General features: G+C 39.5%; 1 protein-coding gene and 3 pseudogenes across 1 annotated transcript; all 4 read right to left on the reverse strand.

The window, feature by feature from the left end:
- Positions 1–9,971: 9,971 nt before the first annotated feature.
- On the reverse strand, positions 9,972–10,898 carry LOC102542603 (olfactory receptor 4C3D-like). Its single transcript, XM_015252198.3, has one exon. It carries the CDS (start codon positions 10,896–10,898, stop codon positions 9,972–9,974), a length of 927 nt encoding a protein of 308 aa, XP_015107684.3.
- Positions 10,899–22,046: 11,148 nt separating this feature from the next.
- On the reverse strand, positions 22,047–22,940 carry LOC102543618 (olfactory receptor 4C3D-like; annotated as a pseudogene).
- Positions 22,941–30,970: 8,030 nt separating this feature from the next.
- Positions 30,971–31,887, reverse strand: LOC102543116 (olfactory receptor 4A47-like; annotated as a pseudogene).
- Positions 31,888–38,016: 6,129 nt separating this feature from the next.
- LOC140690294 (U2 spliceosomal RNA) lies at positions 38,017–38,194 on the reverse strand (annotated as a pseudogene).
- Between the last annotated feature and the right edge of the window lie 33,592 nt (positions 38,195–71,786).

A 71,786-nucleotide genomic window follows, 5' to 3' on the forward strand; every position in this document is an offset into this window, starting at 1 on the left:
TGGGTTCAGCCAATGAAAAGCCATGGGTCCTTTATTTACTATAGCTCTCTCAAATCCCTTTAAACCTCTGTAAAAGAATTCTTCTTTCTTTGCCATGAAGAGAATTTCACATGGTTCACTATGGTTGCATGCCCCCTATTGCAATTCTTGCTAATCCCAAATAAGCCCATTTTTCTGAAGAAATATCTAGCAATCTGTTTGTTTCAGGTCAACAAACATCAGTTGGCTTTCTGACCATTGGAGCACAATGGCATACTGCCACCCAGGAGTGAATGTTAGCTTAGAACATACTTCAAGTAATCTCCAGAAAGATTTTAGTATATCTATTTGCCCAGAGCACAGTTACCCTGGTAAATGGTCTCAGAGAAGGATTAGGTTGAAGATCTGTACCACCTATCTGTGGCGATATCACAGAGTTCTCATTCAAAAATACCCAAGATATCTTTTACTGAAAAATCTCTGATTTGGAAATTATCCACATCTGGTTATTGACTGAGGAGCCATGATTTTTCTGAATTGAATCCTGGTGACTCAATTCAGACCTCTGTTCACCAAAAATAGATTATATTTCATCATCATCATCATCATCATCATCATCATCATCATCATCGTATTTATCATATTCATTGGTTTGGGTTTTCATAACAAAACACTACAGATTGGGTAGCTTAAACAACAGACATTTATTTTCTCACAGTTGTAGAAGTTGGACATCCAAGATCCAGGTGCCTGCAGGGTTGGTTTCTGGTGAGAACTCTCTTCCCAGCTTGCAGATGGCCACCTTCTCTGTCCTCTGTCCTCACATGGCCTTTCCTCTAAGAAAACATCAGAGAGCAAGCTCTGGTGTACTTCCTATTTCTTATTAGGACACCAGCTCTATTGGGTCAGAGCCTCACTCTTATGATTTCAAGGAGTACCAGCTATTTCAATCCCCACTGCTCATGGCTTTTCAGCCTGTGTGACTGGTATATGAGCAAAGAAACTTTTTAGATGACTTCAACCTCAGTCAGTGTCTAATCACAACCTCAGCAGAGATGCTGAGCCTGAAGTTGCAACTGAACTGATCAAATTCCTGACCCACTGAAACCATGTGAAATAAAGTGAATATTAGTGTCCTAAATCACTAAATTTTTGAGTGATTTTTTAATACAACAATGGTATCTGAAACACTGCCATAATTTAGACATGATAGTACTGCCTCGTGGGTAGATATATTTTAACAAACTGGAAAGCTAAGAAATATAATATTAGTTGTATAGATTTTTATATATTAAAGTTATAATATTGTAGACTATTTGGAAACAGAATTGTTATTCAATAAATGTACTGGGAAAATATTATGTATCCTCTGATGAGAGAGGATAGTATATATCCATTCCACACAATACATAAAACTGTGTATCCTATGTATTTGGAAAATGTAAATAAGAAAAAAAACTTTAAAATGTTTGAAGAAAATTATCTTTATACTCAGAGAAGGCAAGGAATTTTGGAAGTACATGCAGAGATGTTTTATCCTGATTCCAGCATCCTCATCCCTACGTACAGCACAGGTGGTGAGTGCTTGATCCCAGTCATGCTCCCTTTAATGAGTATCTTCAAATCCAGCTGTCAGCTCCTTCAAATCTGATAATTATTGAAGTTTTGAATTCACTGTATTAGATTATTTTCTAATTAAAAGTTCTAGAGTGCTTTTTATTTAGTTCACTAAAGAATAAATGAAACTTTATTGCTTGCATTAATTCAATAAGTCTCAAATATTTGGAGCCATTAGTATTGCTTGGTACACTAAATGTTTCCAATAATAAATTGAGAAAACCTCTTCACTTGCTATACTGGATATTTGTTACATGCACCTGTATAGTTTGAATATCAGCAGTAATTCTATTAACTCCTAAGCTAATTTTGAAAAAAAAATATGTTGGTTCTGATTTCATATGTGGATTCTTAGGGATAGATAATTTATTCTTTTTCTGCAAAATCCTAATGTTGTGGTGTGCATGCCATAGTCATTTAGGTAAATTTAATTAAATTCATAAAATTGAATTCATCCAAAGAAAACTTCATAGAACCATGGGGCCCAGGCAAACCAGTGTCAGCCTTTGTCTTTAGAATTGAGAGAATGCTGTTTTCAGAGCCTGACTGCTCTTCCTCTGACAGTTAGGCTCAAGAATCCCATTTCCCATCTTGATCTTTACCATTTTTATTCCTAGATGTGCTTTAGCCAAAACCAAGAGCTGAATGGTATCTTGAATCCCAGTTCAGTGTTGAATCACTGCCTTCAGATCCTCTTTGTAATGTTGTCTATTTCTTTCCAGTGTTCCTGTGAGATGCCATTGCTCAAAAGACTGTTCATATAATGAAGTCGGGTATTACATTTCAGTGACTAATTATTACCTAGGTTGTATAAATTTCTCATTTAATAGCATGTCTCTTAGTACAAGAGGTTCAAGGCAGTGCCCTCTCCATAACGAGGGAGACAGATTAGCACTCCTGAAACAATGCATGTGCAAAATAATTTCCAGAAGGGCAAATATCAGTATGTTTTATAGACTTCAAAAAAGATGAAATGAGCTAGTCCTTGACACAGGAATACAAATAATTCTAAACTTACAAATGTATAATTTAGAAACTGAAAAATAAAGATGACAGAATTAACAAGTCACAAATTAAAAATGGGAAAACATGGTGTACATTGTCAAAATTTAGGGACTTTGACATCAGAAAACCTGGGTTTCATTATGGACCTTCCAGGGATGTAATTAACTAGAAGTTATTTATTCCTCTAAATCTCAGTTTCTTTTCCACAGTTGTTGTGTTGAACATATTAAGTTCCTACACTTATACTTTAAATTTTAATGTTCAACCTTATAAATATTAAAATGTGATTAAAGATGATATTAAATTATAGTTTAGATGTTTGTTAAATGGTATAATTTTCTGGCACATTTTGTGTGTCTCATTACACTTAGTTACATTCCCCCCATGAATCCCAGACATGAAGTGTCTTGAGGAGATGCACCTTGTCAGACTGGAGTTTGGTTGGGAATAAGTAGTAAGAGCTATAATCTTAAAGAAACTTATGCAAATTCTGGATTTTCACATTAAAGTTAGTTTTTTGTTCTGAGTACCTATAATATGTCAGACAATCTTTCTATGCCTCAGTTTCATTCTCTGTAAAATGAGAATGTAATGTCACCTATCACCTGTTGTAAAGATGAAAAGATTTTATAAATATAAAAGGTTTATTTTTTTCCCAACATGGGGAGAAAGCTGCTGACCATAAACTACTTTAAAACAGGTCTCCTGCCTTTGGATCATGTGTTTTTATATGCATCAATCAGATGCTCTGTTGGCTATCAGGACATCAGCTTAATGACTGACTTTTCAACACTTGGCAGGATGTATGTTTTTGAATTAACTTTAAAAGAAATTTTCCAAACCTATTTTCTAAAACACATTTCTAACCAAAAGTAGAATAGTTCAAATAAAATGATTTATTTTTATAAATTGTTAAAGTAAAACATGGCCCATGGAAAATAGTTCATATAAATAGATTGATAGAAAATTTAAAATCAAAGGACCTCTCCCAACCATAAGCCATCATTCAGCCTTCGATTAATAGTTTAGTGCATGCTCTTCAGAGCACAGGTTTATGTCTAGTCATTAGGTACTCTATATAAAAGTACATAAATGAAATATTAAATTTGAAATTCTAGTTACAGTCTGTATGGGCACCATTTGTCATTATTTATGAATATTACTTTATTTTAATTGAACATACTCTTTCATTTTATGTTTACAACCTAATTCCCTTAATGAGTCCACATTTACTTGGAATTTATTTTATTTCTAATTCACTGCCTTACACACATGGCCACATGAACATCACTTATAGACATCTTCAATTATTTCTGTTGAATAAATCCATGTCATCAACAAGACAAAAACTGTGCATATCTTTAAATTTGACAGATTTTATCACATTGTTCTCAAAATCTTGAAGCATATTTTATTCTCATAAATTGTGTATTAAAGAGTAATTTTCTCCATAACCTTAATAATACTAAATATTGTCATTATTGAATATATTACCCAAACAATAAGTTGAAAATTATTTTAATTTACATTGATTCATAGAATTTTATTGCTGACATAAATGATAAAAGTATTACAGGGTTCAGATACAGTTAAGTGCAATGTAATATCTATATACAGATATATAACATATAAACATATCCAAATCAAAATAATAATAATTAATAATAATAATAATAAATAATTCAGTACATGCTATGTACCAGACATTTTGCTAGTACTTTACACATGCTTTCTCATTCAGTCCTCACAATTAGCTATGATGAGACACATTTCATGGCTGAGATAAAGCAAAATAATTAATTCATTTCTCACTATACAGTTAGTATTTGATAAACCTGGATTTGAATTCAAGAAGCCAATATTACAGCTATGTGTTTCTTTTATTTGAAATTCTTACAGAGCTAAATGACTTATTCAAGAAAAGCCTGGATAAGGTGAGAGCAATGCATTTAGAGAATGTCTCCAGGTCATCATATTTAAACAGCAATAGTGCTCTGTGTTCCTCAGAGGACTTGTGTCTGGAGCACATGCATCATCAATAGACTATGTCTCTAGTGAAGGGGTTTGAAAGGATTATTTCTGTTGATAAGTCTTCCTGAATTGCTTTGCTTTCTTAGAAAGATGAATGGAAGTGGAATTACTAACAGTAGCACAGTTTTAGTATGGAAATAACTACACCATTGTAGAAACAATGCTTGTTTTAAATGATTCCAGAGGGAGAGGGCTTAATCCCTGAACAACTTTTCTTGATTTCACCACCCCAGCCCTGAACAAATCATCAGCATCTCCCTGAGCACCAGCACCAACACCAACCCTCTGGGCAGAGTTGCTCACAAATAGATATGGTTTTTACATATGTGTTTGTGTGTGTATGTGTGTGTTTGTGTGTGTAATCCAATGTATTGATTTCATTACATAATTAGAATCATTAACTGATCAAAACAGAAAGAAAAATATCACATAAAGTCCTTCTTAAAGGTTGTTAGTGGAAAAATTAAGTTAAAGGAAATTGGTACCGAAAGAAAATGAATATATATATATACACACATATGTATATATATACATACACATATGTGTGTGTGTGTGTATATATATATTATATATATATATAAAATATACACACAAACAGAAAATTGCATGAAACAAGGGAAACAAAAAAAATTCTAACACTATTCTATCCATTAGTTCCTCTTGTTCTGAATTTTAAGACATGTCTCTGAAAGATAAATACACACTTTTATTTGCTAATCTTGTGATCTGGATAGAGCCCAAAAGGCAGACACATAAGTTTGAAAATTTGCTAAAAAAGATTATAGTAAATCAAGCTAAAAATTGTTGATAGCTCAAAGTCATTCATCTTGAGGCTACAATTAGTTTATACAAACAAAGCATGTGAACTACTGGCACATTTTTAAATATAATATAATTGTGCCTGAGTGTAACTGTTTTAATTATTCAATAATTTCATAATGGTAGTTCAAATTAATAAGAACATGCTTAATATTTGGATCAGTTGTTAAAATCACCTCCAAAATTCATCTTATGTCACCTATGTGACATCTAAAACCAAGTACTTGGTAGGCCCCATCAGTAGGACACAGAGATTGTGCAAGTAAATATTCTAAAACCATGTCAGTGTAACCTAAAACCTTGCCCATTAAGGATGTACTCACACAAACTTTTCTCTAAAAAGAGCTAGGAATCATGACATATTCTGGGAAGATTCCTGAGAAGGAAGGCCTCTCAATTTTACTAAATATGATCCTCACAAGTGATAGGTCAACCTTTGTGTTTGGATTACCCTTACTAACATTTTAAAGTTACTTCATGCTTGTACCTAAACATTTAGACATGCTTTGGGACAGCATTACTTAAACATTTTTGTTTTACTATTGTCCCCTAAAGGTGCTTTGTTAGGCATTATGTTCCCTTAATCACCTCTTCCTCTAAAATAGTAATACCAAAAATATGCTATTTATGTGCTTTATGTTTATCTGTGCATTATATATAAAAACAATAAGAAATATTCAGCCTCAAAGAAATTATATTTACCTTATTGGGAGAGACATTACCCCCATTTCAAGTTCATACTTTTAAATAACCTACTTATTATAGAAAAGAAAGAATTTAATGTGGTTATTTAAATTCAGATCAAACTGAAATTCTAAACGTGCTTCAAACAACTGCAAATCTATACCCAATTTTCTCTTGCATCTCTCTTGTAAAATATTTTATCTTACTCATTACTAACAAAATTTTGTTTATTTATTTACTTGCTTATTACCCATCTATTTCCCACTGAAATTTAAGTTCCACACAGAGTTTTGGAATTTATTGTTCAAAGTTGTATACCCAGTTCTCATCACTGTCTGGCCCATTGTAGGCCCTGAACAGTATTTTTTTAAGCAGTTAAGTCAAAATTCCCTAAACTGAATTGACCAAGAAGCCCTTTTTCCAGTAATAAGTGTTAACACTATGGGATGACAATGGGAAAAGCCCTTTGGAAATATCCCCTGTCTCCAGGCCCACACAGAGGATCAGTCTCCTAAATGACTGAGTTGCTTATTTTTCCTTCAAATGCCTCTTCCGCCCAACTGTCTCATCCATTGAAGTTCAACTCTAAATTTTGTTTCTCGAGCCTGTTACATCCCACTTTTCCTGAAGCCCATGAAGGATAATATATCTGCAGAAAAGAGATCTTTAAATGATTTTCCCTTCACCCTAGAGGAATCAAGAAAATGCAAGTAATTTAGGAAGTGGTGGCCAAAAGAGAGCCAAAGGGATGAAAGTCCTTCACTCACCCAAAATAAGAATTTCTCAATGGCAGTTTCCACAGTGTGGACAATGGTCAGATCTGTGTTTTGGCATTTACACACCATGATAACAAAGAGTGTTGTGAAGTGGGAAGAGAAGAGGAAGCAGATTTTAAAAGACTCTAAATTATTGTTTAACTTCAGTGAGTCTCATTTTCTTCTTGTATGAAATGGAGTAAAAACCTCTCTAATAATACTTGTTGCTACATGAAGAGAATTAAAATATGTAGAGAAACTATCAAAATGTATGCTTCATAGTTGGCCTTCAACAATAGTTCACTCATCCCCCTCACCTAATGCATAACAGTTTTACTGAAGTAATGTCCAGGTTAAACCAAAGCATCCTTACACAGCAGTTACAAGCATTATTTATCTCCTTAATTTTAGGATAAATGTATTTATTATTTTATATGACTTTTTAGTATCAGAAATAACCAGGTTGCAGTCAGTCCTCAGGAAAGAGTCTTGATGATCAGTGCAAAGGAGCATCTTAAGCTTTAACCTTGCTCACTAACCAGCAGGACTCTGTGCACTGAGAACAACAGGCTGCCTTACACCTTCCAAGTTCACTGCTGACTATTTGTAACTTGTGCCTCACTAATCTTCTCACCCCTGCACTGAGCCCTTGGTGTAGCCCCTAAGGCACAATCACTGGCCTAGTTTCCCCCTTCAAATCCTCCATCTGTTCTTAGAATAGAAACAACATTTAATCAACACTTTTTCTATCTATACCCCTGGATTACTCTCATCTTCTGTGTAACAGTCAGAAGAAAAAATGAAACAATACCATTTAATCTAGATTCTGTTGAAATGTTTAGTTCTCAGCAGCAATTGTAAACTTGACCTTTTGAATAGATTAGGTGCTTTCAGGCCTAGGCTTTGTGGGAAAATGTCCTGTATCTTATGAATTTGAGACAGCCATGCACACCTTAGTAAGTGCAGCCACCACAGGACAATTCTCTTACATTACTGTGTGGTCAAATTGCGGAAGAAGTATCTCCATTTGATAACTGAGTTTGAGAAAGGGATGTTTGTGAGAAGCACATGTGCAGGAGTGCTGTAGTCAGAGATGCTCTGCTTTACAGATTTAGGTAATGATGTGGAATTGCCAGTGTTCTCCACATACACAGAGGGACATTACAGGTATCCCCACTTTCCAAAAGTTCACTTTAGCCATTTAGCTTTTCTGAAGACCAACATTAGTACTTGTTTTCACTAACAGGAAGAAATCGGAAGGGAATTTTTTTCTTTTACTTAAAAATATTTATTACCAGACTAATGTTGGTCTGTTTTAAAAGTGAAGTGGCATAACTAGACTTTCAAACAAAGGGGAAAATGTGCAGGCTGAACTGCACAGCTACATGTGAGACAAGGCTACACCTTCTTGAAGGATACATGAATCATTAAGACTGCAGATGATATTTTTTTCTCTATAGACATAAACACATCAACATACAACCGACAACATGTGTCATTTCAAAGAAAGTAAGACTGAGTTTTTAAGATCTGGATTGGGAGTTTGTAGCTGAAACTTTTGAGAAGCAGCAGCATTCTGGTGTTCCTGAAGCACTTTCAGGGGTAAGCTTGTGAGATGTGGGGCAAGTGAATTAGTAACCCTCTCTTGGCTTCAATTTGCTTCTCTGTAAACTGGGGACGTTAATAATGGAACTACTAGTTTAGCACATGAATGAATCAACTAAAGCAAATATGCCTAGTAGATAACAAGTTGTTTATTTAATGCAAAAATATGTGCCAGACCTATTACTGAGTCCAAACTCATTCTGCTCTCCACATGACAGGCCAATAAATTGGGAGACAGGGTGTTGGGCAGTGAATAGCAACTTTGTTAAGAAAGCCAGCTGACTGAGAGGATGGCAACCTAATGTCTTAGAGGACTATCCTCCTCCAGTCAGAATACAGGCTCCTTTTATACAAAAAAAAAAAAAAAAAAAAAGAAAGAAAGAAAGAAAGAAAAAACAAAACAAAACAAAAAACAGGTGAGGGGCTGTGGTTGGTTATTGCATGCTTCTTGCTGCAGGAATTCATTCTTGCAGCCATCCATGTGTGTCAGGCCATGGTATCCCTGTAAACCTCCAAAAAACAAAAGTTATTCTCCATTTTGCAACTTGCCATCTCTACAAAAGCACAGAAGTGCTAACATCCTGACGGGCCAGAGCCCCGAGAATAGGCTCTCCTGTCTATTTCAGGCTAAAGGCAACATTGTTTCCCAAAAGGTGCAGAGCTGGCAGGGCTAAGCTTAGAAAACAGGAACAGATCCAATTTGGAGGCAGATGTGTTTTCCTCTAACCTTGGGCTTTTTTGTTGAGATTGGATACACAAATCTTTACTTTGGTTTCAAATGCCTCCCCAAGTCTTGGTATGCAGAAAGAAAATATTTCTCTTATATTCAAGAAAAACTATCAGCCATTAAGGGTACTGAAGAGGAATGAAGACTAATTTCAGAATTTCTGATTTATTTTTGTGCATCAAGAAAATAAAAAGAGATAGAATTTGAATTATTCATTCTCCTTTCGTGGGTGTCTATCTCTTTGCTTTTGGTCAATTCATAGTGCAGAAAAAATTTCTGAGCAGTGAGTACTTCACACAACTGTTGCTCCCCCATGTATCTTAAAGTTTCTATCCATTATTTGCTCTACCACAGGCTAAGCAGACATAGAAGAAATTCTGAGACCAAGGCCCTGTGGAAGAACTTACTTCATCCAAGTAACATATATAAAGAATTTGGTAAAGTAGCAATAAGACTCTGGAGAAAAATATACTTTACAATCATCAAACTAGGGGTTTATAGCTGTTCTCTCCATTGGCTATTCTGCAGCTATGATCATAAACATTGAAGCCTTGTAAAGTACATCACAATTTATCAAAATGTATAATAAATGCCTAGCCAATATTAAATGATCAATAGATGCTAGTTTGTGGGCCCCTGTTTTTTTCTGTCAATGATCTGCAAAATTTCTTAGTTTTTCTGTACAGTTTACAATAGGTATAATCCTCCCTATGTATATAAATCATCAGTTTCTTGTTATCATGAACAGCCTAAGTTACTCTCCTCTTTATCAAACTCCTCATGGCATTTTTCACCCTTGTGTTTCTCACTGTGTAAATGATAGGATTCAACATGGGAGTGAGGACTGAGTAGAACACACTCACCAACTTGTCCACAGGGTAGGTGGCCACGGGACGCATGTAGGTGAATATACATGGGAAAAAAGAGAGCACCACTACTGTAAAGTGGGAGCCACATGTAGAGAGGGCTTTGTGCCGTCCTTCAGAGCCATGGGATTTCAGGGAGCACAGGATGACTATGTAGGAGATGAGTAGCATGAAAAAAATGAGTAAGCACATGCCCCCACTGTTAGCTGCCACCACCACTCCAAGCCTGTACGTGTCCCTGCAGGCAAGTTTTAACAGTGGAAAGAGGTCACACATGAAGTGGTCAATCACACTGGGACCACAGAAGGGCAAGTTGACCATGAAAAGAACCTGTACAATGGCATGCAGTATTCCCCCAGTCCAGGCCACCACCACCAGGAGCTGGCAGAGATGCTGTCTCATGATGGTCGTGTAGTGCAGGGGCTTGCAGATGGCCACATAGCGGTCATAGGCCATGACAGTGAGGATGATGCCCTCTGATCCTCCCAGGAAGTGTTCCAAAACCAACTGGGTCAGGCAGCCACCCCAGGAGATGGTTCTCCTCTGGTACAGCAGGTCAACGAGCATTTTAGGAGTCATGACAGAGGGGAAGGAGGCATCTATGAAGGACAAGTAAGTGAGGAAGAAGTACATGGGGGCTGAAAGTGTGGGGCTGAGAGAGATGGTAATAACCATGAGCAGATTGGCCAGCAGGGTAAATAGGAAAATGAGCAAAAAGGCAGTGAAGAGTACTTTCGGCAGGTGTGGATTCTGCGTGAGTCCCAAGAGAACAAACTCAGTCACATTGTTGGGAGGGATGAGGAGATCCATTCAGCCAGTAACACCTTCCTGGGGCCTGAATTACCCACAAAGGATAAAGAAGAATACCCATTAATTATGAAAGGATTGTGGTCTGAATTTCTTGGTACAAAAACAGAGCAGTCACTGTACCTGCGTAGCATGTCCCTGACACTCCTTCCTCAGTGCTTGTTTCAGCTCTTTCTTACTTCCTTAATGATGCTTCCATCTCTTCAGACACCTAGGACCTATAAAACATCTATAGGACAGCATTTGATGGGAAATTTACTGAGAAAACACTGGGCCCTCTACATGAGATCTGGATTCTCCTTCTGGTTCCAACTCTTTGTAACTCTGCATAGTCAACACTGTGTCCCAATTTCTGAGCCCTCCTCTGTGTCTGTGAGTTTATACATGAAATTGTAATTCTCAGATATATCTTATAAGCTGAGAGCTGCTGCACCCAGGTAAGATATTTCTTCTTCCATCAGAATTCACTTTTGAACCCTCAGGTCTAACTGTGGAATGGAAGACACCATAAATACATATCTACCAAAAGCAGGCAGTTTAGGAAAATGTATATAAGTCTGGAACCACGTTCTCCCTAGTACCTACCAGGACACATAAGCTGTTCAGGTGTGTTCACTCACTGCACCTACCATAGCGCCTGGCATAATATCTAGGGTACCTGAAACCTGCTAGGTGATGAGTAAATGCTTGAGATATTGCCATTCCCCATGGGTAGGAAAAGAGCTGCTTCTCCAGATTATAAACCTACAAGGAATTCAAGTGTTCTTGTCCTCCTGCTCTACCATTACTCTCTATTTTATTAGAAATATAAGTAAAGGTTTGAAAAGAAGCTGTCTTCCAGGTTAATAATTTTGGCACACTTTTGAGGTAATATTAAAATATTAATTGCCTCTGGGGATGAGTATGTTGCTGGGTCATTTTGCTTTCAAGATAATTATAGTGCATGTCAATTGATATTTTTCATTCTTCAAAATTCTGTTCCACATACAATTTAATAGATTCATATCAATAAGTTTACAGCTCCAGTAGATTGAGTTAAAAGACTGTTGCATAAATGTTCAGTAAACAAGGATCTATGAAGCAAAGGAAATCCTTATTTTTGAAGTTCTAAATGTAAAAATTTAATATGGAGAACAAAAGTAGTTTACTAGATAAGATAGAGAGATAAGAATGTACTATACACATAAACATATATACACACACAATGCAAATGCCTTTAAAATATATTCCTTATTATAAGTACCTATTACAAGTTCATTTATTCAACAAATATTTATTGGACACTCTGTATATATTAATGTATGTATATTCAATAAAGTTATAAAAAGTGTCCCTGTTAAAAGATTTTAGTAATCTCTTCCCTGACATTTTATTACCAAACAGAAGTGAGTCATCCCTCCATGATTTGAATGACCATCCCATTCCTTTCTATTTCTTCTTCTCATGCCTTCTTCTCCCATCTTCCGATAGCATTCATCATCTGTGATTCTTGTTTACAAGATACTGCATTACTAACAGAATAGAAATTTGAGGGACACAAATTTCCTATAGAAAAGAGAGGAGAAAAGATAAATATAATAAAATTTATTTTACACAAATATGTTTTTTCTTTAAAGATAAATAAAGAACTTTATTTTTAATTATCCAAAATGAATTTAATTATCCATATATACATTGAAACAAAGTAAAACAGCTTCATTGCATTCCCTTATTCTGAGACTGTCTCCCCCAACAGATCAGAAAATAGTATAGTGTACATAAGGTAAGAATTATACATAATTAATAAAAATGATTTTGAAATAAATATGAAGAAATAGAATTAATTTTTCCCTGTTGGCTCCATAGTTCTCTTTATAGGATTAAACTTTAAATGAAAATATTTTTAAACCTGAAAGTTCTTATTTACAAATATGTCAACATAATTATTAAGAGCTGTGGAAAATTTAGAAACTGCATGGAATGTTCACTGGAGAAATGGATAATTAAAATATAGTGAGTCTTTTCAATTAATGTGCAGTTTTTAATGGAAGTGTTTTTAAAAATGGTATAATATGATAGAATAATTCTGATGTTATATTATTAAATGGTGAAAATTTTATATGAAAATTTGAGTTATATAAGTTATTCCAATTCAATTCTAACTAATTATACTGTTCTTCTAATTTAAATATATATCAATAAGAGAAAAGATCCAAAATATTTTTACTTCTTAGTTGGTAGTATTGTAGTTGAATATAACTTTCTTGAAATTTTGCATGCTGAAGAGGCATTGAAATCTCAGATTGGTGAGGATGATGGATGATTATATAGTTTGTAATATCCATTTAAACTTGAGCTTCTAAGATTATATGATTTTTCTGGGAAAATAATGTTACCTATGAACTTGCCAGATATAGCTCCATGGTCAAGTCTCAGATAGCCCTTAGTTCATCAAGAAAGAAGTAAAGTTGTGAGATGAAAAATGCCAACTAGCTCAGCTATAATAAGTATCTTTGCTGATTTATAAAAAGAACTTTTGGATAAGGCCTTTCTCTTGAGCCTTAAAAGTGCTACCACACTTCCTATTTGTAGACAAATTTGGTAAAGTTTCTTAGCTGTAGCTAATTGGACCTCAGGGGTATTTCACCACCATGAGGAGATCTTGCCAACAACAGTTATTTCACGCAACTTAACTGAACTTCAGAGGTAAACTCTTATAGCATTCATCTCTAATTTTGGACTCCTCCTTAAGTATATGTGAACACAAAACACTATGACAAGAAAAAAATAAGTTGGCCATTTATGAATATAGATATTCTAAACAAATGAGCTTAATATCAAGTCTGAATATTGACTATTGTATAAGTTAATAATTTAGGTGGGTAACTATCTGATTTTAAAAGTTTCACTACAATAATTTATTTTTAAAATCAATCTACCATTCATGAAAACCATATTTTTATATATTATTTTCAGATACACATTAAGTGGTAATCATGAACACTATTATAATATTGGCACTTCATCCCATGTAAAATTTTAGCACTTTTAAAATGTGAATGTATCTTGTGTCAATTCTGGAATTAGATTGACATGATAGTGATGAAAATAATTTATTTCTTCAATTATATTCAGATGTGGTAGAATGCATTTATTTCAGCCATTTAAATTTAATATCATAATATGCCTATGGAATAGAAAAAAATAAGTTACCAAATTTACAATTTATAAAAAGAAAATGCTAACCAAGGAATCAGAATGCCATTGCCAAGGTAAAATAAGTACTCAGGATACTTAATTCTGGGCCAAGATACTTAACTTTAAATTACTGTTTTAAAACCTTTAATTATTATCATTACAAGTTTACCTTGCCACCAAATATGAGGCCTATTGCAACTATCTACTAAAAGAAATAAATATCCACATTTGAAATTAATTTCAATAAATTGTATCCAGTTCAACTAGTGAATATACCCATATGGAACACCATGGTCACTCACCATGGTCAAATACACTTGCATTAAAAAAGAAGAAAAATAAGTTGTGCATTAGCTCCAGTTTGACTCCAGAGAATGGGGTTATTGTGAGCAGTGTGTATCTTGCAGGAAAAGAGTTTAAGAAAGCTGAAACCATATGATGTAAACCTATTTAGAATAGACACTTTAATATTATAATGCCATAATAATATTTGTGATGGTAGATGCCCAAGACATTCTGATGAGGATTTGAAACTATCTAAAGAACAATAAGGAATATGGATTTTCCTGAAGTGTCACCATGAAAATGTCTTGAACTTGCCTTTCCACTCTGGAGTGAAAGCCAGAATCAGATCAGAGAATTAGCATGAAGAAACAAATTAATCATTCTCAAACCACATACAAGGTTGAGATCCATTCATATGAGACCTTTACAAGGCCATCCAGCCTCTACTCAAATAGCTACAAAACTGGGTATAGAGATGGCTTTAGAACCCCAACCCCTGTCTAGTCTAGCTCCCCAAACCCTAGAGTAGCAGGAAATGGAAAGAAGGTAGAGTTTGATCTAAGTCAGTGAAGGTGGTTCATGAAAATAATTTTTCAAAAGGGGAATCCAAGAAAGTCTGTTTCCATAACAGAAATCGAAGGACAGAGTTGTTTAAAACCCTGGAGAGACAGCAACAAAGCTTCTCAAACTTGAAAGGTAAATCAGAAAGAAAGCAGAAGCAATTATATATGGATCTTATCACCATTGATCAGAAACTAGTTGAGGTCTGGTTTGATGTTTGATAGGTTCAGGAACTAATTTCAGGTACCTGCCAAGTTTTCTGAATGGCGCTTCATGCATCTCACTAGGTAGAGGAACATGTTCCCAAAATAACAAAGCACTCAAGAGCAGGGCTCATATTGTCTTAGCTCAATCCAGAGACAGTTTCATCCCAAAAGGACATCTCCAAAGTTATTTATCAGGAATGGAAAAGTTTTAGGAGATGGGCTGTGGTCTCATAAATGTTCCAATTTTACTTACAATTAGAGTAGAAGCAAATATAACAATATTCATGGCAATAAACATATTGGCTTAGGCAGAACACAGAATTTGGAAATGCCTTCTAATTTACCTAAATAAACTACTTGTAGAAATAGGGAAAGCTGTTTAAGGTTATGGAATAAGATGGCATAGTATGAAATAAAACTCATGTATCCTGATTCTGAAACTAGTTTTCTTACTCTCCGTCATGTTTTCATAACCATAATATGCTTGCTAAATATTGTTACATCATAGAGTCCACTGATTTCTTCAATGAAACATATGACACCCATGAAACAGGAAGCTGGATCTTTTTGTCAAAAGGGGAAAGTATAAACACATCTATGACATATATACACTATTGTATTTTGGTAATAGATTCCATTTTTGAAAAGAGTCAAAATTATCTCACCAAAACCACATCTATGACATAAATACACAATTATATTTTGGTAGTGGACTTCATTTTTGAAAAGTCAAAATTAACTCACAATAAATTCTTATAAGTTAGGGAAGTTATTCAGCTGAGAAATTTTTTCTTGGACAACTGTGGAGCAATGATTCCTGTTTTTGTTTTCTGTTTTTATATCCCTTGTAAATAATCTCCTAAAGCAGTTTTTAGAGGATTCCAGACTCAGGGAACTAAGTATAAAGCCATCTTCCTGACAGTGAAATTGTTTTATGGATATATTTTACTGTGTGCTTTTGAAAACAACTCCATTTAATTGCTACTAATAATTGTTCATCTAATAAAGTGGCACTTCTTATGGCATTTAATCAAAATATTTTATATATCAAATTATAATCAAATACCAGTTCCATGGAATTCTTTACATTGAAAAGATCGCATAATGTGGGTAAGACTATTCGGATTCAAATCTTACATTCATGTTCTATGATCTAGTTATTTAATCTTTCTGATTCTCCATTATTTTCTGTAAAATAAGAACACTAAATTTGAGTTTTATAATGCTGTTGTGATCATTTGAGAACACTGCAAAATTTTCACATCAGTCTGAAGGCAGTATAGTCAATTTTTATAACCAAAGACAACTTTTACTCAAAAGAACAAGAAATCCAACTTAATGTTAAATAGTAGGTATATCAGATGTGTGCCATGAAAGTACTGACAAGTATTTTTTTCTACATTATATTTCATGTCATTCTAGATATGCAAATCATACAGTTCTGTAATTAGAAAGGGAAAATATTCAAATACTACAAAACCATAAAGGGTCTGATGAAATATTGTGTTATTCCTGATATCATTTGAAATGGTTGAAAGATTGTACCAAATTTGAATTTAGAAGAATTCAGATCTGAATACTATCTCTGCCTCAGACATCAGGTGGATTATTTAACATTTTTGAACTTCAATTTTCTTCATCTGTAAAATAGTAATAATCATAATACCTACCTTGCAGGGGTGCTGTCAGTGTCAGGTGAGACGTATGGGAAGGACTTAAAGTAATAAAATGTTAAAATCATGACAGAAATACAATCTTCATATTAGATCACTTACTATATGAAATTGCATTCTTGTTTAATAATATTCTAATGCACTATTTTTTAATCTCTGTATTTCATACTGTGTGGATAACAGAGTTTTAACATGGGAGTAACAAAAGTATAGAATGCCTCTATGGCTTTATCCATGGCAAGAGTAGCTACTGATCATGGGTACATAAAACTACAGGGGACAAAGAACAAGACAACTGCAGTCTGGGAGTGTTGCCAAAACAAACTTGGGTCTGCTTGCCCACCAACAGTAAAGCCAGTCTACCGACACCAGGTTGTGGTGAAGGAAAGTGCAGCATTTGTTGCAGGGTGCCAAGATTCCAGAACAGCTAGTGCCGAGTACATCTGAGCTTCCCTGATGGGTTTCAGGAAAGCCTCTTTAAAGTCCTCAGGAGGGTGGCTTGTTACAAGGTATGTGATCAGCTAGTACACATTTTTGACATATATATTATGTGGAATGTTTTCTTTATCCATTCATTCATCAATGGGCATTTTGGTTCTTTCTGTGTCTTAGCTAATGTGAATAATGTTGCAAGAAACATGAGAGTACATATATCTCTGCAGATTCTTTCTCTCATATTCTGGGATATTATACACATACATGGGATGGCTGAATATTATTGTAGTTCTATTTTTAATATTTTGAGAAACCTCCATAATGTTCTCCATAATAGCTGAACAAATTTATATTCCCATCAAAGTACAGTAGAATTCCATTTTCTCTACACCCTCACCAACATTTATTGTCTCCAGTGTATCTCCTATAGCCATTCTAGCAAGTGTAAAGTGCTATCACAGGTTAGTTTTGATTTGCATTTCCCTATTGGTTAGTGATGCTGAGCACCTTCTCATGTTCATATTGGCCATTTTTATATCTTAGTAAAATATCCAGTTTTTTTGTCCATTTTTAAATTGGATTATTTGCTTTGTTGTTCTTGCTGTTATTTATTTGTGAAGAAGTTCCCTGTGTATTTTAGATATTAACTCATTGTGAGACATATGATTGGCAAATATTTTCTCCCATTTCATAGGCTATTTTTCATTTTGTTGATTGTTTCCTTCAATGTGTAGAAGCAGTACAGATTTAGAATTTGAGATCCTGAACTTCAAGCTGATGTAATAATGGGATGAGACTTAACTGGTCTGTTAGCTTTTGCCTCTTCCCTCTCAGGGCCCTGGGCTGACAACTTCACTGGGAAGACATTGTCTGCATTGACTTACATCTACATGGAGAAGGAAAGACACCCAGAAGAGCCCAGTCTTATAGCCATCCCTACAAGGCACCATTCATATAAGTGTTCTTACTTAATTAAATTCACTAGGATTTTCCACTACATTTAAAAAGTTCACCTGTATGTAAAGAAACTACTAAACCACATTGCAGAATTAGGGTAAAAAAAGATGTAAAATGAGAAAAAAAATCAACTTGAGAATTATGTTGAGACTAATGCCAGTAAAGACAAAATATCAGCCCAATTTTGTTTCTATAAATAGTTAGAATGATAGAAAGTTTAAAGTCAAAAGACCACCCCTTAAAGGAACATCATTACTAAGATGTTCTCCTTTGAGTAACAGACCTGGGCTAAAAGAGGGCAGAGTGTGATTTTCAAATGGCACAATGTTTTAACATGTACAGACTTGCATCATTTCAACTGCATCCCTTTGAGGCTGTGTCTCTATGGACTGAGGCACTAATCACCATACCAGTGAATTTCCATCCACCTCTGCAATGATCCACTTTTCCCAGGAGCAGAGCTTCACTGCAGCCAGGTCAAGATGATGCTCCACCAGCACAAACCAGACCATGGTATTAACCATTCAATTATTTGTTCAATTATTTTTAAATAACCTAGTTATATTTAAAACAGAAAGGAGCAAAATGTGGCTATTTAAACTCAAATCAAACTGAAACTCTACTGTGCTTCAAACAACTGTACAGCTCTGTATACAATTGTTCTCTCCTGTATCTCCTTCCTATAAAATATTTTTATCTTACCCAGTATTAATAAAATTATATTTTTGTTTATTTGTTTAATGGCTTATTACCCATTTATTTCCCATTGAAAATTAAGTTCCACACAAACACAACCAGCTCCAATCCCTCTCTGGCTCACTGCAGGCACTAAATTTTTTTTTTCTTTTTTGGTTAAGTTCAATAAGACAAAATTCCATGAACTGAATTGCCCATTGAGCCATTTTTGCAGAAATAAATGTTAACACTACAGGATAACAACGGGAAAAGCCCTATGGAAATAGCACCTGTTTAGCTCTTCAAAGGGCTACTGTCAGGCCCACAAAGAGGTTCAGTCTCCCCAGTGGTTGAGTTGTTTATTTTTCCTCCAAGTATCTATTTCACTCAGCAGCCATTTTCTTTGAAGTTCAAGTATATGAATTTTATTTCTTCAGCCTATTTCACCCCATTTTTCATGATGGCCATAAAGAATAGTATATCTGCAGAAAAGAGGTCATTAGGATGACATTTACTTGGCCCAAAAGGAATCAAGAAAAAGCAAGAATCTTAGGAAATGACCAACAGCAAAGACCTAAAGGGAAGAAGTCGCTACACACCCCAAAAGATAAGAATGCCTCAGTGACAGTCTCCACAATGTGGCTAATGTTCAGACCTGTGTTTTGGTGTTTTCACAACATTCTAACAAGGAATGAAGTGGGAAGAATAGATCGGCAGAGTCTAAAAACAACATATTATTGTTTAAGTCCATTGAGCCTCATTTTCTTCTTGTATGAAATGGAGTAAAAATCTCTAATAATACTTGTTGCTATGTTAAGAGAGTTAAAGTATGTAAAGAACTTCTCAAAATGTAAGCTTTATGGTTAGTCTCCCAACAAAAGTTAGCTCATTTCCCTTGCTAAATTCTTAATAATTTCACTGAATTAAAAATCCAGATTAAACCAAAAGATCTTTACACAACAGATCAAAACATTATTTATCATTAATTTTAGGAGAATCAAAATTTATCCTTTATATGCTATTTTAAGATTCAGAAATAATCTGGCGGCACTCTGTCCTCAGGAAAGACTGTTGATGATCAGTGCAAAGGAACATCTTAACAAGCTTTAACCTTGCTCACTAACCAGCAGGACTCTGTGCACTGAGAACAATAGGCTGCCTTACACCTTCCAAGTTCGTGGCTGACAATTTATAACTTGTGTCTCACTAATCTTCTCATCCCTCCACTGAGCCTTTGATATAGCCCCGAAGGCGCAATCACTGGCCTTAGTTTCCCACTTCAAATCCTCCATTTGGTCTTAGAATAGAAACAACATTTAATCAACACTTTTTCTATCCTTACCCCTTGATTACTCTCATCTTCTATCTAACAATCATAAGACAAAATGAACCATACATCATTTAGTTTAGATTATGCTGACACTTTCTCACCAGCAGTTGCAAATATGACCATTTAAATAGATTAAGTGCTGATTATATCATCTTTCAGGCTTAGACTTTATGGGAAAAAGTTCTGTGTCTTATGAATTGGAGACAGCCATGCACACTTTAGTAAACATAGTCATCCCAACACCCTGCTCTGGCATTACTGTGTGGTCAAATTATGGAAGGAATAGCTCCATTTGATCATTGAGTTTGAGAAAGATATTTGTGAGACATAAGCACACAAGAGTGTTGTAGTCAGGGGAAGCTTTGTTTTATAAAGAGTTATGCAATAAAGTAGAATGACCTACTATTCTCCACACACATAAAGGAGCAGTGCAGTTATCCCCACTTTCTGAAAGTTCACTTTAGCTACTTTTTTTTTAATGAAGACCAACATTTGTACTTGTTTTCACTAACTGAAAGAAATATGAAGGGGATTTTTCTTTAAAAAGAAAAAAAGAAATCTGTCACCATACTAAGGTTGGTCTTTTGTAAAAGTGAAATGGCATAACTCAAATGTTCAAAAACAGAGAAAAATGTGTAGTGCTGAAATGGGCAGCTACATGTGAGACAAGGCTACAGCAAATCCAACATCATCTTCTTGAAGGACAAAGTTTTTTTTATTAAGAGTCGATATAATTTTTCTATCTGTAGAATTAAATGCACCACAGACCGTTGTGTTTCATTTGAAAGAAACTAAGACCTATGTTGGAATTTCATAGTTGAAATTTGTGAAAGGAAGGTACATTTCAGTGTAACAATCCCTGACACACTGTATGGGGTAACCATTCATGAAGTGAGGCAAGGAAATTAGAAAACCTCTCTTGGGTTCAACTTACTTCCCTGTAAAATGGAGATACTGATCATGGAATGACTAGCTTAGTACATGGATGAATCAACTGAAGTGAGTATGCTTGATAGATAATAAAGTGTTAATTTAATGAAAACATGTGTAGCAGACTCATAGTTCATTACCTTTGGATACTAACCATAGGCTCTTTTGCTGAATTTGATAAAAGAATGATTACCCATGTTTCAATTGGCTCCTCAATTCTTGTTATGTAAAAATAAAACATTTCTGTTATATTCATGAAAACTGAGAGTCATAGGATATTTAAGAAAAAAGAGCAAACTAAAAATAATCTCAAAATTTCTGGCTTGTTTTTTATGCCAAAAAAGAATTGGAGATAGGCTGTGAATTATCTTTTCCTCCTTTTGCAGGTGTCTCTCTTTTTGCTTTTGATAAATTCATAGCACACACACACACACACAGATACACCAAATCAGCAGTGATTCCTTCATGCAAATGTCCTTTCACCATGTAACTAAGAATAAGAATAAGATAAGAATTTCTATCCCTTAATTGCTTACCACAGGCTAAGCAAAACTGGAAGAATTTCTGTGATTAAATTCTTATGGTAAGGTGAACTTCATCCAAGTAACATATATGAAGAACTTGGTAAAGTAGAATGAAGACTCTAGAGAAAAATATATCCCATCATGCTAGGGGTTTATGGTTGTTCTCTCCATTGACTATTCTGAAGCTTTAATCATGAACATTGCAGCCTTGGTAAAGTATATTACAAGTTATCAAAATGTCTAAAAAATGACTAGCCAATATCCAATGACTGACAAATGCTAATTTATGGATTTTTTTTGTCAATGATCTGCAAAATTTCTTAGTTTTCCTGTGCAATTTACAATAGCTATAATTCTCCCATGTATATAAATCATCAGTTCTTGTCATCATGAACAGCCTAAGTTACTCTCCTCTTCAACAAACTCCTCATGGCATTTTTCACCTCTGTGTTTCTCACTGTGTAAATCATAGGATTTAACATGGGAGTGAGGATTGCAAACAACATACTCAAACTTGTCCACAGGATAAGTGGCCACAGGATGTATGCAAGTGAATATACAAGGGACAAAATAGAGCACCACTACTGTAAAGTGGGACCCACAAGTAGACAAGGCTTTGCATCATCCTTCAGAGCCATGGGATTTCAGGGAGCTCAGGATGACTATGTAGTAGATGAGCAGCATGAAAAAAATAAGTACATGCCCCCACTGTTCACTGCCACCACCACTCCAAGCCTGAAGCAGTCACTGCAGGCAAGCTTTAAAAGATAGAAGAAACCACACATTAAGTGGTCAATGACATTGGGACCACAGAAGGTCAAGTCAACTGCAAAAAATATCTGCACAGTGGCCACCACCACCAGGAGCTGGCAGGGCTGATGTCACATGATGGTCATGTAGTGCAGAGGCTTGCAGATGGCCATGTAGCAATCATAGGTTATGACAATGAGTACTATGACCTCTGATCCTCCCAGAAAATGTTCCACAAAAGCTGAGCCAGGCAGCCACCCCAGAAGATAGTTTTCCTCTGGTGCAGCAGGTCAATGAGCATTTTAGGAGTTGTGACAGAGCTGAAGAGGACATCTGCGAAAGACAATGAGTGAGAAAGAAGTATATGGGACCTGAAAGTGCAGGGCTGAGGGAGATGGTAATGACAATGAGCAGACTGGCCAGCAGGGTAAATAGGAAAATGAGCAAAAAGACAATGAAGAGTATTTTCTGCAGGTGTGGATTCTGCATGAGTCCCAAGAGAAAAACTCAGTCACATTCCTGGGAGGGGTGAGGAGGTCAATTCAGCAAGTACAACTTCCTGGGGCCTGAATTACCTACAAAGAATAAGAAATGATCCCCATTAATCATGAAACGATTGTGGTCAGAATTTCTCGGTGCAAAAACAGAGCAGTCACTGTGCCTGCTGAGCACGTCCTTGACACTCCTGCCTCAGTGCTTGTTTCAGTTCTCTCTTACTTCCTCCAGGATGTTTCCATTTCTTCAGACACCTAGTATCTGTCGCCTGTAAAACATCTTAAGGCAACATTTGATGGCAAATTTACTGAGAAAACCCTGGGCTATCTACATGAGATCTGGATTCTCCATCTGGCTCCAGCTCCATGTAACTCTGCTGAGTCCTCTCTGTGTCCCATGGTTCTGAACTGTAATTCACAGATGGATATTTTAAGCTAAGAGGTGCTGCACACAAGTAAGAGGTGTTCCCTCTTCAATGAAAATTCACATTTGAACCCTCAGCTCTAACTGTGGAAAGACACCATGAATACATATCTCCCATAAGCAGACCATTTAGAGAAATGTATCTAAGTCATTGGCAACATGCTCTCCCTGGTACCTGCCAGAACACGTAAGCTATTCAAGTGTGTTTCCTCACCACACCTACCATAGTGCCTGGCATAATGTCTGCACTGCCTGAAACCTGTTAGGTGATGAGTAAATACTTGGTGAATTCTCATCCTCCATGGGTAAAGGACCTTAAACCTACCAAGAATCCAAGTGTTCTTATCCTCCTGCTCTGTTTATCATTACTCTCTACTTTATAAAAATCATAAGCAAATGTTTGAAAAGAAGCTGCATACCACATTAATATTTTCTGGCATGCTCTATGGGGCAATATGAAAATATTAATTGCCTCTAAGAATGAGTATGTTTTTAGGTAATTTTATTTTCAAGATATTCATAAGGTTTGTTAATCCATATTTTTTTATTTTTCAAATTATTTTCCACATATATTTTGACAGTCATATTCAATAAACTTACAGCTTCAGAAGACTTGGATAAAAAACTATTGCATAAAAGTTCAGTATCTGAGTATCTGTCAAGCAAAGAAATCCTTATTTTCATTCTAAAAGTAAAAATTTAACATAGGCAAAAAAGTAATAGTTTGCTAGATAAGATAGATATGTATGGACTATACACATAAACATATATACATACACAACACAAACACACATAAAATCTATTACTATAAGTACCTATTACAAGTTCACTCATTCAACATTCACTAGACATTGCGTATGTTAGTATATGTTAATGTATGTGTGTTCACATAAAATTATAGAAAGTTCCCTAGTGAAACAACTTTAGTAATCCCATCCCTGAAATTTTATTACCAAACAGCAGCAACCTATCCCTACATGATGTATGACCTGCCCATCTCTTTATGCTTCTGATACAGGCATTCTCATGTCTCCTTCTCCCATCTTCCCACAGCATCCATCATCCACCATTCCTGGTTACAGAATACTGGATTAGTAATGGAATGAGGAAATTTGCAAACATAAATTTCCCAAATAAAAATCATAAATATAATACAATGTATTCTGCAGAAAATATGTCTTTTCCTTTCAAAGATAAGTAAATAAAGACCTTTATTTTTTAATTAAACAATATGAAAAATTTTATGTATATGTGGAAACAAAGTACAGCAGCTTCATTGCATTCTTTTATTCTGTGGCTGACTCCCCAGCAGATCAGAAAAGAGATGATTTTATATAAAGTAAGAATTATACATAACTAATAACTGTGATTTAGAAATGACTATGAAGAAATAAGTATTATTTTTCTTTTTTCTTTGGCACTGCAGTATTCTTTATAGGGTTAAATTCTAAATGAAAATATTTTAAAGGCTAAAAGCTTTTATTTATAAATATGTTCAACAAAATTATTAAGAGGTATGGAAAACTTAGAAATTACATGAGATGTTCAACATTGGAGAAATGGTTATTAAAATACAATGCATCACTTTAACTTGTGTAGTTTTTAAAAGAGATATTTTTGAAAATGGTACAATATCATAGGAAAATTCTGATGTGTTTTATAAAGTGGAAAAATTCTGAATGGAAATTTGAGTTATATAGTTATTCTATTTTAATTCTAACTAATTATATTATTCTTCTAATTTAAATATATATCAATAAGAAAAAATACCCCAAATATTTTTACTTCTAAATCAGTAGTATTATAGTTGAGTTGATCTTTCTTAATATTTTGCATGCTGAAAAGGGACTGAAATCTCAGATTGGTAAGGGTGAGGGGTGATTGTATAATTTGAAAGAGCCATTTAATCCTGAGAGTCTATTAAAGTATGATTTCCTGGAGAAAAAAAAATCTTACCTGCAAACTTGTCTGACTTAACCCCCTGGTGAGAGCCCGAGGCAGATGTTAGCTCACCAAGAAAGCAGTAAAGTTATAAGATTAAAAATGCCAAATAGCTCAGCTACAGTAAGTGCCTTTGCTCATTTATAACTAGTTCCTTTGGATAAGGCCTTTCTCTTGGAGCTTAAAAGTGCTAATACATCTCCTATTTGTAGGCCAGTTAGGTGAAGTTTCTTAGTTGTGGATGATTGGACCTCAGGGGTATTTCACCACCATTAGGAGATTTTGCCAACAACCCAATTATTTCACATAACTGAACTTCAGAGGAGAACTCTTAGAGCATTCATTTTTAATTTTGAACTCTCCCTTAAGTCTACATGAAGAAAAAATACTATGACAAGAGAAAAAAAATAAGTTGGCCATTTATGAAGTTAGGCATTTGAAACAAATGAGCTTTATATTGTCTGAATATTTGCTATTGCATAAATTAATCATTTGAGTAACTATCTGATTTAAATATTTTAGTATAATATTTTGTTTTTTAACCAATCTACTATTCATGCAAATCATAAGTTTAAATATTATTTTCAGATGTACAATTAAATGATCATTTTGAATCCTATTATATTATTGGCACTTCACATTGCGTAAAGTTTAAGTACTCGTTCAAAGTGGCTGTATCTTGTGTCAGTTTTGGAATTAGGTTAGCATAATATTGATGAAAATAATTAAATAATTCCATTCTGCAATTATATCCAGGGATGGTAGACTGCATTTATTTCTGCAATGGTTTCATTTTGTAATTAATGTTGCAAGGAAAATGAGCGTACAGATATCTCTTCAGATTCTTGGTTTCATATTTTGGATATATATGCACACACATAGTATTGGTGAATAATACAGTACTTTTATTTCTAATATCTTGCAAAATCTCCATAATGTTCTCCATAGTGGCAGAACAAATGTATATTCCCATCAAAGTGCATTAGGGTTCTATTCTCTCTACATCTTCACCAAAATGTGTTGTCTGCTATATATTTCATATAGCCATCCTAATGAGTGTAAGATAACATATCATTGTGGTTTTGACTTACATTTCCCTGTTGATTAGTGATGTTGTTCAATTTCCCATGTTTCTATTGGACATTTGTATGTCTTTTTTGGAAAAAATACCCATTTAGGTGCTTTGCTCAATTTTAAATCAAGTGTTCTTTTTAATTTAGTTGTAAACGTTCTTTATATATTTTATATATTAATACATTATGAGATATATAATTTGCAAATATTTTCTCCCAATCCATAAGTTACCTTTTCATTCTTTGATTGTATGATTTGCTATAAAGTTTAGTCTGAATTTTAAACTTGATATCCTGGACTTGAATCTTGTGTCGTGATGGAATGAAACTTAATGATCTGATAGCTTTTGCCTCCTCTCTCTGGGAGCCCTGAGCTGCCATTTTATAAGTCTGACAACCTCACTGGACAAACATTGTCTACATTACCCTACATCTACATGGAGAGGAAACAGACCCAGAAGAACCTTATAGTTATCCCTGCCACGGCACTATTCATATAAGTCAAATCATCTTGGACCCTCCTTAAAGCACAGCAATCAGAAGAATGCTAGAATGTGACCTCAGTGCATGTCACACACACACAAAAAAACAGAATTGTTCAGTCAAGTCCTGACTAAATTCACGTATAATCAGATACAGACAAGCAAATGGCAAGATACCCTGTGTGTAGACAGATATAAGCCTGTGTGAGATCACATCAAATACATATGCATATACATAAACAAATGCATTCATGTTGCCAATCAAATATTGATCCATGTGTTGTCATATATCAACCCAGAGTGTTCACATATACACACATAAATGTAGTTGGATGAAGACCTACATTTCATTGAATGTGCACATACATGTGGTCATAGAAATTCACATGAAGTTGGATCCAGATCTGAGTATGTGGTGGGATATATACTTGTGTGTTTTGGATACAGGCATATTAATGTTTGGATACTGACATATTCAGAGAGGTAATCAGACAGGCTTACTGAGTCTAGCTGATTATCAACAAGGGGAAGAAATGCCAGGCTGTTGAAAAATAGGACTTTTTCTCTTATCCCACAGCTGACTCCTTGGTCTCAAGAACATAGCCATGCAACAAGACATCTATGTTCCACAACTGCTGCATTCATCCCAAAAACACACTCCAGTATCTCTTTCTTTCTTCTTTTTCCACTGAAGTTTCTGTTTTAGGGCTGACTTCCATGGGAGGAAAGAGCCTATAATAGAAAGTGATTGGTACTTCCAAAATAAAGATAATGATGACAGAGCCTTTAAATAAAAGACCCTCTGACCCATTCAGGGGCTAGAGCTTTCTTAACAGGCTACTTGGCTGACAGCTCCCCACTTGATTTTTTTTTTTGACCCTCCTCTTTCCTAGAAATAAAGCAACTTTTCACTTTGTCCCTCTGACTCTACTGAGAATTCTTTCTCAATTAGCAGGCAATGACTCACACATTTGGTGAGTTTTTCAATTTGGAGGTCTTTCTACCCACTAACTATATGTCCTTGGCTTTGAGGATTGTGCTGTAGTTCATGCCAGGAAAAAGCCCTTCCTGACCAGCTCATTGAAAATGTGAATCAAATATAGATAAGAGAGTCATGTTTTTAAATAAGAAATCATAAGGTAAGATTTATTTACACTCTATAGAGATGGTTATAAATTTGTATTAAGACATTAACAAATCTTTCACAATATATCTTATTCAGAATGGGAAATAAGATATTAACACATGTAATTTTCCTTAAAACAAATGTACAGTCTTAACATTCTACATATATTTTAATGAGAAGTTTTCAAACTTTGTAAAATGACCCTAAAGTTTAGGGGAGGTGGGGAAAAATGGAGAAAAAGGAGAAAGTACCCCAAATTTAAATCTTCTTGTTGGTGTAAATCCCAAACTACTAAGTAGAAAATTTTCAAATGATTACCAAAATTAATAATTATGTTGGCAGATTATTTTCCTGTTTGGGCTTAGATGTTTCCCCATCATAAACAAAAATAAATTTAAGTGGTTAAAAAAATGTTTGAAAAGTTAATATTTAAGTAAAGATTAAAATTTATAGAATAATTGGAAGAATATGGATTTTCCAAGTATAGACATAGCAAAAAGTAAAAGAATATTAAAATAATGTATTTATATAGTAACACACATAATTATAACACAAAAGTAAAAGTTTATAGCAAATTTCAAAGAATGAGTATTCATAGCAAATATATATACACATATATTTATAATTTAACCTAGAAAGAGTTCATCAAAATTTTCAGAAAAAATTCACACTCCAATAGATCAAGAATTAAAGTAATGGATAATGTCTATATAGTGGATTCCCATATATTGTGCAAGAAACAGAACACAAAGACAAGTAACTTCCCCTGACTTCAGATAGATTACAGCCCAATAAAAAGAGATAATTTGTAAAGGCTTTTATCACATAACTTGAAATGACTACACAGATTTGAAAGTTCACTAAATTTCTGTCTGAGTCCACTTGGGCTACGAATACAGAATACCAAACACTTAAACAATAAACATTTATTTTTCACAGGTTTGGAGGCTCAGAAGTTCAAGATTAATGTGCCAGTGGATTCTGTGTCTGGCTGAGTCCTCACATGGCAGAAGGGTCAAGTGAGCTGGTGGGGTCTCTTTATAAAGGCATTTATCTCATTCATGAGAACCTGACCGTCATGATCTAATCATTTCTCACAGGGCCCTCCTCCAAATATGACCACATCATAAAGAATTTAACTTATGATTTTGAAGAGGGACACAAATACTCAGTCTACTGCAGCATCCAAAAGTGGAGGAATAAATTACATAAGTGCTCATAAACTAAAATGCTTCATATTATCTGGTGAATAGTGTTGTATTTGTGAAGACTAAGATAACATAAGAATTTTGTCTGTAATAGGGATAGAAATCACAATACACTGTTTTTCATACACCGTGATTTACTAGTGAAAATCATGCATTGCCCCAAAGAATGGGCTCCTCATGAATCCAGACTAAATAATGGAGGCAGAATAACAGACTTTGTTTGTAATAGGGAAGAACAGATAAATGACTCTATGTTAGATCTGCTCCTTTAGTGCTAACCCTGTGCTCTGTGTCCTGTGCTTAGTCTTGTTGGTCTGCATGTTGATAAATGAATGTTGCCTACAGCCTGAAATATACAAGATGGCCCATAAGGGTATAACACTTTTCCATTCATATAGAGATTAATAGTTGCAGAATAAAGAATAGCATTTGTCTTGTTGGAGGTCCACACCCTATCCCCTTCTTAGTATAAAAGGAGCCTGAATTGTGACTTGGGTATGATGATTCTCTAAGACTTTAGTCTTCATCTTCTTGGCTGGCTGGCTTTCCAAAGACAGTCATTATCCTAGACCCAGCACCAGGCCTCCCAATATGTTGGCCTATTGCGTGGTGAGCAGAACGAGTTTGGACTGGGTTACACATTGAGCACATACTTCTGACCATCTAAGGCAGATAATATTATGTTTCTAGCCTCATTCACAGATAGAGAGGATTTTATGAATGATGTCTATCAAACAAAACAATATATTCTGGCTCCTGTATTACCTAGAAAACTGTATTTCATTAACAACAGAGATAAGAAGAGCATATATTGTCAGCATCTTTCTTAACAATGATATCACCCAAAACATCTGGTGCAAAGTTCTAAAATGCATGTTTTAATCTCATGGATTATCATTAATGCTAAATTTGCACAAGAAGGAAGAGCCTGGGTCTCTATAGGGTTTATGAAACATAAGCAAAAAAGGATATGGAGATATTAAAAAATAGCGGAGGCATGATCAAGTATTTTAAACTATTTGGGAAGATTAATGGGTCATCTCTATGAAAATATAACTCCAAACAAAGCTTCTTCCCATGAGGAGATAATATGATTACTCAACTGGGAAAATAAGTAAGGATTGGTCCTTTTCTGCATATATATCTTGTTCATTCACATTTTTATAAACTTAGCCTCCTTATGACTACTATTACAACACTGAAACTTCATTATTTGATGTTAATATGGTAGGCAATACAAGCAAATTAATATATGTAAAGTACTTGTAGATATAAAGGGAAGATACATGTTTTAAATACTAATATGGGCTGTCTTTGTGTGGGGAGGAGTGAATGAAATGTTTGTGTCATATCTCTTCTACTATTTTTTGAGTACTGTAATGAGTTATTAATTCTGAGAAAGAGTACATCATTTAAGAGAGAAACAAAAGAAAATCCTTCACTAACTGAAATAAATTTGCTATATAAACTGTAGGTTAACTCATCATATAGAATATAAACCTATATTCATGAGAGAGACACTTTACATCCAAAAATTATATGATTCCTTAAGAAATGGTGAAAATCTTAAAAATGTATTTCAATTTTTATATATATTTAATATATATATACACACACATTTGAACTAGGAAATTATGAAAATCTTAAAAGTATATTTAGGTCATTGGAAGTATTCATATAATAATGTTTTTCATCATGCCCAAGTTATTAAACCTGAGGAGACATTTACTACAGGTAAATAGCCACACATGGCTTTCCTGAAATAGCAATTTGTCATTGAAAATAAGTGATAATATTTTCTCATAAAATAAGAAAATAAGTGCCTCATTTTCTTACTCTTGTCCAGAGCTTTTTCATGGCATTTTTCATCTCTCCATTTCTCAGACTGTAGATTAGAGGATTCAACATAAGGGTGATAATGGTATAAAACATGGCCAAGGATTTATCAGTGGGTAAGGTAGAAGGAGGTCTCACATACATAAAGGTACAGGAGACAAAGAAGAGGACCACCACAGTAATGTGGGAGCCACAGGTGGATAAGGCTTTGTGCCTCCATTCCTGACTAAAATTCTTCAGGAAGTGCAGGATGATCCCATAGATGATGAGTAAGAGCATAAAGATAACCACACAGATCTCCCCATCATTGGCAACCACAGTGAGGCCAAAAGCGTAGGTGTCAGAACAGGAAAGTTTTAACAAGGGGTACGTGTCACAGACGAAGTGGTCAATGATATTGGGGCCACAGAAGGGAAGGTTATAAACAAAGAGAGGATGAGCTAAAGCATGTAAAAACCCACCAACCCAGGCCAACAGCAGCAGCACAACACACACTTGCTTATTCATGATCACTGAATAATGCAGGTGTTTACAGATGGCCACGTTATGGTCATAAGCCATGACCACCAGAAGACAAATTTCAGCACCACTCAAAAAGTGCCCTAGAAAAAGCTGGGTCATGCAAGCTTGGAAGGAAATGGTTTTGTTCTTACAGAGTAAATCTAGAATCATATTTGGGGTGACTGTAGTAGAATAAACAGCATCCATAAATAATAAGTAGCCAAGAAAGAAGTACATAGGGGAATCCAGGGTCAGGCTCACCACTAAAGGCACAACAATGAAGATGTCGCCCCCATTGTCACCATGTATATGAGCAAGAACACAACAAATAATATTTTCTGACCCTGGGGGCTCTGAGTGAACCCCAAGAAGACAAATGCAGTCACATTCCTCCTTTGTTCCATAGAATCTTCTGTATGTTTTATTTCAGTGTTCAGGGCAAAATTTTCTGGTAATATAATTGTTCCTAGGGATTTTCTGAAGTCTTAGATAATGTGTTTATTCAATCAAGAAATAGGCAATATATTGTACCCAGAAGGAAATCTACTTCAGGATGACACCTGCACCCCAATGTTCATAGCAGCACTATTTATAATAGCCAAAACATGGAAACAACCTAAATGTCCATCAACAGGTGACTGGATAAAGAAGATGTGGTATATTTATACAATGGAATACTACTCAGCCATAAAAACCGACAACATAATGCCATTTGCAGCAACATGGATGATCCTAGAGAATGTCATTCTAAGTGAAGTAAGCCAGAAAGAGAAAGAAAAATACCATATGAGATTGCTCATATGTGGAATCTAAAAAACAAAAACAAAGCATAAATACAGGACAGAAATAGACTCATGGACAGAGAATACAGACTTGTGGTTACCGGGGGGGGGGGTAGAGGGTGGGAAGGGATAGACTGGGATTTCAAAATTGTAGAATAGATAAACAAGATTACACTGTATAGCACAGGGAAATATACACAAAATGTTATGATATATCACAGAGAAAAAAATGTGACAATAAGTGTGTATATGTCCATGAATGAGTGAAAAATTGTGCTGAACACTGGAATTTGACACAACACTGTAAAATGATTATGAATCAATAAAAAATGTAAAAACAAAAAAGAAATAGGCAGTATGGTTTATAATGTTCCAGTACTTTCAGTGATTGTAGTACAAGGCTGATTAAAATATCCTCCCTAATCTCAAAAAACTTTCAGTCTAATGAAGTGGCAAGTAATTTAGAGACATATGTGGGGAAAGAACACATTATTAAGTAAATGAGTTGCCACAATTATCTTTCCATCTGGAAGCTAATTAAATTGTACATATAGCTAATACCTTATACAAAAATGTAAATTGATTGAAGTTCTAATAAAAAAGGAAAGAAAAATTTACTTCATTTTAATTTCCAGTCATTAAGGAAACGATCTTCTCCAATCTAGGGTTGGAAGAAACTTCTTAACCAATCATTTAAATCCCAAAGATATATATTAAACAATTTCAAAAAAGTTTTTAAGGTTTTAGGAAAAGATACCAAAATGTAAATAGACAAAGGCAGTTTAGAGAAAGATTGACATTTTACAGGTTCTACACAGAGTATGTCTAAAATAAACAAAAATCTCAAAACAATTTATGCACAAAATAAAAATAAAATATAAAATAAATAAAAAATACAAACAATTAAAGGAAAAAGACATCTAAATGGCTAACAAGCATATGTTAGTACACTGAGGCTGGGAACAGAAAAGTGGGAATTGAAGTAATGGCTTGCTTACTACAGTATTATTTCGGATTCTTGAAAGCCACTCAATCAAAGTCTTCAGATGCTATATCATCTTTTAATTTTTTACAGATTATAAAACAATGTTTAGAAAACATATTGATTGAGACTATCATCACATTTGCAAATATCTCCCCATAAAAATATCCCAAATTAGTTACACTTGAAATTAGTTTCTAAGACTACTTTATGTTAAAGAACGTCTCTTTATGTTAGAGAGTGTAATACAAAACTATTTAGGAAGAGTATTATAGAATAGACTCCATCTCCATATACTTTAGTGATCATAAAGGATTGCTAACATGGCTGATTTTGAAAATCACAAAGGAGAACCTTTAAAAGATTGAACTCTCATGCCACCATTATACTCTGGCAAATGTAAAGCTTAGTGCAGAATCTTGCATACAAATACCCTTCCTGGGTTACCTGCACAAGGAGAAAGCCATTCAATCCATATTCTGGATTCTCTGCCTTCTCCTTTGTCCTTTACCCACTGATGCCATCATGGACAGCAAGATACATGTACCATCACTGGACCTTGAACTGTTTCCATGTGACCAACTCATTCCATGCAGGCAGAAATCTAACTTATCTCATTCAGAAAAATATTCATTTTCAGAAAATTTGGGTTTTCAAAATGAGTATCAGTGGCCTATTACTAAAGATCTCTAAATCTTGATTCTAAACAGAGAAGTAAAATAATAATTGTTGGCAGGATTTGTCTGAATCACCAACTAATGTTAATTCAACATATTGGTTGGAGAGAAAACAAATTATGTATGAATTGTTTACATAAGAATGTTTCTGTTTGTGACTTATACCAATAAAAGTGTAATACAGAAATAGCTTTTGCAATCTTTTGATTCTCAATTAGTTATACTGCCCTGCCTTGATACAGCATTGTTGAATTTTGGGTTTCCTGAATAATGGAGAATGATTACATATACTTACTTTATTATGTTCAGAGTCCAGCATTTCAGTTCATGAATGTCTGTCCTGTAAGGAAAGAGCAAAGATCTGTAAACCCTTTGGCTACATTTGAACTACTGGACATGTTATGGAGCCATTCAACTGGTGCATCTCCAAGGGTGATTCTTACCTAATTAAATTCAATGGGACCTTAATCATAATTTTGATGTTAGACTCTGTCTCCAGAGATGTCACCAGGATAATCATGATGTATAACAAGACTTACAGGACTATGTTTCCCAAGGAGAGGCATTAAAAAAAAACTTAAAAACTTAAAAACTTGAGGTCAAATCACCAAAAGGGAAAAGTTCAGTCTAGGCAGAAATAAAATACATAAAAATTTGTTTAAATCATGACCTTCAACATAAGACAAGATACAGTAAACCTCCTAGAAGAAAACATAGGCAAAACATTATTTCACATACATCTCAAAAATGTTCTCCTCGGGCAGTCTACCCAAGCAATACACATAAAAGCAAAAATAAACAAATGGGACCTAATGAAACTTACAAGCTTCTGCACAGCAAAAGAAACCATAAACAAAACAAAACAACAACCTACGAAATGGAAGAAAATTTTTGCACAAGATGAAACTGACAAAAGCTTGATCTCCAGAATATATAAGCAGCTCATATGATTTAATAAGAAAAAAACTAACAACTCAATCCAAAAATGGGCAGAAGACCTAAACAAGCAATTCTCCAAGGAAGACATACAAATGATCAACAGGCACATGAAAAAATGCTCAGTATCACTAATTATCAGAGAAATGCAAATCAAAACTACCATGAGGTATCACCTCACACCAGTCAGAATGGCCATCATTCAAAAGTCCACAAATGACAAATGCTGGAGAGGCTGTGGAAAAAAGGGTACGCTCCTACACTGCTGGTGGAATGCAGTTTGGTGCAGCCACTGTGGAAAACAGTATGGAGATTCCACAAAAGGCTAGGAATAGACTTACCATATGACCCAGGAATCCTGCTCCTGGGCTTATATCCAGAAGGAATCCTACTTCAAAATGACACCTACAACCCAATGTTCATAGCAACACTATTTACAATAGCCAAGACATGGAAACAGCCTAAATATGTATCAACAGAGACTGGAACAAGAAGATGTGGTATATTTATACAATGGAATACTATTCAGCCATAAAAATGGCAACATAACACCATTTGCAGCAACATGGGTGCTCCTGGAGAATGTCATTGTAAGTGAAGTAAGCCAGAAAGAGAAAGAAAAATATCACATGAGATCACTTATACGTGGAATCTAAAATAAAGAAGAAAAGAACATTAATGCAAAATAGAAATAGACTCATAGACATTGAATACAAACTTGTGGTTGCCAGGGGGAGGGGAGTGGGAAGGGACAAACTGGGAGTATGAAATTTGTAGATACTGACAGGCATATGTAGAATAGATAAACAAGAGTATACTGTATAGCACAGGGAAATATATACAAGGTCAATGGTAGCTCACAGTGAAAAAGAATGCAACAATGAATATATGTATGTTCATGTATAATTGAAAAATTGTGCTCTACACTGGAAGTTGACACAAAATTGTAAACTGACTGTAACTCAATGAAAAAAATGTTTTAAAAATCATGACCTTCAAAAATAGGAAAATATGTTTAAGCTTTGTCTTTGAAGATGATATCTGAACTGATTTCCAAAATATTATGAATGCTAATTTCAGAACAAGTCATTTAAAACTTGTTTCAAATGCAGAAAAATTTTATCACATACTTGGTCATATATTTTCAGAGAAGCAAGTTGATAGAATCTGTGTTAGTGTAGAAGTAGGGAAAGAAAATATTTGTGGGCCTATTCTATTAATCTCCAAGTGCTCATGGGGCATTCACCAAAGCAGACTCTTCACTAGGCCATGACACAATTGCAATACATTTCAAAGGACTTAAATCATAGAGTACATATTTATGTATATGTATATGTATTTTTTACATATGTATTTTATAACAATGTAATTCAACTAGAAACTGATAACTAAAATATATCATCTTCTAATTGTGAATTTAGCAATATAAATCTAAAGTAACTGAACATTTTGAAAGATACATTTTCAACACAGGGATAATAATGCAAGTGTCTATAAAAGATACATGAAATGTATTTATGAATTGTATGTATATGTATAAAAGGCTATATTTTATATATATTATTATATATAAATCAACTGGATGCAGCTAAAAGAGTGCTTAGAGAGAAATTTATACCTTAAATGCAGTATTGGCAATCAAGAAATGTTACAAGGAATGAACTGAGCTTCTGTCTCAAGAAGATAGAAAAAGATAATAAATATAAACACAAAGAACACTGTAGAAAGGAAATAGCAAATAGAAGACAGAAATCATAAATAGAAATTAATTGAAAATAGAGAAAATATTTAAAACCAAAACTTGGTTCTTTGAAAGTTTAATATAATTGATAAGATCCTAGAAAACAGATTAAGAAAAAATTAGAAAAAAGACCCAATTATCAGAATCAGCAATGAAGAGTGGTTCATCACTGCAGATATGGCAGAGCTTAAAAAGACAATAAAATGATATGATGAGCAAATTTATGACAGTGTCCTCACCAACCAAAAGAAAATGGACCACTGCTATAAAAACACAAGTTTCTAAACACACAAGGAAAAATAATTAAAAGCTGGAATAGCTTAATACCTAAATCCCACCATTCCCAAACAAAATTTCATGCCCACATACTTTGAATCAATGAATTCTATAGACCAAGTTATAAAGAATTAGTACAAACCTACATAAATGGTTTCACAGTAGGGAGAAATTAAGACAATTTCTAATGCATTTTATGCATCCAGCAACTTCCTGGTTTTAGCTAAAGCCTGATGCGTGGCAGGACAAACTTTCTGCAGTGGCTCTCGAGAAAAATGGGGTCATTTTCATACATGATGGAGATGCCGTGCTTCTGCTAGAAAGCGGCACTGCCTTCCCATCAGACCCAGCTTTGACAGCCTTTTGTCTGCTGCTTACGGTTCTGCCAAGCTTTTGCCATGTCCTGCTGGGCCTGATTAACAAATCTGGGCCCGCTTTTCTGTTTCTGACCAATAGAAAAGGAGCTGACTGCCAGCGAGGAGGGTGATGGTTCCTTGCTAATGGTGGGGGTGGCAGGGGCAGAGAATTCTCCAGCTGGGCAGTTTGGACGGGCACACAGCATCCCACTGGGCCAGCAGCAGGTATTCCAGATGGCCAGCCCTGAGTCTGTTTGTCTCCGTTGCCAGCTTTGTTTTTGTCCCAGCGTCATCACTCGCCCCATCAAACACACGGTGAGTGTCCTGGCACACCTGTGACTGCAGCAGGGGGCTTCTTGATGGAGGTGACATTTTTAAGCTATGTTTCTCTTAAAAAGGAGGACAGACGAGAGAACTTTATTGTGGAAAACAGTGCAGGCCAAAGGGAATTGGACTACATGTCTGTTTGCAGCATCTGGGGATGTCAATTAGGAATCCAATTTTCAAGGAAGTAATGTTTTTATAACAGCCTATTTGGAATGAAGAGTAAGTAACCTAGAAAATCTAGATGGGATGGTTGTAATTCCTAGAAATCATTCGTTGGTTAAAATGTTGAGTGCCATGATTTCATTTACAGGAAATTCAATAACACACACAACTAATTGAGGTGAGAACAGTCAGAATGGCGGTTATCTAGGGAAGGAGTTAACTGGGAAGGGGCGGAGAGGAAATTCTGGGAGGCGGGCAGTGGTCTACATCTTGACCTGGGTGGTGGCTACGGAGGTGTATTCATGTGTGAAACTCACTGAAATAGGTATCCACTTAAGGTTAGTGCACTCACATATGTGTGATAAACCTCCGGACAAAAGTTCAAATTTTTTTCCATTTCTACTGTGTGCCAGGTATTGCACTGGCCACTCAGATACCACACCTGATCTTAGCCAAAAGGCCGAGAAGCGATGCACTGGCCACTCAGGATACACATTCTTGTAGCAGAGACAGACAACCAGGAATTACCACGTGGCATGTTAAGTTGAGTGGGCAGGGACTACCAGTTGCCTGTCCATATCAATTTTCTCCCTTGGTAGTAATAGAATCCTGACTCTTAGCTGGGAACATTGCTACCCAAGGTAAAGATTACATCTCTCGCTTCTTTCCCTGTGATTAGTAGCCTCTGGACTAGCTCCTTGCCAGTGTGATGTGGGACATCCGGAAAGACTGCTTAAAGGGAGGGCAACCTGTGGCCCCTTCAGCCCCTCCTGGTGTCTGCATTGTGGACCAGAAGGCTGCATTTCCAACCGCCATTTTGGATCATCTGGTGACCTGAAGGATGGAAACCATGCAGTGGGGATGCTGGCGCAGAAGAAGTGGATGACTTCACGGAGCTGCCACGCTGGCCTCAGACTGCCCACCTTCACATTTTTAAATGAGGGAGTAAACTGGTATATGTTTGTCGCTCGGTTTCAGATCTGTTATCACTGGCTAACTGCAGGTTAAGATAAAGGCCAACGCAGGGTGACAGGGGAGACACAGGAACAGCATGGATGGCTGGCTGGCATTGGAGATGATTTCTTAGACAAGGTGCCACTGGAGCTGAGTCTTGAAGGATGAGTAATATTTGGCTAAGAGATATAATGCCTTTTAAAATGCTTTTGTCAGAGAGTCCCATCTGGGCAGGAAAATCTGTTAAGGGTTGTTCATTTCCAGTCAAAGAGACACTCTCCTACCTTCAAGGAGCTGATAACTGGACCTGCCTTTTGGACAGGTAGCTAGAAGTGCCTCATTTCATTATTTGAACTTCGTTGATAGAAATGAATACGTGAAGTTTCTTTATTTGATTTGGAATATACCCCTAACAGAAATAAAAGCTGTTTTATGCTTAGAGGCCATTTTTTTCTTTTTGTAAATTCAAAACTTTATGGTGAAATATGCCCAACACCTCTAGCCTAAAATTTACAAAGCATTGCTGAGATGTATCAGAGGAGATCTAAATAAATGTTTTGAGCTGCTCATTATTGTTGAGCCCCTCAAATTGAGACCTTTCTTCATCTTCTAAAGTGATAACTTGATGCTGTAATTTCCCTTTAAGTGCTGCTTTAGCTGCATTCCACAAATTGATATGCTTTATTTTAATTTTCATTCCAGCCAAAATATCTTCTAATTCCCATGTGACTTCTTTGACTTATGGGTTACTTGGAAGTACGGAACATAATTTATAGATATCTGTGATTGTCCAGATATCTTTCTGTTATTTATTTCCAGTATAATTCCATTATGATCTGAGATCATCCTTTCCATGCTTCCAAGTCTCTTAAATGAGTTGAAGTTTGTTTTATGGAATATCTTGGTGAGTGTTCCATGTGCACTTGTAAAGAGTGTGTATTCTGATGTCATTGTTTGAAATGGTCTACAAATCCAATTAGGTCAGGGTGGCTGGAAGTGTCGTGCAGGCTGCTAGGTCTTCACTGGTTTTCTTTCCACTTGTTCTATTGATTTCCATCACCATGTGCTCAGGGAGGGGCTGGGATGCTAGAAGGATTTTTCTCACTGCTCCTTCCCTCCCTTCAGCTTCCCTGAGTGGCTGCACCACAGAGGGAGTCTCTTCCCATCCCCGACCCTCCCCCAGGGCTGCTGTTGCCTGTCACCTGGTGCTTGCTGGCCTGGCAGTGGGTGCGGAGGAGGGGGGGTGAGATTCTCTGTTGTTCTGATTCAGCCCAACCTTGGGCAGGCACTGGTCTCTGTGTCTTGGAAGTTGGTTTTTCTCAGTGATCCTGACCTTCCTCCAGTAACCAGAGACCCAAAGGTGTGGCCCAGCCCCTCCTCTGGGAGTAGAGGCTTCTTCCTCTTTGCTTCCTCCAGCTGCAGGGTGTCTTCCCCTGTGCTCTAGGGGCCATAGGGTGGCTTCCCTTTCCCCAGTGGCTTAATGCTGAATTTCACAGCAAGGGAAAGATAGGGGTGTGGTCTCATGGGTCTTGTGGGAAAGCCCACGTCTATGACCACTCCCCTCTTCCAGTCCTGAACCAAGGAGGAAGGCTTTCTCTGGTCTCCCTCCCTGTCCCCATCTTTTTCATGAGTGCCTGGTGGGGGCCACGGAGAAGAACTGCTGAGGGATGGGGGCTCTCCCACGTCTGCAACCCCCGAGGGTTTTATGGTCTCATGCTAGCCCACACCCGGCCTTTGTGTGTCCTCCGACATTTTGGCTGGGTGCTTCCTCTGACTTGTCTGGGGGCCCTGTCTTCCTTCTTTGCTCTGTTGCAGGTGGGCCAGGGCTCATGTCCTGTCGATCTTTGGAGGAGCCCATTCTTCCTTAGATTTGATGCTAATTGTGTTGCCCTGTGACATCAGTTTTTTGATGCGCTCAAGAAAAGTAATGATTTTTTTAAAAATTTTTTTTTGCATTTTCTTGTGGTTAATGCAGGAGTGACACTCTTTTCAGCTTTCTACATCCTAGATGGAATCCAGAAGTCAAAATACACTTTTAGATGATTCACTTTTACCTGAATCACTTTGGGTTCTCTTCAAAAATTGTATTTAATCTCTATGAATGAAAACTTATTGTCATAAAAATGATTCTCAAGAAGAGGTACTTCAGTGTATGTGTGTGGCAGGGGGTGGGGGATGAAAAGGGTGAAGGGGGTCAAAAAGTACAAACGTCCAGTTATAAAATAAATAAGTCATGAGGATGTAATAATGTGTACAGCAAGGTGACTCTAGTTAATAATATTGTGTTGTATATTGAAAAGTTGCTAAGAGAATAGATCTTAAGTTTTCATCACAAGAAAAAAAATGTAACTATGTATGGTGATGGGAGTTACCTAGACCTGCTGTGATTATTTTGCAATTTATACAAACACCGAATGGTTACATTGTACACCTGAAAGTAATCTAATGTTATATGGCAATTATATCGCAATACAAATAGATAAAAATTTTTAAAAATATATGCACCTCAAGTTCAGTGGGACATTCCAGAAGCACAATTCCAAATGTGTACAGTGACAAACACCATTGAAAGCTGTATAGTTTCTCGAGATGTGTGCTCCCAGCAAGGAGACTCACGTAGATGGTCAAGTTCTAATGGTTCTTTACCGTCCGATTACTGTGTAGTTGTAGGAAAACTGAAACCTATTGTCCCCTAGACTTGGGTAAAGCTAATTTTCCAAGCCTCAGTTTTCTCATCTGTAAAGTGGGGGATAATAATAGTTCCCACACCATAAGAGTATAGAGAGAATAGAAAGAACTGAACACAACTTAACAAGTGCTGAACAGATATTGTATCTATTATTATATACACTAGAAACATAAATACTTATCATTTTGCTTATGAGAGGAATGCCTAATTAACCATTATATATAAAACAAATCTACAAGACCCTACTGTGTAGCACAGGGAACTCTATTCAATATCTTGTAGTGACCTATAATGGAAAATAATACGAAAAGGAATATATATAATGTGTGTGTGTATAACTGAATCGCTCTGCTGCACACCAGAGACTAATACAACACTGTAAATCATTGTACTTCATTAAAACGAATGTTTAAAAAAGAGAGGGATGCCCATACATTATACTGCCCTTGTGAAATCATTAACAACATCCCCTTTCATTTTGCTTATTACTATTATTATTTTATCGAAGTATAGTTGCTGTGCAATATCATGTATGTTACAGGTGTACGATATAGTGATTCGCGATTTTTAAAGGTTATACTCCATTTGTAGTTAAAAGTATTCAGCTCTATCCCCTTGGTGTACAATACATCCTTGTAGCTTATCTTATACGCATTAGTCTGTGCTATTTACGCCCCTGCCCCATCCTGCCCCTCACCCCTTCCCTCGCCCCACCGGGGACTAGTTTGTTCTCTGCGTCTGTGAGTGTGCCTCTTTTTTGTTATATCCCCTAGTTGGCTTTCCCCTTTCGCTTTCTAAAGTGTCCCAGTTTGGACAATAAATAACATGTCCCCCTGTCAAGATCATGCAGCTAGTAAGTTGGGGGAGTCGGGACTTGGGCACAGGTCACTCTGAGTTAGAACCAAGGGAATCACAAGGTTAAAAAAGTAAGGAGAATTTCTGGTGCGGAAGCCAGGAGCTCACCTTTGTCTCTAGCCTTCGCACAGGCTTTGTTCCAGGCTGCTCCACAGACCAGGAATAAAGCCACCAGTATACTCTGCATACAGAAGGCCTCCCTATCTTCTTATCAACCTCCTTTCCCATCCTGTTTGGTTTGGTTTCTCATTCCTTACACTTTCTAACCTGAATAGTTCTCATTTTTATCCTTCTATAATAGTCTCATTTAGGATTTCGTAATTAGGATTTCAAGGCAATTCTACTTCAGCTCAGAGAAGTTCCCTTGAACTTTATGACTTGTAACTAGTATTTCAGATCTGGTTAGTGTATTTTAACCTAGAAGCATCAGATAAGTGTAGGGACACCAGGGAAACAGGGAGGGCATCCTCTGGGGGCACGAAAAAGGCAGGCTATTGACATTTACTAAGGGCTGTCCCGGTGCCCTCTCCCCCTTCTCCTGGGAAGGGCACTGTCATCTTCCTCTTGGGAGGCACATCTCTTCTCTGTTAGGAATGGAGCTGAGACTCAGACCTGGCCAATCGTTGACCGCAAGGACCTATGGGATGCACCTGGGACACCACCTGAGCTGCTGGGGGTCATTCCCGGGCTTTGCGTGAGGTGCTGGGATAGAGACAGTCTCTTTCAGTCAAGGGGTAAGTGGCGGAGAGTAGGAACAGCCTGGGGCTGCTGGTGGTCCCCTCTGCCACCTCATGGGGATGTGGGAGAAGGATGTCACCCCAGAGGAAGGAAGAGCTAAAGGTGGAGAAAGATTCCTGATGAGTTGCGTTTCAGCCTCTCTTGTAGCTGCTAGAGCCCAGATCACTGCAAGGAGTTCTCTAGGGAACTTAGTGGCCGTAGGGTAGTTACCTGGGTTTGTCTAGTGGATATTGTCCAAAAATATCTAGTAGTAACACTGCCCACTGTTTACTGAATGCCTAGCATGATTGATCTATTGCTCTGTTAATGACTTCTCCTATCTCACCCTCTGAATGTGTCTTTGCAGAGTGTCCTAGCAAGAGCTGGAACCCACTTCCCCAATTCTTGAACCTGGGCTGGCTTGTGACTTATTTTGAACAGAAGAGTGAGGCAGAAGGGACAGAGTGCCAGTTTCAAGTCTAGGTCACTGCCATGGGAGAAGGCCCAGGCTGGCCTGCTGGGGGCTGACAGACAGCGTGGAGGAGAGCCGCAGAGCCGCAAGCCACAGCCAGTCAATGCGGGTGAGCAGAGCCACCTCCCCACCCTGCCCCTGACCACAGAGGCCTGAGGGTGCCCAGCAAAGACCGGAAGAACCACTCAGGGGAGCACAGCCTAAGTTACTGGCCTGCAGAATTGTGGGCTGAATAAAAGCTGGTTGTCTCAGCCCACTAAGTTTTGGGGTGATCTGGTTCCTAGCAGAGTGAACTGATACTCTTACTATGACTGAGGCACTTTATAAACATTCATTAAGCACATGAGCTTTGGAAACAGACAAATCTGATTTTCAGTCCTGGCTTTAGCTGTGTGACCCTGGGCAGGCTTTTAAAAAGCTGTCTCTGTTCAGATTTCTCATCTGTAAAACAAGATAGTAATAGTAGCTATATAGTTGTGTTAATATAAATGAGATGATGCATGTGAAGTACTTAGCACAGTGCCTGGGGTATGCACTAAATCCTTATCCCTACGGTCCATCTTGCGAGGTAGCAGCTGTTAAGCCCATTTTACAGATGAGGAGACTGAAGCCCAGAAGGCTGACTCGATGATAACAGCTACCAAATATGGAGGATCCACTATGTTCTAAACTTTTCTTAAGCTCCATCTTCTAGAGTTGGAGCCATAGCGTTGGTGGGTGCAGCATGAGCCAGGGGAGCCCAGGTGAGGCTGGATTAGGGCCAAGGGAGGGAGAAGAGTCTGCCCCCTCACCTCCTGGAGAGAGCGTGACTTCTGGACCTGGAGCATTTCCAGGCCAAAGTTTTGTCAGGGAGGAGTGAGCCTGGGACCAGGAGAACGAGGGAGGCCTGTCAGATTCCAGGGAGGTGTCACCTCATCCTCATTTCAGCTTTTACCAAGTGCTGAGAGGGCGGGGGTCCTGACAGCTGCAATTCCTTGATCGCTGTCTCATTCTGCTTCCCACAGCTGGGTCATCTGCCACTGAGCCCCACAGGGCACCTTGTCTAGATTCTCGCCCTGCCCCGGTCCAGACACAGCCAGAACCATGAATCATAGAATAAGTAGGTCTTGGACTCTCTGTTCCTCCCCAAATCAGAACAATTCTACCTCAATTAGTGGAAAGCTAAGATTAGTTCCATCTTCTCCTGAAGTGGGGCTAGAGAGCCGAGCATCTAGATGGAAAGTGAAGGCGAAAACAAGAGCAGCTGACAAATGCATCACTATTTTGATTTTATTTTTCTCCTGACTCCTCTCTTCTTGCAGGCAAACCCCAGTCCCCCAGCTAACTTGTTCATGCACCAAAGATAGGCTTAAAAAGCTTTTTTTTGGCACAAGACCCAGGAAGAGATCTTCTGCTGTCTCTTCCATCTTCTGATAAACTCAGGATGATAGCAGCACGAGATTTCTGTTTCATTTTCATATTTGAAAAACTTTGAACGAAGTGTCTTGACTGGAGCTATTTTTAGAAACACTAAGGAGAATGTTCCTTCCTCCTTTCTCGCACTTTGCAGTTAAGCCAGCCTCCCTCTCTCTTCTGGGAAAGTGTTTGTTTCAATCTGCACCTCAGTATTTTCGGGGAGCTTCAGCAGGAGACAGCGAGTGGAGTTCAGAGCCTTCATTTGACTCCAGCTTCTGTCAACTAGACATGAGCCTGAGAAGTGGCAAAAGAGAACACATGGACCAGGTTACTGTGTTCCCCATGGTGGACAGCATGCTAGCGCTTGTGGGTAATTCAGGAATTGGGAGAGGGGAGATTTTCCTGTTGCCTTTCATAACCTATTTTCTCTATCTCTATGATCCAGGTCTTAATTGTCTATGTGGAGAGCTGTGGGGTTTATCACAATTCTTGTATTATTTCAATTCAATTCAATTCAATTCAATTCAATTCAATTCAATTCAATTCCTGTTTATTGAGCAAAATGTATAGAAGCAAGGCCAAGGAGCAAGTTGATCAGAGCAGTTAAATAACAAAACAATATTGTAAATACCCCTCTTGTTCTCAGGAATAATTCCTAATGCTTAAGATATTGCCTGAGACATGTTAGGGACTTGGTAAATACTTCTTGAATGAATGAATGAATGAATGGATGAGTATGCTAAATGCCAGAAGGGATAATGCCTCTCCAGGCCTTCTTAGTGTCTCCCTGGATGACCACAATTTTTTCCGAAGGTCTCTCCCCGCCAACCTATTCTCCACCTGACTGCCACTGAGGTCTTACTTTAACAATCTTTCGTGGCTCTCTGGTGCCCCCAGGCAGGACCCAGTTTATTACATCATTCATTTACTTACTGAACCGAAGACCTCATGAGGCTGCGTTCTGAGCTGTGCTTGAACAACTCTAGTGACAAGGATCCCACTATGCACTCATCACACATTTAGGCAACTCCGGTTATTAAGAGGTGAATGAAAGAGCCAGGACTGGACACTTGAACTTCTGTGTATTAGTCAGGGTTCTCCAGAGGGCAGAACCAATAGGGTCTGTCTATCTATCTTATCTATCTATCTATCCATCCATCCATCCGTCTATCCATCTACCTACTTATGTATTTATCTGTCTATCTGTGAGGCAATTTACCATAAGAACTGGCTCATGTGGTTACAGAGGCCAAGGAGGCCCGTGATCTGCTGTCTGCAAGCTGGAGAACCCGGCAAGCTGGTGGTGTAAGTCAGCCTGGGTCCGAAGGCCTGAGAGCTGGGGGACTGATGGTGTAAGCCCTGATCTGAGTCAACAAGCCCCAGAAGCAGGAGCACCGGTGTCTGAGGGTAGGAGAAGATGGATGTCTCAGCTCAAGCAGAGAGAAGCAGTCCACCCTTCCTCCACCTTTTTGTTCAGTGTGAGCCATTGGATGACGCCCACTTGCACTGAGGAGGGCCCTCTGCTCAGCTGGGTCACTCGTACGTCGACCACTGACGTTCAGAGCGATTATTGATAGTGGTGGACATTTGCCACATTTGTCACTGCTTCTATTTGCTGTTCTTGTTCTTTATTTCTATTTTTCTTTTCCAGTCTTTTTCCATCTTTCGTGGTTTTCATCAAACATTTCATATGATTCCATTTTCTCTCTGGTCTTAGCCTGTCGATTATAGTTTTTCTTTTTCTTTTTCAATTTTTTTTAATGGTTGCCCTGGAGTTTGAAATATACATTTACAACTACTCCAATTCTACTTTCAAATAATAACACTATGACATTTCGTGGGTAGCGTGAGTACCTTATACTAACAGAATAATCCTAATTCTTCTAATAATCCTAATAATGATGCAGATACTAAGCAGACATAATTAAACACGTTACTAAGGAAGCCCGCCCCTATGCAAGGAAAAGTCCAAGTCCCAGATGGAGGCCACATGTAGGCTCTCCCGTCAACAGCGCCATCTGAGCTCCCAGCCAACAGTATCAGCTGCCAGCCACACAATGGAGATGTCTTGGACGGCAGCTCATTCACCTTCAGACAACTCTAGGCCCACCTGCCATTGGACCTCAAATTCATAAGAGACTCTAAGTAAGAGGATTTTTAGGGCAGTGAAAAGACTCTGCATGATACTATAATGGTGGGTACATGTAATACTTTTGTCAAAACCTGTAGAATGTGCAAGCTGATGCACACTATGGACCTTGGATAATAATGCTGTGTCAGTGTAGGTTCAGCATGGTAACCAAGGTACCACTCTGGTGGGAGATGCTGATAAGGGGGTGGATTCTGCATGTGTAGGGGGAGGGGACGTATGGAAACTCTCTGTACCTCCCTCTTAGTTTTGCTGTGCACCTCAAACTGCTGTAAAAAATTTTATCAAGGGTGGGGGAGTTAAATAAATTTAAAAAATGAAACCGCATCTTTTTAGTTCATTTCTTCTCTTTTCTTTCTCTGTGGGTACCTTGTCAAAAGCAGCTAAAAGAAACATGTTGGTCCTTAGAACCCTCAGCTGGGAAATCTCTTTAGTCAAATATACCAGTTCACTAGGTACATTTTCTATGTGATGTCACTGAAGTTACCGGTGTTGTGACTTCCCCACTGCGTGAGGGTGGAATCACCTTCTCCTCTATGCTCTGCCTTCCTGTCCATCAAGCTCTCACCAACTGTCTCCTCGGAGTCTTTCTAGCTTCTGTCTGTTCGCTGCTCTCAAAGCCAAAGCCACCAATCTTAGATTAAAAAACAAAAAACAAAAACCAAAAAACAACTACCCCAGCAGGAGGAAGGTAGAGCTCAGTGGCGAAGTGTGTGCTTGGCATGCATGAGGTCCTGTGTTCAATCCCCTGTACCTCCATGAAAAACAAACCAACCAACCAATAGCACCCTGCTTCCAGGAATAGGTATCTATTTATTTTATTTATTGCAGCTTAACAAACCACCCCAAATCGCAGTGGCTGAAACAACAATTGTGTTACCGCATCGCCTTCCTGGTTGACTGGCTCAGCAGGGCAGGTCTCACCTGGGATTTCTCATATGCTTATATTCAGTGGTACCTGGGATTGAAGGCTCCACAGGGTTCGACGTTCAAGATGATTTACTCACACGGCTGCCAGTTGGCTTGGAACGCAGCGGGGGGTGGGTGACAGGGCACATACGCATGGCCTCTTCTGGTTTGAGCGTCTCCAGCAGGACAGCTGCTTTCTGAGAGGGATGGTCCCAAGAGTGAGGGTTCCAAGAGACCCAGGCTTCTTAGGACCTAGCCTGGGCCATCCCAGAATATCATTTCCAACTCGCTCGGTTGGCCAAGCAAGTTACTATAATCAGCCCAGATTCAAGGTCAGGAAAATGAGACTCTATGTTTTGATGTGAGGAACCACATGCACACACCAGAGGAGTGGAAATGTTTGGGACTATCTTTGGAGATTAACTATTACAGATTTTTTTCCTTCTCATTTTTCCCCAGGAAAGCTCCAGTTTTTTCAAAGTCCTGGCTCTGTGTAAACTCACACTAAGTTGTTAAGGGCTGACTCTGGATGAATGCGCCCTGCTGGTGTATCAGTCAGGATGGAGCAGTTATACCATCATTACACATAACACCAAAATCTTGGGGCTGTTACCACAGAGCTGTTTCTCACTCATACTGTGTGTCCATGGAGGTTGACATCTTTCCCTGGGACCCAGGCTGCTAGACCCGACACTGCCTGGAGCACTGCTGGTCACTGTGGTGGAGGGACGGAGAGGGCACAGAATCGAGCATGGGGGTTGAAAAGCTTCCGGCGGAGGTGTCTGGCACCACGCCTACTCACATTTCATTATCCACGGTGAGTAACGTGACCACTCTCAACTCCACGGGGACAGGGTGTGCCATCCTACCATGGGCTTGGATGGACAGCAGCTAGAAGTGTTTGGTGAGTGACACTAAGACCACCATGGGTAGTATTTGTATTTTAGCAGAGGCCGATGGATGCTTTAAGTCAGATAAATGCATCTGTAAAGGTAAGGGCAGGGGAGGTTCCAAGCAGCAGTTAAAAGTTGGGTTAAGGAGCAGTTTTGAGGTTTTCTGTAGATCCTCTCACACCCCACCTTACAGCACCTCTGCTGGCCCTGACCATGAACTCGCCACCCACACCCCCAAGGCAGTGCTCCCGCATCCTCCCGAGTTGGGCCGACACCTGCTCCTCTCTGTCCACACCCAGGTAGGGGTGGGAGGCTGGGGGTGGGGGGTGGTTTGCATGCAAGGTGACAGACCTTGTCCTCTTCTGATTCTTTTAAAGCAATTCTTGAAATAGTTCAGAACAGCTCAGCCCTGTCTACAGTGAAGGGCAGGCCGCCCAGTCCTTTATGGTGTCCCTAAGCCTGCATAAGTGACCCACGTGGGCCTAAGGACACCAGACCCTCCCTGTGAACCGATCTTTTTCTCCCTCGCAGGGAAGATAGTTTGTCTTCTGTTTTGTCCTGAGTCAAATAGACCTAGATTTGAATTCTGCTTCTTTGAATTCTAGGTGTGTAACTTTGGCCTCTTAATCTTTCTGGGCCTGGATTCCTTATCTGCAAGATAGGAAGGATGACACCTACCTTACAGGTTGTCCTGAGGATGAAATGGCCCAAATGACCATGCTACTTACTAGCTGTGTGACCTTAGGCAAGTTACTTAACCTCTCTGTATTTCTCTACTTATCTCCTGGATTGTTGTCAGGCTTAAGTGTGTCAGTATTTGTAAAGAGCATACAACAGTGTCCCGTACACACCAAGTATTACCTAGTGTTGACTGTTATTAATCCGAAGGTATTTCGTGAACTGGCTGACATGCAGAAGGTCTCCAATAAATGTGAGCTCTCTCTCCTCCCTCTCGTGCCCACAGCTTTGGCTGCGGAAGTTCGGTTTCTCTGAAGACCACAGGATTCCAGGCAGCCCACTTAATCTGGCTTTGAATAGTTTTTTTCATAGTGGCATTTGTTTGTCTTCAATCATCAGAAAAATAAAGTAACAGAGCCCCCTAGTGGGACCCGGCAGCAAATGCTCTGGGTGACCTGGGTGCCTGTGAGGGATTCTGGGTGGGGACCTGGTGGGCACTACAGCTGTGGTCCTCACTCCCCAGCAGAGTCTTGTCACTGCACCGGCCCACAAGAAATGGTATCTCTCTTCAGTTAGTTAAGTCCTCTTTAAAAATACTAGAGCATTTTTATAGTTTACTCCCTAAAATTCTTTCATATATTTTGCTAGATTTGTTCAGGTACCTTTTTAAAATCTTTATCTTATGCTTCATTTTAAAAACTCTTCGTTACTAATGTGTAAGAAAGCAATTGTTTTTGTATATTGGTCTCATATCTACAACATTTGTGAACTTTCATCAATCCAATAATCTGTATATTCCGTTGTGTTTTTTACCTCATCTGCAAATAATTATAATTTTTATTTATTTGCTTTATATTATTATTATTACTATTATTACTATTACTACTACTACTACTACTACTACTACTATTATTATTATTATTATTATTATTATTATTATTATTATTATTATTATTTGATGGGGAGTATCCTTTCTGGTCTGCTTATGTGTCAAGAGTAAAAAAACTAAACTGCCACTGTGACTACAACACCCTTGAGTTATATTCTTAGTTAATTTTTTTCTAATTTTCTAATATATAGATTTAAAGTTACGAGTTTTCTAAATTCTGTTTTTGTTCAAACTCACAGATTTGGTATGTAAAGCTCTTGCATCATTTATTTTTTAAGGATTGGGTAATTTCAGTTTTGGTTTCTTTTTTTAACCCACGATACCTGTTTTTTCCTCTGCTAGCTGTGTAGATTGCAGCTCTCTGGTATGCCGCTGAGGACCGGGTATGGAGTTTCTGCAAAGCTTCCAATGCATTCTTGTAGGTTCACGGGCAACCGGGTAGCAAGAAAGGGGCCATTTGATAATACCGGAGGCTGAGTGAGGAGACAGGAAAAAAAGAGAGAAGAGGCTGGTGCAGTGACCCTGAGCAGCAATTTCAACCACAGGGCCCTCTGCCCTGGGTCTGGTTCCCCTGGTCAATCTAGACTCACCCCTGCATCTCCCAAAGTGCGTCCCTTAACAGTTTCCAGTATAGTCACATCCATTCCCTCTCTCATTATTCCCAATAGCCGAATGATCTGGTCCAAAAGCTTCCCCTGCAGTCTTGTGACTTGGCCATCCCCACAGCTAGCATCCACCCACACTGGTCAAGCTTGTAATTCCAGGCAGCTCTACTTGAATCCTAGTTCACACACTAGTATACATGCGTGGAATTGTCCTTAGAGATCAAATATGCTGGAGGTTTCCAACCAATTTTAGCAAATAAACTCTTTTCAACAAATGAAATCGTTGGTGAATCTTCAATATAAAACAGGTAAAAAGAGAGTAAAGGATCCCCCTGGGAGTTCACATTTTTTTAATTTATGGAAATTTTATGACTGTTGTGGAACGAATGACGTACCTCCGTGAAGCCCCAGGTTTCACTGGAACAGTTTGAAAACCACAGATTTCTGCAAACTCTTTACAGATGAGGAAATGGAACCCAAAGAAATGAAGGGAACTAACCAAAAGCACACACAGAATGGCAGATTTAGGGGTGGGGGAACTCCGGTTATCTCGGCACCTAGAATAGTACTTTTTCTATCACAAGCAGCTGCCCTCTGGTGACGAGGACCTTAATAGGAACAAGCTGACTAGTTGTTTAAGGAATTACTTCTCAAGTGGGTTCTGGAGAAATTCTTTCAACGTTTGAATAGCAGGTTACCATGTTCTAATAAATTGTGGAAATGCTATCCTATAATTCCCAGTAGCTGACTCTCAGAGCACATTAATATGCTTAAGGCTCAGAGAAGTCCTGCAGTATAGAAAGCTATTTATCTTTGCTTAATTCAGTTTTTCCAAAAAAATCTTTTTTTTTTTTTTCCGGGGGAAAAAGGTGCTCTCTTTTTTCTAGATCAACTTGCATTCTGCTCTGAAGCCCAGAGAAGGCTTTCTCTCAAGGAATGAATTTCTAGGGGCCAGTGCGGGTTGGTTGGAGAGAGGGCTCAGGCATCACTCCAGTAGGTACAAGATTTCGGGTATTGTCACCTGTACCATTTCCTTTGCCTATGAGTTAGTTGGCCAGCCTCTCTGGCCGGTGCAGGGATGAGACATAAAGGAGACAGACGAGGGGAAAGCCTGAGAGAAGCGGATGGTGCTGACTTCAGATTGCCCGATGGAGCTTTGTACTCTCTGTACCTTCTGGGGGAGGAGCAGTCGGTAGTAACCTGGCTCTGGCCAGTGTCCTGGAACCAGGAGCAATCTCCTAGCCTATCCTTTCATAGTTTTCCCTTCTTCCTCTCATTTGCGTCCTCTTCCAAACCCTGTGGTTTCCCGTGTTGAAATACTTGCTCCTCTCCCACTGACCCCTCCTGTCACCTCCCTCATCTACCTCCAGGCAGAGTCCCCTGCCGTCAAGTCTCTGCCATCAGGCTCTTCTTGATCCAGCCTGGTCTTCCCCAGAGCTGCGTGTGTGAGTGTGAGTACCTGGATCTTGAAGAAGGGTGAGGTTCCAATGCTCCAGCACCGGCATTTCCATCTTACCTGCGAAGTCAGGAACAGACAGACCTGATTCAGTTCATAACCAACAGAGGGCGCAGCAACTAAGGACGTTGAAAGAAGACGAAAACTTCAGAAGGAAGCCAGATCACACAGTCTTGGAGAGTTTCAGTCTAAGCAGTGCAGAGTGGAAGGCTGTAGCGTTGGTCACCACTTGTGATGTCTTCATCACCTTTGTTCCAAACACAGTAGAATTTTGATGTAACACAACTCGTGGTCGCACCATTTCAGTTATGCCAGGGCCTGATTCCAGCCCTTCAAATATGTGCAGGCAAAGAGTGTTTACAGTCGCTTTTCAGTCTGTTTTCGAAGACATGAATTCCAATGGAGGGGGAGAAGTCCCTTTACAATAAAAAGGTGGCCATTTGGCTGCAGTACAAAGCAAGGCTGGTGAAACGAGGCATGCAGTGAGACTGTCCTGGGCTAGCTGTCAGGAAACGGGGTGCTGACCCCGGCTCTGATGTTACTTACCAAGGATGCACCCATGCACTTGGTACCCACTTCTATGGGGCCATCTGCACATCTCTGCCCCGGATTTCCTCATCTCTGATCTTCCAACCTTTTCCTTCCAGGACCTCGACCAATTGGCCAAGCTACCTAATGCTGCCAAGAAAGCAGTGTGCACATCTATGTCTCGGGCCACTACTCTCTCCACACCAAGCGGATGGCCAAGTGAAGTGGTCCAGATTGTTTCACTGGAAGAATTACCTTCAGCCTCATCTTTAAGGGCCACCCTTGATTGAGGTGACAATGCAGAGCAATCCTGTTCTGTAAACCAAGACTGAGTTCAGAATGGCATATGCTAGGAGGAATGCAAGTATGGAACAGTGCAGCAGAGATGAGTGAAATGGGAGTCCTGAAGACCTATTTACGTAACTTACTTAAACTCTCTGGATCTGCTAAAGACTAGACTCAAACCTACCACGTCCATTGCATGGACATGGTATGTCCGAGCTCATAACTCTGCAGGTTAGAGAACATGCCACTCACAATGGGGACTCAGACTGCGCAGTAACGAGTTGTCCCACGGTCAGCTCCCAAGTCTCTATCAGGGCCAATATGGTGCCAGGAGTTACTTTCCAAACAGCACAGCTCTCTGCCATAGTGCATGGCCTTGCTCCGGAGTCTGAGGCCTCTGTTCTGACTCTTCTACTGGGGACTGCCACACCCTTATCCACCACAGACACCTCTAGCTCCTTTGGATCTGTTTGTCACGTGGTCCAAAAAACAGTAACCACAACTTGGACTCGTTGCCCACTCAAAACAGGTGGCTACTGTGTCATCAGAGAAATGGAACAGAAGTCTAGGCTATGTTGGCTTCAACATCTAAAGAAACCCCAAACATTATGCTTCTGTCTTAGTATTAGTAGAAGCAAGGGCCAGCAACTTGCCCTTTACCTTAGAGGGATGTCTCAACATATCCCAAGCAAATGGAACTTGAAACAATTCACCAATGTGGAATGCTTCTCAATCTTTGTGGAGTTTACCTCCCACTTTCTGGCATGTATGTGTCTAGTTAGCACATTTAGGATACTTGCTAGTTCTGCTCACCAGTTCCACTTAGCACAATGCCATCAATCTACTGGACCAGCAGATGCTCTGCTGTATCAGGACAGAGCACAGGAAAGTTAGCATGGCCCTGGGGCAGACAGTGACTGTGTACTGCTGTCCCTGCTGAGTAAAGGTAACTCTTTTGACTCTGTCCCCTGAAGGACTGCCAGACACTGTGTGGACCTGCCCCAGTAAAGATCCATTTTCAGACCAGCAGCTGGAAACAGGTTCAATCTTGCTGTGGTCCAATGTCGTGAGTGAATTTAATCAAAATGCAATAGGGACCACCTCCTTCATCTTTCACATCTTTGATGATGGTGCTAACTCTGAAATTTCTCCAGAAAGGTGACATTGCTTCTGATTTTTCTTGGAGGTTGGTGTCAGGGATGGGGAAATTTCCAGGGCTTCCACTTGACTGGTCCTCCTGTAATGACCCTTTACTCCACAGATCAGGTCAGTACTGTGAGGGATATGTCAGCTGCTGAGTACATGCCAAGTATATCCACCCTAACTATATATTTGGGAACCGGGAGAGTAACGGCAGGGTGGGTTTGCAGATGCACTGGGTCTTCTGGAGGCTGACTTTGGCTGGAACTTAGAGTCCTGGAATAGTTCTTCACCATGGGCTCTGGGTCTATGAACTGGCTTAGAGGCGAGGGCTGCGGCTTTCCTTTGCAGTGGTTAATGTCAGCCTACTGTTTTTCAGATCTAGATATTTTTCTGAGTATATAAATACGACAGCATTTTAATTGGTTGTCCATTTATCTACTCCCAGGACACCAAAAGCTATTTAAAACTGATGTAGACCGCTATGGATCAAGGCATCTGAATCTGCCACTCCAACTTTCTTCTTGTTAAGTAATTACTTTCATTGTGCCTCTGAAAGCCAATACTGAGCTTTTCTCAGATGCTGACACCTTCCTCACCAATGGATTTTTTTTTTTTACTGCCTTAGTGAAGAGTGTGTTCTCTGAGTGGTAGGTTTTTGAACCATACAGGATCTAAATCTCTGTTTAATAATCCCACTTCCCTAAGCCTTCTGACTTCTCCTTTAATGCTATACCAAGCTGGGTTCTCCACTTGGTTTACTGTCATTTCTTGTGGAGTCCAGGCTTCCAGTAGCCAGCCCAGCAAACTACCCAGGTGTTCTTGGCACAAATTAAGTGAGTCATAAATGAGTTACCACATGTCAATGAATTCCCCGCTCTCCAGCCCCATCTCTGCCACCCCTGGGCTAACACTCTCAATATTTGTTTGCATTTATGTTCTTCAGTTCCTGCTAGGTTTTGTAATTTCTTTCCAATCTAGATAATTTCTTCCTGAAACAGAGATTTTGTTTCTGCATCTGAGCTTGCTGAGACCTGAGACCTGGCTATCAGTCTGGAGACAAGGAAAGCGGCTGGAAGTTAATTTGTCTTGAGGATGACAAGCATCATCTTGAGAAGGAACTGCTTCAGGTGAGATCACCGAACACTCTCCAGGCAAGTAGAGTCTAGTCTCCTCTGGCAAAAGTGAAGGCACTGCTTCTTTGGGAAGGAGACTTAAGGGAGGCTGGAGTTTCAAGATGCTTGTTTCATTCACGTAAATGCCTCCATCCCAGAGCTTAGAGTCCTGTGCATTCCCTATCAGGGCTCTGATGGGACATAGAATATTTTCCAAGCCTCTGCATTTTATCTTAATGGCAGTTCTGGAACATTTAGCACCAGATTCTTGCCCTGATTTTCAGCCCAGTCTTCCCTGAGGCTGCAGGAAATAAAGATGTGGTTTAGCATTGCCATAGAGGTCATCCAGATTTTAGATCGTGTCTTAAATTGACTTCCCTGAGCCTGTTGTTTATTTAAACATATTTAATGCTGTCATCAGCATTCACCCTAATTCACAACCCTTGTCATTATGTTGTTTCTATGTGAGTTGGGTGCCATGACCACTTGATTCTCCCTGGGCATTGCCTTGGCCTACCTCCACCTGCACTTTATCCCAATTGGCTACAGTGAAAGTTGAAGAATTCATGAATCTACAAAATGCAGAGGGATTACTCCTATTCCATGTACCACCAGCAACGAAGTACCTATTACTTTCAGACAGGTAGACCATTCAATTCCCTAATTCCTTCCTAAGGGTTGTTTTCTAGAATCACTCTTGGACAATTGTTTTAGTCTGCGTTTTCTAGAAAGCAGAGCTTGAAGCAAGGACCAAAATGCTAATGTTATGTTTGTTTTTTGTTTTGTCACTTGCTTTTATTTATTATTTATCTATCTATCCATCGAGTTTATTGAAGTATAGTCGATTCATAATGTTGTGTTAGTCTCTGTTGTACAGTGTGGTGATTCAGTTATACACACACAAATATATTATTTTTCATATTCTTTTTCACTATAGGTTACTACAAGATACTGACTATAGTTTCCTTTGCTATACAGTAGGACCTTGTTGTTTTAATGTTATATTTGTGAAATGTAAGACCGGAGGTTATGAGAGTGACGAAAAAGGACTGTCAGATACACTTTGCTTCAGGATAACGGGAACAAATTAGGTTCATGTTACTCTTTCCTTAGAGACTATTTAGCCAGATGCAAGTTTGTTACCTTCAAGGGCTCTACACACTATAAATTAAGGCTTAAGTGTGCTAACACTGTCCATGAAAGCACCCAAGTGTACCTAGTTTTATGCAATAGCTCTGCTCCCAAAAAGCATGAGAGAGCCCCAAGTTTCAAGGATCCTGGTGCATGACCCTTTCTGTCAAGTGTAGATTTGTTTGCTGATATGAACAATCATGCTCTAATTTAGCAGTGGGAAGAGTTTAGTTTCAGCATCATAATGGGTTTTCTTAAAGGTCCACGTAATCCAATGTATCCTGATCTCAGAAATCTAATTTGTTGTTTTCCCAAGTCAAATTGAATTTCTATTCACTGAGGATAAATCCAATGGCTTCCAGATAGCATACATTGGCAAGTACATTTGAAGGGCATGCAATTCTGGACTGGGTTCTGTGGAGCTCCCTAGGCTAGGACAGTCACAGGTGCTGATGAAGGAAGACCAGAGGGAAGCCTTCACTATCTTTTGATGGCAGGACATGCCAATGACAAGATAAAGAATGAATTAAGCTAATTGAGCTCAACAGTGTTGACTTTTTAGGGTTTAATGGAGGAGATAATCACTGCAGTGACAGGTTCCCATTTCCTCAGTAGGAAAACAATACTTTTCACTGTGAAAATACTGAGATGCTTTCTCTTTCTTCCACAGATTTATTTCTTCATAGAGAGACTTGTACCATGATATTTGTTTGAGAACCATGGGTGAACAATATAATGTTAGCATAAAAATGCTTTCAAAGCCATATTACTTTAATAAAAATCATGTACAGTTCTCTTAAAACCCACCAGCAATGAGGTCTATTTTCAACTCAAGGCCCAAGTCTGCCTCTATATTGAAGGGATAGAAGAAATTCTGTTTTCTGCCCTGGATAAGCCTCAAAAAACACGTTTTCTCTCTTCCTTGTGCTCTTTGTCTGGATCAATGTGGCTCCCTGGCCCTGGAAAACTGTCCCAAACTCAACTGTGCATCAAAGCCCCCCCAGAAGCTTTAAAAATACAGATACCTATGGTTATATCCTCACTGACTCAGATTCTCTAGGGTTGTAGCCTGAGCATGATCTGTAATTTTGAAAATTCATTATGTAACTCTAATACAGGTCCCACAATTCTTGGATATTCTCTTCTTCTTCTTCTTTTTTAAATTAGAGAATGGTTAGTAATAGCCTATTTTTATCTGCGCTGATACTTTTGAGCTACCTTTTGGATTCAATTTTTGAGGCTACCTCTAGGTACCTCCTTGGTAAGTGTGGGCTTCTCCTCAGTTTAATAAAGGATCATTTACCCATATGTTCAACTGGGTATGTATGTATGCATCCATCCTTCCATCTAGTGAACATATGTTTATTTATTTTTCTTCCATTTTTCCTAGGATGTAATTGACAAAAATATTTACATCTTGTTGCTTACTACAGGGATAACTGCAAGTAGAAACCCACAGGGTGACTTGAGCCTTACCTGTGTGGGGTCTACATCTTTTACTGAGTCTGTGCTGGTCTGTGATTTCCCTGGAGGTAAAGACCACGTCTCACTACATGGTTGTGTCTTTAGTAATTCTTTAGTGTCATAACTGTGGAAAATGCTAGACATTTTCAATTATTGAAATGGAATGAAATCGAGTCACAAACTCCTGTTCTCTATCTGTTCCACCATACAAACAATACAGAAGTGCTGGGGGTTTTCCAAAGACCCATTACTTATTGGTATGAGCATTCAATAAGACTTAATCTATATACTTGAAGTCTGAAAGTCAGGGTAGGTCCCAAGGGGTTCTTGGGAGGCTGAAAGCATTTTCTCTAAGATCAGAAATAAGACACAGATGCCCTTTTTATTCAACATTGGAAGTCCTAGCCACAGCAATCAGACAAAATAAAATGGAATACAAATTGGAAAGGAAGAAGTAAAACTGTTACTGTTTGCAGATTGCATGATATCATACATAGAAAATCCTAAAGATGCCACCAGAAAACTAGTAGAGCTCATCAATGAATTTGGTAAAGTTACAGGATACAAAAATTAATATACAGAAATCTGTTGCCTTTCTATCCACTAACAATGAACTATCAGAAAGAGAAATTAGGGAAACAATCCAATTTACAATCATATAAAAAAATACAATACCTAGGAATGAACTTACCTAAAGAGGTAAAAGACCTGTACTTGGAAAACTATGATACTGATGAAAGAAATCAAAGATGACACAAACAGATGGAAGGATATACTATGTTCATGGATTGGAAGAATTAATATTATTAAGATGACCATACTACCTAAGGCAATCTACAGATTCAATGCAATCCTTATCAAAATGTCAATGATATTTTTCACATACCTAGAACAAAATTTTTTAATATTTGTATAGAAGCACAAAAGACACCAAGTAGCCAAAGTAATCTGGAGGAATGGTGCACTCTGATTTAGACTGCAGTACAAAGCTACAGTAATGAAAACAGTATGGTACTAGCACAAAAGCAGGCACATAGATCAATTGAACAGAATAGAGAGCCCAGAAATAAATACACTTATGATCAATTAATCTGTGACAAAGGAGGCAAGAATATGCAATGGAGAAAGACAGTCTCTTTAGGAAGTGGTGCTAGGAAAACTGGACAGCTACATGTAAAAGAATGAAATATTTTCTAATACCATATACAAAAATAAACTCAAAGTGAATTCAAACTTAAATGTAAGACTGGAAACTATAAAACTCTTAGAAAACATAGGCAGAACACTCTTTGAAGTAAACAGATGGGACCAAATTAAACTTAAAAACTTTTGCACAGCAAAGGAAATCATTGACAAAACCGAAAGACAACTCACTGAATGGGAGAAAATATTTGCAACTATGTGACCAATAAAGGGTTAATATCCAAATATATAAATAGCTCATACAACCCAACATAAGAAAACACCAAACAACTCAGTTACAAAATGGGCAGAAGACCTGAGTAGACATTTTTCCAAAAAAGACTTACAGATGGCCTACAGGCACACGAAAAGATGCTCAACCTAACTAATCGTCAGGGAAGTGCAAATCAAAACCACAATGAGATATCACTTCAAACCTGTCAGAATGGCTGTTATCAAAAAGACAAGAAATAACAAGTATAGAAGAGGATATGGAGAAAAGGGAACACTTGTGCACTGTTGGTGGGAATGTAAATTGGTGCAGCCACTATGGAAAACAGTCTGGAGTTTCCTCCAAAAATTAGAAATAGAATTATCATGTGATTCAGCAATTCCTCTCCTGGGTATCTATTAAAAGAAAATGAAAACACTAATTAGAAAAGATATATGCACCCCTATGTTCATTGCAGCACTATTTACAATAGCCAAGAAGCAGAAACAACTCAAATGCCCATCAATAGATGAATGGATAATGAGGATGTAGTACACACACACACACACACACACACACACACACGCACACACACACACACAATGGAATATTACTCAGAAATAAAAAAAGAATAAATCTTGCCATTTGTGACAACACATATGGACCTAGAGGGTATTATGCTGAGTGACTGAAATCAGAGAAAGAAAAATACTGTATGATTTCAATTAAATGTGGAATCTCAGAAACAAAACATATGAATAAACATAAAACAGAAACAGAGTAATGGGTACAGTGAACAAGTAGGTGGTTTCTAGAGGGGAGAAGAGTGAGAGGAGTGAAATAGGTGAGGGAGATTAATAGGAACAAATTTCCAGTTGCAAAATAAATGAGTTATATGTATGAAATACACAGTATTGGGAATATAGTCAATGGCTGTGTAATATGCAACACCTTTGCGTAGTGGCAGATCATAACTAGATTTATCAAGTTGATCATTATGAAATGTGTACAAATATTGAATCACTGTATTGTGTGACAGGAACTAACATAGTGTTGTAGATCAATGACACTTCAGAAACAAGCAAACATAAACAAATATATAGATTAAAAATAAGGAATTGAGAAAGATATACCATGCTAACACTCATCAAAAGAGAGCAGGGGTAGCTATATTAATTTCAGACAGCAGATTTCAGAATTTTAAAGAATTACCAGGGCTTAAGAGGAGCATTACATAATGATACAAACATCAGTTCTCCGAGATGACATAGCAATCCTTAGTATGTATGAGTCCAACAGCAGAGAATAAAAACACATGAAAGAAAAATTGATAGAACAGCAAAGTTTGAGACCTCAACACCTCTCTATCAGAATTGAACAGATCCAGCAGGCAGAAAATAAGTAGGGACATTGTTTAAAAAAATAGTACCACCAATCAACTGGGCATAATTGCTGTCTATTGACTACTTCATTGAACAACAGCAGAATACATATTCTTTTTAAGCTCATGTGGAACATTCACCAAGACAGACCACATTCTGGGCCCCAAAACACACCTTAACAAATTTAAAAGAGTAGAAAATATATAATGTCTGCTCTCAGACCACAATGGAATTAAACTAGAAATCAACCATGAAAAGATAACTGGAAAATCCCCAAACACATTAAGATTAAAAAAAAAAAACTTCTAAATGACACATGGATCAAAGACTAAATCTCAAGAGGAATTAAAAACTATTTTGAACTAAATGAAAATGAAAATAGGACTTACCAAAGTTTGTGGGAAGCAGTAAAAGCAGTGCTTACAGGGAAATTTATAGGAAAGAAGATTCAAATTCAGTGCCCTAAGCTTCCAGCTTAGGTAACTGGAAAAAGAAGACTAAATTCAATCCAAATAAAACTGACAAGACTCTGGCTAGGCTACATGAGGTAAAAAGAGAGAAGGCACAAAGACCAATTTCAGAGATGAAAGATAGGCAGTCACTGCAGATCCCATGGACAATGAAAGGATAATAAAGGAATACTATGAAGAATTCTGTGTCCACAATTTTTAATCTAGATGAAATGGACTAATTCCTTGAAAGACACAATCTGCCAAAACTCACAAAAAGAAACAGGACATTTGAACAGGCTTATATCTATGAAATTAATTGAACCAATACTTCATAAGCTTCCACAACGGAAAACACAAAGCCCACGTGGATTTGCTGGTGAATTCTACCAAAGACTTAAGGAAGAAATTATACTTCTTTACACAATTTTCTATAATTCCTTCCAGAAAGTAGAAGCAGAGGCAGTACTTCCCAGCTCATTCTGTGAGGTCAGCATTGCCATAATATCAAAATCTGATAAAGAAATTATAAGAAAATCAAACCACAGGCCAATATCTCTCATGAAAAAAGATGCAAAAGTCCTAAAAAAAAATTTGGCAAATCAAATCCAACAACGTACAGAAAGAATTATGTACGTTATGTCCCCAGTGGGACTTACCCAGGCATGTTTCACAATCTATGAAACAGCTGATAAGCTGGACTTCCTTAACATTAAAAACTTCTGTCTATGAAAGATGCTGTCAAGAAAATGAAAAGAAAGCCTCAGACCATGAGGAAATATTTGCAAAAGTCATATCATCTCTGATATAGGACTGCTATCCAAAATACGCCAAGAAACTTAAAAGTCAGCAATAAGAAACCCAGATTAATTAACCCAAGCCCAATTAAGAAATAGGCCAAACACCTCACCAAAGAAGATATACAGATGGCAAATAAGCATATGAAAAGATGTTCCACATCGTAAGACATTAGAGAAATGCAGACTAAAACTACAATGAGATACCACTGCATGCCTATTAGAGTGGCCAAAATCCAGAACACCGAAGACACCACATACTGGTTGAGATGTGTAGCAACAGGAGTTGCTCATTCTTTGCTGGTGGGAATGCAAGCTGGTCTAGCCACCTAGAAGACACTTTGGTAGCTTCTCACAAAACTAAACGTGCTCTTACCATATAATCCCAGCAATACCATTTCTTGGTATTTACCCAAAGGAGCTGAAAACTTAATGTCCACATGAAGACCTAAATGTGAATTTTTAAGGCAGCTTTATTCACAGTGGCCAAAACTTGGAAGCAACCAAGATGTCCTTCAGTGGCTACCTGGAGAAATAAACTGTGGTACATCACATAATGGAGCATTATTCAGTGCCAGAAAGAAATGGGCTGTCGAGACGTGAAAAGACTTGCAGGAAACTTAAATGCATATTGGTAAGTGAAAGAAGTTAATCTGAAATGGTTACACACTGTATGATTCCAATTATATGACATTTTGGAAGATATAAAACTATGGGAACAGTAAAAAGATCAGTGGTTGCCAGGGGTTGAGGGGAGAGAGGGATGAACAGGCAGAGCACAGGAGATTCTTAGGGCAATGAAACTAGAATGATGGACACGTGTCGTTATACATTTGTCAAAACTCATAGGCTGCACAACGCCAAGAGTGAACCCTGAGGAAAACTATGGACCCTGGGTGATAAGGACGTGCTCATGTAGGTTCATGTAACCAGTGCACCACTGTGGTGGGGGATGCTGACCGTGGAGGGAATTGTGGGGGGCCGCAGACATATGGGAATCCTTTGCATTTACTGGTTAGTTTTTACTATGAACCTAAAAGTTCTCTAAAAAGTGAAATTTTTAAGAGGAAAAGAAAATGATCTGGAATTTCCACACAAAATCTCAGCATTTCCACTCATTCTTCAGCAACTGTTAAAAAAAAAAAAAGGCTCATGCTTCTTGCTGGGACTCCTAAGTGCCAGGTCTTGGTGACGCCCAATTGAATGGTGCCGTCATTGCATGGAAACTGCCAATTTGTTGCATTGATTTGTATACATTTTAAAGTCCTTGGAGCAGATTGTATCTGGGATTGGGCAGCTCTTCTCTGAAAATTCTAGCCCTGAGGCATCCAAGTATAAAGCTTCTTTTGTTTGCTACTCCTTCAATTTTCTTACTGCTCTTTATTTATTAAACTTGACACACATAGTAGGAGAAATAAAGAAGAAAAAAAGAAGGAAGGAAGGAAAGAAAGAAATCAAATCGCATCAGTCACAGAGCAAAGCATTAGTGGGTGGCACCATCTTTGTTTAAGATTTACCTCCCTAAACCCTCTCTGACCAGGATTACAGTACACATCTCCTTGGTGGTGGCAGGGCTGATGAGTGGGTGATTTGGCAATGATACTATTTTAGTATGATTTTGAGGGTGTTTCTGAGCTCAGATTTTCCTTATCCATTTTAAAAAATTCATTCGTTCATTGATTCACCGCAGTTTTTAGGCTACTGGATGCCAGATATTCTCTGGATGCCTCCAGTCTTTTCCAGTGTGTGAATCTGCGCTTGGTCACTTACTACGCTGGGTGATCTTGAGAAAGCTCTTTCACCTCTATGAGTCTCAGATGACTCTTTCTTAGTTCATAGAATAAAGAAGAAAATATGTGTGAAGTACTAATCAAAATGCCAGGTACATGTTATTATTCAAAACCACTCCCCCAGCATCAGTTTCTCCCTCAGTGAACTCAGCTGCAGGTCTAGGTGGTAACTGCCACCAGACTGTGAATCAGCTCTATGCCAGGCACTGTGTTCTGAGCTCTATAAATGGAGCCTCTTTTAACCCTCACAGTAACCACTCGGGCGAGTTTTTTTTTCAAGTATTTTTTTTATGTCATTGTATTCTTTATTTCTTTTTCAGATCGTTTGTTGTTAGTGTATAGAAATACAACTGATTTTTTTTTTTTTTTTAGTGGAGGTACTGGGGATTGAATCCAGGACCTCATGCATGCAAAGCGCTTACTCTACCACTGAGCTACACCCTCCCCAATACTGGCAAGTATTTTTATTGATGTTTCAGATGGGCTTCAAATCACTGGCTTTTGGGACTCCAAACTGCTTTTTTCACCAACTGCACTGCTTCGTGGGATCTTAGATGATCTCCAAGGTCCTTGTTGTCTTTAATCAGCTCTGTGATCTGCTAAGAGGAAAGGCTTGAGGCTGCTGGGGTGGGGTGGGGGTGAGGGGCCTGGGGCAAGGAGTGCAGCTCCTGGTCTGGCTGAAGGGAACTCCAATAGATCCATGTTGGTGTTCAGCGATGTAGCCTCCATTCTGGATCTGGTAGGGAGCTACCCTGATTGGGCTTGTGGTCACACTGGAATTATTCTTACATTACCATTTTCAAGAGTTTTCTAGCCACAACAGTGAAAGCCAATAGGGTTTCCAATATCTAGAAAATATCAGAAAATTCCAGCCCCTGGACACTGTAATCATAGTAGAGGTTTTGTTCAAAGGCTGCTTTGTGTGGTAGGGGGTCTAACTTATTCCGCACCCTTGCTGGAGCCCAATCCTTACCTCTCAGAAGGAAGAGGGGCCAGGGGGGGCCTCATATCTGCCTTCCTCAGGGCCTCCTAGCTTCCCTGGGGAGAGAACCTCATCTTCTGGGTTTGTTTGTGTTAATTGGGGGAGGGGGCTGAAGGAAGAGGATGGGTTGCAGGGGTCTGTGCCTTGGGAACCTCATTTTTGGCGTCATCCCAGGCATCCTCATCTTCCCACAGTGAGCCAGTAAATCATTAGTAACATACATGCCAGAGCTCATTGCCTGGACTCACAATCCAGCAAGTCACTCAATCTCTCTGTACCTCAGTTTCCCCATCTGTAAAATGGTAATAGTCATAGGATCTATTTCATAGACTTGAAAGGATTAATGAGTTAATAGAGAGCATTTAGAGGAGCATCCAGTAAGTGTAAGTGTCATATAAACTTGATGTTGCTGAGCCCAAGAAGTAGGAAGAAAGGCCACATCCTTAAAAGGTGTCTAGAATCTTAGAAAGTTGGAGCTGTAGGTGGCCTGGTCTAAGTTCCGTGTCAGCGTTAGTGACTGCACAGAATGCAAACCCATGTCTTCATCTCAGGTCTGTCTCCATGGAGACCTTATTTTCTGAACCCCAAGCCCAGATCTCATAGGGAATCATATGCTCTTTGAAACTTCCCTTGTACAGCACTGCATCTGGCAATCGCTGGCTCTGAGGAAGAAGAGCCCCTGTGTGAGTCAGGCTGTGACAGCTTCCTGGGTAGACCAGGAGCCTGTGCCAGGGCGGGGCTCCCCAGGTGAGTGGAGAAGCCCGCCCTCCTGCTGCCTGCCTCTCCCTGGGCAGGGCTCCCTCAATAGACTCTTTGTTCTCAGGACTTTCCCCAGCCCCACCCAGTCTTTAGCGTCCCACAATCTGGGCTCTGAGCTTTACTTAAATCACCAAGCTCTTGCATCAAACCACAAGAAGAAAACCACATGTCCTTTGAATTGGGCTGTTTTCTCTTGTTTTGTTTTTTCCTTTCTCTCGTCTTCCCTCCCTCTTCCTTGCTTCCCCACCCCGATACACACACACACACACACACACACACACACACACAGCCTTTTTCTCCCCAGCAATTTTCCCATCAGGAAGCTGCTTCGTGATTTCATGAAACAAGGCTGCCCAGGATTTGGTCCTGGAACACGTAAACAGCAGACTACCCACAGCCCTTAGGACACTCAGGAGACAAGCTAGCCCCTCTCTTGGAACCAGAGGTCTCCCCTCAGCTGCCTTTGGCACTGCCTCAAAGCACGGCAGATCTGGGGTGCAGGCTGCCTTGGGTCTGCACCTCCTTGGGCAGTGACCCAGCCTTGCACCCAGAGACTTGGCCAGGGCCAGGCTTGTGGATTCCTGGGTCTGGCGAAGACCGTGGAGTTAGTGCTGAGAGCCCAGCTCCCCTTTGCGCTGCCCACACTCAGCGGACTTCTGGCCGTGGGCAAACAGCCTGCCTGTCTAGGACTACGGAGTCCTTTCTCGGGGCCAGTGGGGAGAGCCAAGGTGGGTGGAGGCGGGGAAGGCTTAGAGTCTCATCGTTTTGGCTGGCAACGTGGTCCAAATTCTCACTGTTGGTGGACAGCCCCAGAGTTCCTCCTGAGGGAAAAAAGGTGAAGTGCCTTCAAAACAGGAGAGTCCCAGGACACAGCCACGAAGTCATGGTGGAGGCTGAGATGGGCTGTACCAGGGGTCATGGATTCAAATGCTTTCTGGGCCCAAGCAGGTAATTAATATGCACAGGGCTAGAATGTAATAAGATACATGGCAGTCTAGACATTTAATCTGAATTCAAAAGTTATATTTTTGAAATATTCTTTTAGCTAAATAAAATACATTTCCTGGCCAGATACACCCTCCCTCGCCCCCAGGCTGTGAGTTCCCAACTCTCTTGTATACAATCCACAGTTCTGCTGTTCTGACATAGGAGAGGTTGTAAAGAGAACCATCAGAATCTCTCACACATAGCACTGGGTTGGGTGTGGGTAGAACTGGGGCTAAAAACACAGGTTTTGGTGTTCAGCTGGGATGGACATTCCTAATTTGCTTCCTTTTAGCTGTATGATCACTGGACAGATTACTCAATCTTGCCAAGTCTGCTTCCTCCTCTGCAAAACAGGGATGATGAAATAAATGTATCTCATAACACGATGAGCCCCTTCACATAGCAAGCATAGCTCAATGAACAATTACTAGGCTATTCTGCCCCCCTCACAACAAACCCACATAAGAGTCAATGCCTTTTGCCAAAGAGCAATAGTTAGGTGAACTGAGGGTTAATGTTTTCCGTGGTTCTGGTCTGAAGCAAGTGGGGTGTGGTGTGGTGAGAGTCAGAGCCAAGGTCAGCGCTGCACAGGCCATTTCCCTGTGAACATAGAACAAAAAGTCTCTTTGCAGCTGGGCTGTTAATTTTAAATTCAGTAGAGGAAGGCTGGTTGGGGAAGTTTTGCCCTCAGGTCTTGGAATTTCTCACCAGACCTTCAGTGCTCACCTCTAGCTGGGGGTGGGGGTGCCTGGCCCACCTCGGTAGGCCCTTGATCTTAGCAGAAGAAGCTGGTCCACCCAGCACCAAGGGGCCTGGTGGGTAGGGGCAGCTGCCCAGTTCCCTGGAGATACTTGAGAGAAGGGCTGGGCTAGGCTTCCTGAAATCCACCTTCCACCCCTCCAGGACATGTGCCCTTGAACTTGCTACTTGCAGACGCCTTGAGGGTGGAGACTGCCTGATCTCTCCGGATTGCCACGACCCCAGCACAGCATCCTGGAAAAAAAAGCCTGCTTAATACACACTGAAAAACTATATGAAACTCAGACTTGAAAGCAGGAAACGAGGAGAGATTTTTCACATTTTTAAAAGGAATTTTCATTTTACAAGACATTTTCCCGCTGGAGTTCTTTAAATGGAAACTTGCTTGGTTATTTAAGATGAGATTTTAATTCAAGGGGCTGAAACGTGAACTGCTGGGCTAAGTTGATCTACACCGTCCTCCTGCGCCTCCCCTCTCCCCATCATCTCTGTAAGTTCAAATCCCACTGTCATTAATAGCAGCGAGTGGTGGCTGGGACTGATTTCCAGCAGACCACCTCCTCAGCGCTGTGTACGCGATCAGTCTGCACCATCACAGCCACTTCATGGCCAGCGACAGTCTTTTTCCCATTTTACTGCTGAGACAACGCATGCTCAGAGAGCTCAGAACAACACGCTTGTGGGATGGCCGAGTCAAGACTCACATCCAGCCCGACGGCTGAACCACTGCTCAGTGCCAACTCTCACGGCACACCAGCTCCTCCACGGAGGGCCTCCTGTCCTGAAACAGTCGGGAACATCTCATTTCTCTGGTTCCTAGCGCTTCTCTTAGTCTTCTCGACTCCACATTCTACCCTGGGTGGCGGCCACTTAGGTGTTTGCTGCTTCACTGCTTCCAGTGTCCACACAGGACTGGGGAGGCCTGAAGGGGGGATGCCCGCCCCACCCCACTTTGGGTTCCAAGTGGTGCCAGGCTCCACTACAGCCCCCAAGGGGCCTCACTGAGTATTTGGGTTCAGTTCATCTTCTGTCCCTGAAGAGGGCGCTGATGTTCTCCAAGAAGGAGTCTAGCAGAGGCAACAGGCTGCTGAGGGCTGGGATGGGGTGGTTCCTGGGGGCTCATGCTGTCCTGGTTTAGCCAGGAGCACTGTCAGGTGCCCTCTAGGGCTGTTCCATCCCAAGGAAATCTGGGAACAAGCCACGAGGCTCCAGCTGGCCTTGTGATCCTACAATCTTCTGCTCTGCCCACCTGCCTGGGACCCTGAGAGGCCCCAGCTAGCCCTGTGGCACAGCCCTGAGTTCAGGCCGGCCCCCTGTCCTCACTGGTTGCACCAACTCTCTGTACTGTGGACCCAGGCCTGCTTCCGGCAGCCTTGCTTGCTGACTTGCTGAAACAGGGCAAGCAGATCCCAGCTGGGCCCCTCCCTGATCACTGTAGGTCCATCTGATCATGTGATGCCCTTCTCTGATCCTTTGTCAGTGGAGCAGAGGTAATAATATTAATAATAATTAACCTGGAGCCCTGGATGGTTCATCCTGGACCTCACTCCCAGTGTCTCCTGGATCCTGCTGGCAGCCCCCGGGGAGTGAGAAGAGGTCATCAATGGAACTAAGGCTCAAACTCATTAAGGAAAGACACAGAGAGGGGCCTTGTGGGCTGGGGAGAGCTTGCCTGAGCTGAGAATCAGCTGTGTCTTGCCCTGGGGCCAGAAGGGGTGGAGCTTTGTGGCAAATAGTGGCAGCCACAGGAGTGCTCCTGGAAGGCCCAAAGTCATAGAAGTGGGATGAAGTTGGCCCTGCCTGAATGCCTGCCCTGAGTCCTGCCCAGGGACCCCACACTTACATGGGGGCACAGGGGGTAAATGGTTCACCTGGCCCTGCCCTGGGCCAGCTCACAGCTGCTGGCCAGGCTGGATGAATTTGACAGCCAGTTCCCAGAAGGGAGCTCTTGCCAGCAGCACCTACATGATGTGGTGAACCCAAAGAAACTTTCCTACAATGCAGACTGGAGGATGGGGAGGCAAAAATCTAACCACTGTCTTCTCTCTCTTCCCTCTCCCCTCCTCTGCTCCCTTCTCTCCTCCCCCCTCCTCCTGCCACAATCTCTCTTCTGATTTTACTAGGGGAAGAGGTCTGGACAGGGGTGGGGTTGGTGGTGGTGGTGGTGGTGGTGGTAATATTATGTCGTCCTTTGCACTCACTGCCCTGCATTTTGGAATATTCCAACTCAAACTACCCATGGATGAGATTCTCTGGGAGAAATGAGATTTTACAGTTCTGGGAACCAGGGTGACCCACTGCTCACCAAGATGGACGAGACTTGTGAGGCCTCCAGACACCTCCTCCCGTGCTCTGAGTTATGCTTCCCGTCCTTAGGACCCTGTCTGCCACCAGACGCCACTCTCCCCATCCATCCTCACTTGGCTCATGTGTCGGCCCTGAGGGGCTGGGTTGGACTGCTTGCCGCTCAGCGCACGGGGCAGCTCTCGCGTCTAGGCCTGGTGTACGACAGACAGACTTCAGAACAAATGCTAATAACTTGCATTCGACAAGGTTTGGTGCCCATCTCTGACCTAGAATCCTTTTATTCTGCAGAAACTTAGCTAGCGCAACAGATTTTTGCCTGGGTCTCCACCTCTGCATACACTTCCCTTAAACCCAGAGACTTGTGGGCTGCAGGATACTTAATAATGCGTTGGAGATATTTGATTTCATTCAACACATATTTAGGAGGGTCCTGCCCTGTGCTGGCCTATGAGGATATAAAGATGACCCCTGGTGTGTCTATGGCTGGTGCTAGACCCAGAGTTGAGGCACCGGCATGCTCTCTCTATTAGGCTTCTGCGTGGATTCTCCCACTGTTAGCCGGGTCTAATTTGAGAGACCGCATCAGTAAAAGGGTGATGGGATCTTAACCACATCACTGTTCCCGGACTTTCTGGATTGCCTCATCCCTGAAGGCCCAGTTCAAGTCCCAACCCTGCTGTGAAATCTTCCTTTCATTCGTTTAGCCAGCAAACCGTCAGAATGCTAACACTGTGATAAGTATACACAAGATTGCAAAGAGTATAAAGCATGGCCCCAGTTGAATTCGAGTAGAGGAGATTCCTCTGTCCAGCAAGTGCTGATTGAGGGCTCATCATGGTTTAGGCACTGCACTAGGCTTGGGGCACGTGGCAATGAACTAGACCAGCGTGGGTCCTCCCTGCCCAGGGCGCTAAGCCCGCTGAGGGGCAGACTTGGAAGCAGCCCGTCCCGCTGCGCTGTGCTCCGTGGCACGGTGGAGGGAATTTCAGAGCCCCGGAGCCCACAGACAGGTTTCTCTGGAGGGGGCGGGGGCGGGGCGGGGCCCACCTAGTCCCTAAACAATCACAGCAGGAGGCGGTGACCCTCACCACCACACCCGAGGCGCAGATTAGGATTGGCGCCGCAGGACCTGCAGCGGGGAGGGCCCCTCCAGGCCTGGAGAAGTCTTCCCAGGTGTAAAGCCAGGTGTTTGAGTTTCACTGAGTCGTGTGGGCCCTGTTCCCAGGTCCTGGTCTCCTGGAGGAGCTGTGTGGGTGGAACAAGGGTCAAGCATTGAAGGATGAAGTGCAAGTATGACGTGGGATGAAGCACTGAATGAAGAAGTATAATGTGGACTCGCCAATTTCCTTTGCTCTCTCCCTCGTTCATTGAACATCTTTTGGCTGCTCACTTACTCTCCTCGAGGCAGCAGAGAAGGAGGAAGAAAAAGACGTGAGGGACCCACAACATCCAAGAGGAAACAGATGTGTGAGTGGATAACTGACCATTCAACATAACCCAGTCTTGGGGAGAAGGGTCTTGAGGGGTAGATAGGAGTTGCCTGGACAGGAATAGGTCAAGGATGCAGCCTGTGTACTGGCATGCAGATCCATCCCCCCAGCAAGGAAGGCCTTGCTGGGTCCTCTCTTCTCCAGCCTGAGAACTTGGGCTGTTTTAGATGAGGAGACCCAACGGCCGATGCAAGGGTCAGACCTCTACCTCCAGCTGAGCCTATGATCGGGCCTCCGCATCCTCTATTCCATTGCTACTTCAACTTTTCCTGTTCATCCCCTGGCTCCTGGACCCTACAGCTGACTTCTTTAGACTTCCAGTAGGCATGTATCAAGCGTTAGGCTCTTAAATGGTGGGCAGGTAGCACGGGGGGCAAGGAAACCCCAGCTGAGGCTATTGGGGAATTGGGGAGGGGTGGTTCTGGGCTCTTACCAGGTTTCCAGATTTCTTCTGCTTGGCAACCACAGGTATTTCTCTCATACTTTGATTGTCTTGTAAGTCATAAAAGAACAATCAGACCCATACAACTGTGAACTTCTGCTCATCCATGTTTAAGAAGGATTCAGAGGCCTGGGTGTGAAGAAAGAAAGAAGTGTGGTGTCATTAGCAAGGCAGGAAGGTGTAGCGGGGCTAAGGTGGCACCC

This window comes from Vicugna pacos, chromosome 29 (genome assembly GCF_048564905.1).
Source record: "Vicugna pacos chromosome 29, VicPac4, whole genome shotgun sequence".
NCBI lineage: Eukaryota > Metazoa > Chordata > Mammalia > Artiodactyla > Camelidae > Vicugna > Vicugna pacos.

Bases quoted from the DNA above. Each gene is read 5' to 3' on its own strand.
- LOC102542603 (XM_015252198.3), bottom strand. From the start codon at position 10,898: ATGGATCTCCTCATCCCTCCCAACAATGTGACTGAGTTTGTTCTCTTG.